General features: G+C 36.8%; 3 protein-coding genes across 3 annotated transcripts; 1 reads left to right on the forward strand and 2 right to left on the reverse strand.

Moving 5' to 3' along the window:
- Positions 1–11,648: 11,648 nt before the first annotated feature.
- Positions 11,649–12,032, reverse strand: RB195_012257 (uncharacterized protein; the record flags this gene model as incomplete). The annotated part of the gene is made up of 1 exon (XM_064194031.1): positions 11,649–12,032. One exon carries the CDS (start codon positions 12,030–12,032, stop codon positions 11,649–11,651), a length of 384 nt encoding a protein of 127 aa, XP_064051614.1.
- A 34,084-nt stretch (positions 12,033–46,116) lies between these two features.
- RB195_012258 (uncharacterized protein) lies at positions 46,117–46,326 on the reverse strand (the record flags this gene model as incomplete). Its single annotated transcript, XM_064194032.1, has 1 exon — positions 46,117–46,326. The coding sequence occupies one exon, from the start codon at positions 46,324–46,326 to the stop codon at positions 46,117–46,119; it is 210 nt and encodes a 69-aa protein (XP_064051615.1).
- A 7,015-nt stretch (positions 46,327–53,341) lies between these two features.
- Positions 53,342–57,017, forward strand: RB195_012259 (uncharacterized protein; the record flags this gene model as incomplete). The annotated part of the gene is made up of 4 exons (XM_064194033.1): positions 53,342–53,430; positions 53,648–53,811; positions 56,656–56,813; positions 56,886–57,017. The coding sequence occupies 4 exons, from the start codon at positions 53,342–53,344 to the stop codon at positions 57,015–57,017; spliced, it is 543 nt and encodes a 180-aa protein (XP_064051616.1).
- Positions 57,018–60,948: the final 3,931 nt, after the last annotated feature.

A 60,948-nucleotide genomic window follows, 5' to 3' on the forward strand; every position in this document is an offset into this window, starting at 1 on the left:
TTGGACGCGCCCACGCATTTGAGAATGAAGAATGATGAAGAAGGACTAGAGCGAATAGGTCCTGAAAGGAATGAAAGAGCCCTGAAATTAGTGAAGCCCTAGAATTCCCTTTCCCCGCCCGCGCCGCCTCCTCCCAATCCCCCCTTTCCGCTTAGGAAAGGCAGATGCGAAAAAAGGAAAAGAAAAACGACAAGAAAATTGGGAAGTCTTTTGTACTTTTTTCGTAGTGAGGTAATTCTTTTACTATTAATAAATGGATAAAGAATAAAGTCACTGGCGTATCAGTCCACTCGGGATACGCCAACGCGTTTTACTGGAACTCGTAATCGTTGAGGTTTTTGGAACGTGTGTTTGGCCTACATAGTAACTTTTTATAGGAATTCTTATGCCACAAATATTAGAGATGCAACCGCTGTGAATGTGGGAAAACAAATATTAGAGAATCAGACGTTACTGTACAGTTGTATGAAGTGACAAAAGTTGAAAATAAAAGTCACGGTTATCGTTTTGATCCCCTTATTGCTATGTGAAGGATAAAGAATAAAGTCACTAGCGTATCAATCCACCTGGGACCCGCCAACGCGTTTTACTGCAATTCGTAATCGTTGAGACTTTTTCGAGGCCGTTTAGGGCTGTAGAATGACTTGATGGGGCTAGCCGATGTGTCAAATCAGTGTTTATATCCTTCCAGACGAGTCTGGTACCAATTTACCGACTCCGAAGGGATGAGAAATTTGACTGACCGGCACTGGGGTGGATTCGAACCATCGATCGATCGTTTGGCTACAACGGACCTCTAACCGATTGCACCACACCCACAGTTGCACAATATCGTTCGGTTGATTTTCTGGTTCCGGATCTGATTTTTGTTTCAATGCAATGCATTTTTTTTAGTTGCTGCAGCGACTGTATCGTATTGCTGTGTTACTGTATCGTTTGCTGGATAAACGTTGTTTGTAACCTTAGGTCAATTGGACGTGTTCTCTTTGCATGATGCATGTGTCCCGCGTGGAAATTGTTGTTGAACGTCCATCCATTCTAGGCGAATCCATATCCGCCATAGCTTATTGTATTTTTATTTTATTTTTATTTTTTTAAATATCCCCATTCGACATATGGGCATAGAACGAACTCAACGTGGTAACTTTTTCTTCATCGAATTTATTATTTATTTTTTATCGATTTTTTTTTACGACTAGACTTTTTACTTTTTTTTTACTACCACACTGATTTTGTAAAGATTTCATTCATAAGCTGCAGTTTTATGATATCGGAAAAAGGAATTGCTCTGGATCAGGGGGAAAATCTACGGTTTAAAAAAGGCTTCACGTAAATTGTCATAGATTTGCTATAGAACCACAAGTTTGACGTGCTCATTAAGCAAGAATTTTGAAAATTTGAAAATCCAAGGTATGATCTTATGAATAAGCTCAACATTTTCGTAAAAAGGATCAAACAAATGACAAAGCAATAAAATGATTAGATCATTCTAAATTGCGCTTAATTAGTAATTAACGCACGAATTTTTCGGATAGATCCTTATATTTTTCGGATAGAGTGGACATATGTAGAGGCTAAAGAAATTCCAATTCCTTGAAATCTCCCGTGAAGAAAGTGAAAAGAATTTGAGATCACGTCCAGTTGAAGCAGAAGCAGGATTTGGCTTACTAAAAACAGGATTATTTGAACATCCTTCATGCACACGTTCCTTTTTTTTTATTTTTTTCTCATTTTTTCTCTTATTTTAAATCTTTACTGACTATAAATGTGTTGCAACTTCTTTGAAAATATGAACAAAGTTCTCATCTTCGAGCAAATCTCACTCGATTTCACCGCTTCTAAACATGAACCCGCTAAAAAATTTATCCTAGGACAATTTCCAGGATGAAGAAACGGTCAGCAAAATTTAAAAGCAAAACACGAACCATATTAATGTAAATATGAATTTTATAGAAATTTTAATGAAAAATGATTTTATATAACTTGTGCTTTAATGGTTTTCTCAGTAATTCCGAGGGAATCTCTATAACCAATGCGGGTGCATCGTTGCTCTTCATTGATTCACGCTTCACGCTGCATTACTCTACCGTAGTATTAGCCCATAGCCATTATTGATTTCCGGTGCTGGACCCGTAGTGAATTAAAAAGAGGAAAATTCTGTGAGAAATTTTCAATTCTTTAGGATGGGTAGGAAGGAAGGGACGGAGAAGGAGAACTTGTAAATCTGAGGATGAGCAATGGAGATGAGTTCACGAGGGAATTTTTTTTTGCAAAAGAAGAGCCGGGAGAAATTTCCCTTAAACTGAAGAGGGAAAAAACAATATTTGAACAAATACTTGTAGTCACAATGAGTGAGAAAGAGGGAAATCAGAGAAATTTTGTAATTTGAGTGAAAAGCAGCTCATAATCTTACTTGTAATTGCCTTATAAAAATGATTAAAAGGAAATTTCTAGCAAAAAAATCATTCGTAGAAGAAATTATACGCAATAAGTAATGAGTACAGTGTAATGAATAATAAATAATAAGAATAAAATAAATAAAAAGTAATAAAAATAAGACAAATAAAAAAGAAATAGTAAATAACAGAAAATAACAGAATTAAAGCGAAAATTGTCTTGTGATTGAAAGCGGTCACGGAGAGGGCAAAATCGGTGAAAAGAATCTTTAAGGAAAACAAAAGAAGAAATAGGAAAATGGAAATAAAATAGAGAAGGAAAAATAATGTAGAAATATGAGAAATATGCTATATTTTCTCTTCTTATTATATACAATGTAAAGTAAGAGAAAAAAGAGAAAAGAAATAACAAGTCAATCTCCGAAGAAGGTAAAAAATCCGTGGAATAAGAAGAAGTTGCTTGTTTTCTATGTTTAAATGCGTAAAAAAAATTTCCACGAGGATCCTGGAAAACGAAGCCAGGCAAGGCCAAAACAATAATTTACCAAACATTAATCAACGATAGAAGAGAACCGAAAAATTATCCCTGTCTCTCAAGGAACACAGAAGAAGAGAAAACACGGAATATCCTCGTAAGCGCAATGAGAATTTCCATATTTCCGGAAAAAAAAGAATCAGATCTTTCAAAAACTGGAAAGAACTCGAGTTCTGTTGCTTTTATTGTAGGTATAAAAACAAGAAAATAGTTGGAGAGAAAGGAGAAAAAGAAAGAAAGAGTGAATAAATGAATAAGTGAATGAATGAATAAGTGAATGAATGAATGAATGAATGAATAAATGAATGAATGAACGAATGAGTAAAGGAAAGGAAGAAGTAGAAAATCAAGAAAATCTTGAATTTTACTGAAGAGAAAACAAACAGCAAATATTAGGATAAGTTAGGGAATGAGTTCGGAAAGGAAATTCCAGAGGGAGAGTGAGAGCAAGAACAAAGCATGTGGCCGTGCTAAAAATAGCGAATATAGCAAAATAGCAAATAATAAATAATATAAAAGAAAGAAAAGAAAACAAAAAAAAGCGAGAAAAAGGATGCGAAATTGTGCGTGTGTCTCACAATCAACTCAAGAATACGGATTTTCGAGCGGATTTCCAGGAGAATCGTTCCCGTTCATTCTTCTCCAGACGCACGACGTTCCCAAGCAGACCATCGTGAAATCCTTGTTATCGTCGTCTAATCGTTAAACGGTTGTGTGTTGCTGTCCGAATTAACATAACAAAGCGGACACAACGTCTATATTGAGTAGTGTGAGTGTCGGTCGGGCCCTCTTCTCAGCGTCGCAAATTTCCGCCAACGCCAACGCCAACGCCAATGACACCACCGCGTGCGCTGTCAAGCACTCGCGCTCAACGGCCGTCGCCTATTCGTTCGTTCGTTGATGTTATCCGCTGATTTTCTGGATTTTCGGCACCGAGAACCCGGGGATTCAACCATCTCGTAAGCTTCTTATTCCTTATTCTTCGGATTTCTCTTTCTTTTATCGCTATCTATCTATTCTATCGCTTTCTTTTCTCGAAAAATCTTATAGAGTCTGGCAAAAGTGAGATAAAAACCTCTTACCTCATTAAATACAAGGATTTCCCCTGCAAATTCTCTGCAACTCAAGGTTTGTCATTGTCAACTCATCAAATAAAGCACAGATTCAGTTTGTGAAATAGTAAAACCTGGAAAAGGTGCCGAGTTGAATTTTCAAGTATTTTTTTTTCTATTTAGTTCAACTTGCTTTCAATTTTCCCATATTCTAAACGTCCAGAAAAATCTAGAGCAGTAATAAAATCTGGAAAAGGTGCTGAGTTAAATTTTCAAGTATTTTTCTATTTGGTTGAGCTCGCCATTAATTTTCCCATATTCTAAATGTCCAGAAAACTCTAGAGCAGTAATAAAATCTAGAAAAAATTAAAATTTTCAAGTTTTTTTTCTATTCGATAGAATTTTGCAGAGTAATTTTAAGATTTTTTCTTTTTTCTTTGACGTGGAGCATATGTCGGAGCAAGAAGGAGCCATGTACAGTATTTTTGAAAAATGGTAGTAAGAACAATAAAGTTTTCAAACCATATGAATAATATAAGAAACTCCTGAAAGTCAATTACTCAGAAATTTATTTATTTAGTTATTTAATATATGTGATTCATTTTACACATTTCTACTTATTCGACAAAATTGCTGGCTCATCATCAGTATTTCTGAAGATTTTAGGATTCTCCACGAACGATTTTCTGTAAACCTTAGCATGATGATGATTCTTCTTAAGTCTTAAGTTGAGAGTAGATACGAGGTTGTTAGAATCCTTTATTCTTGGCTTTTTTCATTTTCATTTTTCATTTTCATTCTCTCATTCTTGGCGAGTTCGCCTTTTTCAGGATCTGAAAAAAAATGGAATCGAACCTAATTTATCCGATCAAACACCCTCTCCGCCCAACAAGGATATTTCCTAAGTCTATCCTTATGTCTAACGTTCTAAGTGGACGTGTAGATCATACCGTAGAAACGAACCGTACCTTTCAGATCCAATCTATCCTCAGGATTTTCTTTCACTGGGCGGGTAGGGCGCCTGATCGGATAGATCATGTTCGATTTCACCTTTTTATGCCCTGAAAGGGACCACAAAGGGAAGAACACTTGCCCAAGGATAAAAAACTATAAAAACATTGTGTTTGGCTCAACTTAAGCGGACAACCACTGATTTTATGTTACTGTAGCGTTGTTCGGTTTGAATTATTCAGTTCGGATTCATCTCAGCTCATGTAAATTAGAGTTGTTTTTATGTGCACCCAATTAATTCTCACACTTAGAATCATTTCAAGCTCTACACATCAATTTTTCGAAGCATCAAAAGCAACTAATACTAAGTTTTTTTTTTCTCCAGGAAAGAGAAAGAGGGACCTGTCCAAATTATTTGAATGAGGCTGCAAAGTGCAGAGTTTAAATTTTCCACGGAAAATCGTTTCTCCATCGTCTTTGTACCCGTACCATTACTGGAAGGCTACGAATATGGTAGAGGTGGATGCTGAAAAGTGCGACCGCGTCTACACGCCTCCATAGGCGTAGATATTTGACGAATCCTTGGAGTTAGTGGATAAATCTTAGCGAAGCAAAACTGATTAACCCTGATTTCCATTATAATGTATTAGTTTTACTATGCAATTAAAGAAAATTAAGGAAACGTAAAAATTCAAAAAAAAATCGATGAAGGATCTTGTGGAATTGAAGTAAAATCACCAAAAAAGAAAAAGAATAGTAACTTGTGAGAAAAAAAAAGCAAATCAATCCTATTCACTGTTTTGGTTTTTTTAAATAGAAATGTAGTAAATTGAAGAAATATAAGAATTTTGAAAAGTTTAAAATTTCATAGAATTAAGGAAGCTAAGAAGTTAATTAATTAGTTGGATAGTTAATTAAAGAAGTTAAGAAGTCAGTTAAAGAATTTCATAGAATTAATGTAATTAATTGTGAAGAAAAGCAGTTAACTATAAAAAAAAAGAAAACCATACCTTGCAAATTTAATACTTTTTCCTACAAAATTGGAGTAAATCAAGGAAATTTTAAGATTTAAAAAAAAATAAAATAATAGGGTTTAAAATAAGAAGATAGAGAGAATAATGTAATGAGAAAAATAAGAGTATTTGTAGATTCGAAGTAAATTACACGCTTAATAATAATTTTCGTCAATTTTTTTTTCGAAAAGTTCCGAAAAAAAAAACTTTCGAAAACCCCGCAAACGGCCCCCTCACACTGTTACCGCCGTGCACCACTTTTTCTTTTCTGCCGTATTCCACTACAACAATCTCCACTAAATCCACTACAACCACCTTTGTGCAAATGACGTTACGGAAGCCACTGACGAAAAACATTGGAAGCGTTTTATATCACGGCCAAAAGAAAAGTCCAATCATGAATCGTGAAGAAGAATGCATCGCTGTGACCAACGAGCTGGCGCCATATCAAGACCTTTGCGGGTTTTGACCTACGGGGTCAGAGGCAAGGGCATCGTTACTGGCTAATACTAGCGGCGCAACTCTAACAACTGGTGGTCCGCTAACATCACGATTTCGTGGCTATCAAGGTGAGCGCTGGTCTGCTTTTCTGACGTTGTATTCAAATAATCTGTTTGCTAAATCATATCTTGTGGGATGACGAGGCGTTTGAGAGAGTAGATTACACGTGTCTTTGATTTTTCCAGGCTCTGAAGGAGGCGACGAAGCCGAAACGTTAGCCAGAATAAAGATCAATAACAATCTTGGTTCTGCTTAAGAAAGTAGTACACAATCATTTGTTTTTTTTTTGTTGTTGTTGCTGTGCTCACGTTTTTGTTCAACATTATTCCCTGACAGTGGACAATCGAAACTGTTGTGGAAATTACTCGCAGGATTGACTGCTACTGCTCCTTGCCAGGGCTGAGGTCTGGTGTCCGGGAAGAAGGAGAAGGTAATAGCAGATAGAAGCTAGAAATTTTTTTTTTTTTGCTGTCTTCCTGTCCTACTGTATAGGTTTAAGGGATGGACATTACTAAACGCAGAGAAAAAAGCAAACAGAGATTTTTCAAATGTATCGTTGAGGTATTCATTCAAACACAATCAAATAAAATCAAAATCTCAGAGCTTACCGCTGTGAAAATTCTAAAATCCAATGGAGATTGACTATTTAAACACATAACGGATATTCCACTGGTTTAATTTATATGCTCCTGCTTAATTGCTACAGCATCGTCTTTCCTACGGTTCATTGTGGTATGAATGACTACACGACTACTTCAGTAGAAAGTGACTGTTTCAAACTTCATCCTCTAAATTCTTTTAAAGATAAGCACAAGTCCGTGGACATAGAAGAATGAAAGCCGCCTAGTCGGAAGATACCTGTTGCATCCACACGAGTGAATTGGATACGAAGAACATCCGTTCAAATGTTCGCTGGAGGAACATAGGTAAGTAATATATTGACATCATCGATTAGAAAAGATGTTAAGGGCCATTCTGATGCGTGATTAAAGGCATCACCCCAAAAAAACGGTCCAGAAAATGCGGCGCGTGCACAAGGCTGGCGCGCTCCAATCGAACTCGTTGTAGAAAGTAGCGCACCGGAACGCTCGAAGACGTATCTTTCGGCTGAATCTGAGGTGATACGAATTTTAGGTGGAATATTCTTTTACGGAATAGTAGATTATGGAGAGGAGGTGATTCCGTCCATTTCTTCCTAATTGCCGTAAAAAACAGCCCGGAGGATACGGCTTCGGGCGTTCTGGCGCACCTTTTCGTACAAGGAGTTCGACTGGAGCGCGCCAGCCTTGTGCGGCGCCGCATCTTCCGGGCCGTTTTTTACGGCAATTACGAAGAAATGGACGGTATCCCCCTTCCTTCCCCATAATCTACTATCCCGTAAAAGAATATTCCACCTGAAATTCGCACCACCTCAGATTCGAGGGGTGATGCTTTTAAGGGCCATTCTGATCCGTGAATAAGTCTGATGTGCTGACTGTCGAAAGAATCAATGGTTTATGTGATTATCAGACATTCTGATAGTTAATAGGTTTGTTTGTCATGAATTTTTGTCTCGGACTCAATTTTCCCTTGATCTGAGAAAAACTTTCTAGGGACCTTGTCGGTTCAGCGCTCCCCAACATGAGATCAAACGTTATCAAAGGAGCTGTTAGTGATCACTAACTTTTGAATGGGTTATGTGACTTCACGTTTTATTATGGAGTGATGACTTTCGTGATTATAAAATTATTAGTAGCAGACAAAAGATAGTAGTAGGAGGTGAGGCGAGAGTCAAAGACACCCTCCTCGCGAGTAGAAATTTGTAATTATGCCGCCGTTTTTAACGAGAAAAATCATTGCTACTGCAGTGGTTGTCGTGGATTCGACGCGACTCTTTTTGCACAACATCTAAAGGACGCGTCGCGCAGACGTCAACAAGGTCCCGCCGTGTCCATGACGGTGTCTGGTAGAATGGAGCACAGGTTCCCGCCTCAGGAATTTGCTCATATATCGGAGAATTTGTACTTGGCGGGCCCGTTGTGAGTGGCTGCTTGGGTCCCGTACTTTTCACATCATATTGTTATGTATATATGTAGTAAGGGACCGAGTAACCACTCAGAGTGTACTGTATACAGTTGAGTACACAAGAGCCACAGAAGGGTGGCGAAACAATTCATATATATATATATACATATATGTTTTAAATGTATGTGTGTCGCGAGGGGCTCTGGGAACCCACGCCGCGAGCGCCGCACGGCGGCCGACTGGTCGCACAAGTGTCAGAGCACAATGTAGGAGCCGGCACAAGGCTAGAGTAAGGCTGCCCGCAGAGTTCACAGGCGCGGGCGGCGCCGCCCACACGGATCTGTGCTTGATGCTTAGCGTTCACAACAGTGCGCTCAACAACCATCAAGCGCAGACCCATGCGGGCGGCCCAAGGGTAAAATGCAGTAAGGCATGGCGGTAGCCTTAATCGCTCCAAGCAAATGTTCCCCCGAGGTAGGGTGTGAACCATCGGTAAACCTTATGGGACGCACACATCAATGAGACTCTGGAACTGGACCTGGGAAACCAGAACTCGGGAACGCGACAGTGACAGTCCCAAATCTGAAGGTAGCGTGCTGAACCTTGTGTTCTATGGACCGTACCTTCTTGTATGTTGCCTTTTTCTTTACTCATCTCTCCATAAGCTTTACTTTGTAAGGTTTTGGTACTTACGTGTAGTTGAGTAATGTTTCGTGCAGAGAGTAGTTTGGACCACTAGTACCCAAGAGCGTTATTCTTGAGCCTTTTTTTATACCATTACAATTAGATTTTTTACACTTGAACGTATTTTACGTCTTGCACATTTGTATCTCTTCTCCAGTTAAAGTTAAAAAGTTAAAGTTTCTGGCGTTAATCAATCCGCTTGGGATGCGCTCCCGCGTGCACTTCAATTCAGAACCCTTTGAGGTTCATGAACGAGCGTATTTAGCCCATAAAATGAGTTGCTAGAGCTACCCGATGTATTAAGTCAGTGTTTTTAGCCTCCCAGAAAAGTCTGATATCAATTTATCGAACCCGGAGGGATGAAAGGCTTGGTAAGCACTAGGGCGGATTCGAACCTTCGATCGTGCAGAAAGCGGAACTTCTTACCGACTGCGTCACACGTGCTACACACAGATCTTTGCATTTCTCAACGAAATCTAACTAAGAGGAAGAATTGCAAGAAATTTTTTTTTTCTCCAGCATAACACTTCAAGAGAGATACACCCGCCTGTAGTACAGTGGTGAGTATCCGCGTCTGTACTCTAGTAACCTCGAAGAAATAGCCGAAGGTTCGGCTGCTTTTTCATGCTTTCACCACAGCTTGCTTAATTTGCTCTTGTCATTAGATCCTCCACAATTTTAAAACTAGTTATTTATATTTTGATCACAGAAGAATTTTAAAAAGAGTCATACATTCGTTTTTGAGAAACTGCAGCTCGTAAATTTTCTCGGTAAAATATTTAATGCTGACCTTCTGGTTTTGTCAGCTTTGTTCTTGATCAACACTTTGTTTTCTTAGGATCACATTTACAGTTTTTTTTCTTAACTCTTATAGTAGCGGCCAAGGACCTACAATATTTTCCAGTTCTTCCAGTGATCTCACTAATATTTATCCTTAATTTCTCAATTTAAGGTGTGGCATTAATGTTGCGAGAGTTTAGTTTGGTTATAGTTTTCAAGCTGGCAAATTGGTTCAAACTCCGTTTTTTTCTTACAAAGATGCAGTTCTCATAGCTTTTATATATCGTTGTTGTGTTTGTACGCACTCCTACGGGCTTCAAAATCCTTTGGGATCCGCTCGTCTCAAACACGGCTTCTTTAGCACTTGTGGATCGTTGGACTGCGGCACAAATATGTGTCGTTCTCCTCCAAATCGAACAAACACAATCACAACTGATCAACCGAGTGATTTTACGCAGAATAACTTCTGAACAGACACACGGAGGAGGAGGAAACGAGAGTCATATTTCCAAGAAGGCGTTTGAAAAATTTTCCATGGGGGTAAAATCCTGGACACGACTATAACTGTAAAATAAACACTCATTTATTTTCTCTTCATTTTTTTCTCGTTCATTCTCTTTTTTTCTCACTCATTCTCTTTTTTCTCATTCATTCTCTTTTTCTAGCAGTAAAACTTTATCTATATCAAAACTCCCGAGAGAAAACTCCTGTACTCTACCTGAAATTTTTCTACCTGGATAAACGCGCTCCAGGGGAAAATTTTGCATTCGTATGGATGCATTGCCATCCGGAGAAAATTTATTCACGAACAAACGCAGTTGAAACATTTTTCCGTTTCGGTTCAGCACTGCAAATATTTCTGAAAAAAATGGCTCGGTCCTGCAGCGAAGTGTCAGTTGCATCGACTCTGCGTCCACGAATCAACCGAATATTTAGTACTGGATAGCACAGTTGGAAAAATAAGTGGCAGATGGATTCATTTCCATAATTCCAGGCTATTAAGAGGGATCTGTGATAGCAGTCGATATTCTTTTTTTTTCTTTTTTCACGACCAATTAATGTCTGTTGTTGATCAATAAGTTATTGATTTGCTATTAAGGCCTGTGAGAACACTGTTTATTGAACATATCAGTACGAAATGAAGCTACTGTGACGAGCAAACATGTCCTTTGATAAGCCAGTGGAATCGGGTACACCTGTTGACCAATGTTTGTGATAATATCGTACAGTATGATTGGTGTAGTGAGGTCAAAACGATGTGAAGCACGTACGGAATTGTTTAAGCGACTTCTCTGGAGGTGCTTCGGTGAAGTTGGTGACGGTCCCACGTAGGTCCCAACTGCTGCCTCCGCCGCGCCGTTTCGAACGCGTACGCAAATCCACTCTAACTACATTCATGTTTTGTGTCGTTCTGACCCGACTATATACGGGTGGGTAAGGCGCAGAGGTCTCATGTTCGGCTTCGGAGTGCACGGCTAATCGCTTGAAACCACTCCACTCATCCTAGAATTTCATCCCTCAGGAGTCCTTGAATTCGTACCAGGCCTCCCTGGGAGGGTGAAACGGCGGATTTGATACATAGGCTGATCCTTCCAGGTAACTGGGTAGGTGAGGGGCGCGCTCGTGAACCTCAAAGAATTCTAACTTGAAGTCGAACATGGAAATATCCCTGGATATTCTTCCAGAAACAACAAATTTCTAGATAGTTTGCTAGTTCCCTTCATGGTCTATGTCAGCATTTCCTGTACCCCCAGAACAGCTGCGCATGCGAGTCAAAATGCGCGACTTTGACCTCAACTTCAAATTTTGACCTGCTAATGACTTTGTTTTCTCGAAGTTGATGACTCAATGCACGTAACAGATGATAATCCAGAGGAGCTGTGTCGGTTGGATACGCAACAAGTGATGGCACTTTCCATCCGAGTTCAGAAATGCGCAGGAGGTTGTTTCGCAACACGAGAACAAGGAAGTAAGGTATAGTTGGGTCAAAACGACATGAAGCACGGACAGTTGCGCAAGCGGCTGCGCTCCAAGCGGCGCGGTGGAGCGTAGCGATTGGCGTCGTGTAAGGATCCTCGCTACCGCCACCCATCTCTGCAGACCGCCATGGTCCCATCTCGATTCCGCTCCACCGCACCACTTCGAGCGCGCAACCGCTTACGCAACTATCCGTGCTTCACTTCGTTTTGATCCGACTATGGATCGACATTGTCGCGGCTTTAAGGGCTTCTTGCGTATAGGGTCCCCCAACCTTTTAAAGTTAAATAGCGTACACCATAACGTCCATAACGTGGAACCGGGACGAAGGAATTCGAATTAGATCATTCTCGAGAAATTCCAACAACAGCAGAGCAGAATCACCGGAATCCTTTTGGTGCAGGTCTTCCCCAAACTTCTGAGGTGGTTCGTCGTAGGACAGCCACTGGAGGGGTTGCACCTGGTCAACATACATGGAAGACTCATCTTTCGTCCACAGTAACGGTATCCTTGAGAAAGTCTTTCTTTTGTGAGCGGAATAGCAACGATTACCAGACCCTAGTCCTTGAACTTCTGTTCGACTTCATCGAGCAGTCTCGTCGTTCCAGGCGGTGGGACCTCCGGTGCGACGTTGGCCGTAAACAATAAATATAAATAAATAAATATATAAATCACAATTTCTTTCGAAGACAGCCGACCATGAGCGACGAATTTTGAAGACAGCAACCATTAGCACTGATCTATGACAATTTATTTGTTTATTTATTTACTGAAGGATAACAATAACTAACAATAACAATAACTCATAATTGTTCAAATATGCCGTTACATGCTTCTTCTCCATCCGCTCACATCACTCGCGACGATTCGAATCCATTCTTTTCTCTAAATTCCAATACGGATCAGACTCTCGATTTTGCTTTTGCTCGGAAATATTTCCGCTTCCGAATCCACGGTCGCCATTCCTTGATCCCCTTCGCCTATCGGTTTAAAGGCATCATCCTACGAATCTGAGATGGTGCAGATTTTAGGTGGAGTATTCGTATACGGGATCGTAGATTATGGAGAGGGGTGTGATTCCGTCCATTTCTCCCTAATTGCCGTAAAAAACGGCCTGTAAGATGCGGCGCCGCACAAGGCTGGCGCGCTCCAGTCGAACTCCCTGTAGAAAATAGTGCGCCAGAACGCCTGAAGCCGTATCTTCCGGGCCGTTTTTACGGCAATTGGGAAGAAATGGACGGAATCACCCCCTCTCCATAATCTACTATCCCTTATAAGAATACTCCACCTCAAATCCGTACCACTTCAGATTCGTGGAGTGATGCCTTTGAAGGGAAGCCATCACAGTACGTAGTGAAATTTTCACTCCACACCATTCTGATCCTTCTGCTAAATAAATTCGCTCAACCAGTTACTGTACAACATAAAGGGGGAGCTATTAAAGTAGGTCCCATTCTGGTCTACATCTCTGACCTTATCCTTGAAGAATCTACTTGTTAATTTGTTGTTGTTTGTTGTTTGTCATATTTGGTGAGACGACGAACTATTTGAGAGGATAGATTCACCCTTACCTTGAATTACCTTGATTCAGGATAGAATTTGAGGATAGAAGATTTTATCCTGAATCAAGGTGATTCGCTTCAGTAGTAGAAAATCTATTGAGAAGTCTTAGAAAACATCCTAATTGAGATAATTAAGGTAAAATGTAGAAAATTCATTGGAAATTCTAGAAAATAAGTTTCTCATCTCCAAATTCCAGGATCTGTATATGGCAAAATGTTAGCCAGAATAAGAATTAGAAAATTAAAAAGAAATAGAATAAAATAATCAAAGAATAAAGAATTAAAATTAGAGTAAGAATAGATAAGAATTTGAGCAATTCCTGCTCAGAAAAAGTTGAACAGGATTCAATTTTCCGATGCAAAGATTCAAAAAGAACCATTCGTTGAGAATTATTATTAAAAATATAAAAGATATCAAACTATTATTAAAAAAGAACAGTTGGCCAATCCCAGACATTTTGGTTGTGTTATCACAGAAAAAAAAAAAAAAAAAAAAGAAAAAACCGATTCTTATAATCTATTTTGAGTGTGTCCGATTACCAGCAAAGTTTATTATTTACCTCAGTAATCCTTGATCCTATTTCATCCCACTATACAGTGTTGTGGAATTAGGAGCTGAACGTCCCCACTTCATTTACCCCACTAGTGATCGATATCGCTCCCCGTCGCTCATTCCTTTCGCATTTTACGACGACCCGGGCCCCGGCCATCTCCATTCGATAATGGAGAGCCATAAATCAGAATGCGCGCCGAATCGCAACATCGCTCTACGTCGCGGTCGGTAAATGACGCACGCCGTAACAGCACTGTCCACGGTGCACGGCACGATCACTTGACTTGACGATTCCCGTCCGTCGACCAGGAACGACGCGGCTCCTGCTGAAAGCGACACGATAGCATTAGCATTTCTGTTACATCCTAAAAAAAGAAACCTGTTTCTCTTAGATAAATTTTTTCCCCTTCAATTCTCCAATCAAAATCGTCACATAGGAGTCAAAAATAAACTCAAAAATTAAAATTAACTGTGCTACCTCATTTTGCACCCAATTTCAAATTTTGAAACAACAATAATTATTATATGAATACATATATTGATTATTTATTTTAATTATTTTTAATTCATTCCAGATTTGGGTGTCATTCATTTTTTGTTACATACTCAAAAAAAGAGTCCTATTCCTTTTAAACAAAGTTTTTTTTTCTTCCAAATCTTCAATTAAAATCACAAAGCAGCCAAAAAGTAAAAGAAGAAGAGAAAAAGTAAAAAGTAGTTGTTTATTATTATTATTATTATTATTATTATTATTATTATTATTATTATTATTATTATTATTATCATTATTATTATGACAGAAATTATGGTGCTTCGCCTCGTTTCTAATTTCAAATTCAGAACGATATTAATTTATATATATATATATATATATATATATAATTTAAAACAGTCCTGTTCCTTTTGAACAAAATTTTCTTTTTATGCCTCCTACCAAAATTTCATTATTACATTAAATGAGTAAAGTAAATGAAGTAAAAGTAAAGTAAATAAAGTATAAGTAAATAAATTAAAGTGACGCCGTAACAACACGCCCGTACCGCACGATTACTTGACGATTCTGTGGCCGACCTGGATCGACGCTCCTGGTGAGAGCGACACGATAGCATTAGTTTTAGTTATGCTCTGTACTACTATGTATATTTTTTATTTCTTTAGATTTTACGTTATTTTAATGGTCCATTTTTGACAAAAAAAAATTAACAAATTAGAAAGAAACTAACACAAAAACTAGCAGATAGCCATTGCTTGTTCTTAGTGACCTATCCTAGGAAAGAGTCCTGTTCCTTTTAGAAAACAAAGAATAAGAAGTTTTTTTTTTCCCCAATCTTTTTTCCAATCCCGCAATCTCCAATAAAAATTACACAGGAATCAAAAATAAGCTGTGCTACCTGGCTTTGCACCTAGTTTCAAATTTTACAACAAAAATAATTTTTATATGAATGCATATGAATCATTTGTTTATTACTAATTCAATTAAGATTTGGAAGAGATGTCATCCATTTTTCGTTACATCCTTAAAACAGAAGTCCTGTTCCTTTTGAACAGAATGTTTTTTCTTCCAAATCTTCAATTAAAATCGCACAGGAATAAAAAACAAACTGTGCTTCCTCGCTTTAGCCCTAATTTAAAATTTTCGAACAATAATAATTTTTATATGAATGTTAATATTATTTTTTTATTCTATATTAACTGTATCTAGAACTGAATGCGGTTTAATCCGGGGATTTCATGGAATTCCTTGACAGACGACTTGTATTGTGCAATTCTCAGCAGATTAGCGATTCGTTCTCGAAAATAATTCAATTATTCAAGTCCTTTATAAAGTAATACACTCATAAAAAATATGTGTGTAAATATATTATAAGTTCACGTAAATATATCATAAGCTTACGTTCATAAGTCAATTTGTTGACGTAATATGACTTTTTCTCAAGGGAAAAGATTCAGCATTCCAAACTCTCACCCATTCGAGAATGTTCCGGATAGGTCATCCTAAATTTTCCTAACAAATTTTTTTCTCTCGAATTCAAATTTCGAAATTCCCCAACATTTCGACATTTTCCCAATAACTTTTAAAGTATGCTAGTAAAAAAAAAAGAAGATTTATTACATTTTCTGTTTTTTTTTCTCTGAATAACAGCAATACAACGGAGGGGATTTTTTGCAGTGAAAAGAGGTCCCACCGCGATTGAAGCGTTGATGACCTAATAAAATCTTTTTCTAGTTGCTAAATTGATACTTTACCTGTCTGGAAGAGGAAAATACCGCCTTAGTACGCTAAATGACCTTAGCAACTTATTTTTTAGTCCACAAACGTGTTCATAAACGTTAAACGATGCGGAATTGAAGTGGAACAACGTGATGGAAAGTTCTGGAAGGATTCATCAAAGTTATAAACTTTATCTTTATATTTTATAAAACAATGACTTGTTTGTGAGTTAATTAGAAAAAACACGAGAAAAACTTGCAAAACTTTTTTTTCCTTATTTTTTAAACATTTTTTCTATTTTCAGTTTTTCTCTGCATAGTAATGCATACTTACTTTCTCTAGCATCACACTATGCTATGTCTTTGTAGGAATCATGGATTCAGTTCCACTCTTACGGTTCCCGTAAAACGGAACACGGATGGATACCTGACTATGAAGCGTTTTCTCACACCGAAACCACATCGATTTGATCTCCTTCACATATAAAGTATGGATTTATCGACTCGGAAGGGATGGAAGGCTTGGATGGCGCCGGGGCGATTTCGAACCATCAACGGTGAAATCACAGCGGAACTAATTACTGCCACCCCGTCGCCAATCCTACCCACATATAATTTTGCTTATCCTCATAGCTTCGGGATTAAATAAACAGCTACAAATAAATAAACAAATAAATAATAAATGATAAATAATAAATAATGAGCTTTAGTCAAAGCTTTAGTCAAAAGTCATCTACTTCATTTATCCGAGGAAAAATACGGTAACTGTTTTCTGGAAAAATTCTAGAGCTAGAGAGTAAATGTGGCTTAACCTAACCCCTCTTACCACATATAAATAATTCGCCTTACCCTCATTGCCTTGGAGATAAAATTAGGATGTGAGCTTCGGCCGGATCCCTTCTGTTGTCTAGACATTTCTCCTTCAAAAGAATTTTTTTTGAATTTTAATTTCTTTTAAAAGTAACTAAATGAGAAAAAAATTTCTCCCTCTTTATTGAGGCTACATATTAGCTCAACGCATACATATATAATATGAATTACCCTTTCTCATCCTCTTCATTCCATAATCATTCCTCATTCCTCAAAAGCCTCGGAGATCCGAGACTCTTCCTATTTCTATCCCTTTTTTCTTTTGTTTTTTTTTCTCACCTAACCTTCCTTTACATCCCTAAGGTAGTAGTGAAGAGGAAATCCTGTCATTCCTAACTTCCATACTCTCATATAATTTATATATTTCATTTTATTCTATTATATATATATATATATTACTTACATTTTATACTTTACTTTTTAATTTTGTTTTATATTTACATTTCATTAGTTCTATATAAACCCACATTACACATCTTGGAAAAAAATGAGAAAAATTTTATTCTCATAAACTAGGATCTCAAGAACGTCTTCAGAGGAGGAGAAATGATAAAACTAATGGAAAAAGGACCTTGCCAAGACCAAAAAAGCCCATTTTGACACTGTTATTCGAAAAAAACATAGTGAAAAACTATAAGAATCGGTAAGAAAAGAGGTCCGCCGAGTTATCCGCACTACTGTAGCAGGAGATCAGTGTTCACCGTCGACACATACGTCGCGCCATTATGTGACCATCTCATTTACGCCGATGGCACCAAAGGTGTGTTTTCCTCCACTAAAGTTGTGCGTTCTGGATACTCTTCAGAAAATTCGAGTTGCTATCATTTCGACTATGAGAGTTTGCTTCGGGATTAGTGAAATTTTAAGTGTTTGGGACCCGAAACGTTACCATAATGAACCATGAATGGGCGGCGCTAATTCGGTCAAATATGGACGAACACAGAAATTTTTTTTTTCAGGATTGTTTTCTCCTTACACATCTAAACCCTCTAGCTAGTAACTTTCACTAGCTTTCACGCGCTTCGGGATTAGTGAAATTTTAAGTGTTTGGGACCCGAAACGTTACCATAATGAACCATGAATGGGCGGCGCTAATTCGGTCAAATATAGACGAACACAGAAATTTTTTTTTCAGGATTGTTTTCTCCTTACACATCTAAACCCTCTAGCCAGTAACTTTCACCAGCTTTCACGCGATTTCACTGGCTTCTTTATCAACGGCCTTCAATTAACTTTGATTTATTTCCATCGTGATCGACATCACACATTAATCAATCAATATTTTTCCGTTATGGCAAGAGATGCTTCTCTTTCTGGAAAAGAAAAACCGTCTACAACAAATGGTGCATGCTATTCGCAATTTTTTCTCTTTGAATAGCAAAATTTAAATGTTTCTGTTGAAAAAAAGCCAAATTTTAGTTACTGAACAATTACTGGACCATCAGCTACAGTTGTTACCTTCACCTTTACAGTATTCCGTCTATCTTCCTAAAATAATGAGAATAAATCCTTTCTATGTGATTGTTGGTCAACGAAATGTACGCTCGCTTTTACACAAAAGATTACGCCTGAATTTCAGGATCTTGTAGAAGAAAACCATAGAAATTACAATTAAAGCAGACCACTATGTACCTTAAAAAAAGCCAGTATTAAAATAAACTAAATAAATCAGTTGATTAAAGGAGAGTTTAGAGAAAGAGACTACTGAAACATTAACATTTTCAACTGTAAGACAACTGAAAAAATTAAAACACGCCAGTCAACTGATCGTTATGCAAATTTAGTGTCGGATGTAAAAAATAAGAACCAAAATAATACAAAAGAAATTGTTGTAGGGCCCTTAACGTCCCTGTTTCCTTCACAAAAAAAATACATATGAATTAAATATCGCCCAACTTTTGAAAAAAAAATAATTAAAAAAAAAACTTTTGAGTGATGGCCGCTTTTTCAAACATCTTTGTTCATCAAAAATCTTATCAAAATGAAGAAAATTTTTACCAAATTTCAGAAATTTCATCAAAATCAAATCCACCGATCATCAAATTCATCCATCGAAACGCTCCCATATATGGCTTTCCTGAGAGTAATCGCTGTTCTATTCGTAGAAAAATTTACAAACAAATTCAATTTCACAAAAAAAGGTACGAGGAGCTGAAATTCACGAAAAAAAAAACAGAATCCTCTTGATTGAAGTTGCTACTCGAACAAAATGATAAAATAATAGATGATGATGACGGAATATACGAGGGGACGGGGACCAGTTCTCGGTGATTCGTTCATTCTGCCTGTAGCGACGAGCTTATTTCAATCGTAGAATAATCTCGTACTATCAGGTAGGACGACGTCTAACCATCAGATCAGAGAAGAGGGTAAACAAGTAAACAAGCAAGCAAATTGAAAGCAAGACGAAATGGAAACCAGAACAAATTGATAGTGAGGAATGTATCGAGGGAAAATTCCATGAAAACAAATAATGAACAAGAAAAAAATGACACAGAAATACCCCACTGGATCTTGGAATAATCACACAGAGAACAAAAATTGTGGACGAGTGTCGGGCGGGACGCGAGAATCAGCCGTCAACAGCAGCACGCCGACGGCCGATGCTGGTGGCGGTGGTGGTGGTGGTGTTAGCGATAGCAGCTCGATGTGTCTCGGTCGGAACAGCCGCTTCGTGCCGTCCGTCCGTCGATCGGCGGCAATTTTTCATCGGTGAACGCACTATTTTTGAGGTAAATCCGCTCTACATTTACAATCATTCATTATTTGTAATGTACCGAGTGGAAAATGTGTGGAATTCCACCGCCAACTCCGTCGGTAACACAGCTGTCCCGAAGATTTGCTCCTGGAACTCTTCTTCGCGGGGAAAAAATTGAGTAATAAACAAGAAAATCTATCCGCTCTTTTTCTCTGCGCTCTTACGAATGCGTGCCGGGGAAACGCCGGGATGCGTTTGAGTGAACGAGCGAGCTCCTCTGGAATACCACACACAAAAGAAAAAATGCGAGGAGGTAACAGAGACGCCACCCATTGTGATTTTCGAAAAGATTTCCTTGTGATCTCTTTTTTTTGGGGAAAAAACCACTGAAACTATTACCAAGCCTATAATTTACTTTGAACCTACAAAAACTCTCAAATTAGTTTTTTAAATCCTGAAATTTTCTTCATATACTTCAATTCCACAAGGAAATCTAAAACATTCACAAAACTCTTCTTTTTTCTACCTATTTTTCAGTTCACTGTTTTTGTTTATAATTTCATTTCAGTTCTATAAAATTCTTCAGTCATGTTTCAAAATTTTTAAATTTTTCAATTCACTTTAACTCTATTTTAGAAAAAAGAAACTGATTACTAATCCGATAGGTTTGATTTTCTTTCCTTCAAATAAGTTATTATTTTTTTTACAATTTTACCCCTAAAAATTCCTAAAACAAAAATATGTAATTGTTGCCTCAAAATTTTTAACAAACTAACTTTATTTAACTTCATCTCCACGAAATAAAAGGCAAACACTTTTAATAGGTTCGATTTGCTTTTTTCTCATAAGTTACTATTCTTTTTAAAGTAATTTTACTTCAATTCTGCAAAATTCTTCAACTGGTTTTTTTTTCGGCTTTCAACATTTCCTTAATTTGCTCCAATTCTATAATAAAATAAAAGTAAACATTAAATACGTTTGATGTCTATCTTGATGCGTATCAGATTTAAGGGAAGGAATCCTGTATTGATAACAATTCCAATATTTTATATGTTATATTTGGTTCCCGTTAACAATTTATAGGACTTTTATCGAGTAGTATCCGAAATAAGACGAAATAAATGGAATATTCAACATTTGGGACCATATTCGTGTCTAAGAAAATATATTTATAGGATCTTAAACTTACCAAAGCCATTGGTTCCGCTCCTTTTGGAATTCCTAAAATCTTCACTACAGAATTTCTATTCATTTTAAATAATTTACATTACAATACAACAATAACAATAATAGTAATAGTAATAATAATGGAATAATAATGATAACAGTAGTAACAATAATTATATAAATATAAATATAAATATGAGTAACAATGTGAATGTGAATAATAAATTTTAATATTATATTATTATATGAAATTTTCAACTATATAATAATTTTTTTCAAGTAAATAGGTGTTTTTAAATCAATTTCACATTTGTAGTGAGAGTAATTAATGGTACTAAGCGGTTTTGGCTACCATCACTAGCGATATATAACAGGAAACTGCTTATTTTCCGGAAAAAATTAACCTTTTCAGTTCTTATTTCTTGGGAAATTTCTCCACAAAATATGCTAATATTTTTAGAATTCCCCCCAATACATTTCGATGGCGACAAGATACGTTTGATCCTCAAAGGTGCATTGAAATCGTAGAGCATCGGATCGGAGACGATCTTTTGTCGGCTCAAATTTCCCGGGTCATCTTGAATCGAAGCGAGCTCCATCGTTGAATGTAAACAGCAACCACGTTATTTTTCCCAACAATGCCTTATGTAGGAATATTTTGCAATGATCTATTAATTTTTCTTTAGTAAATTTTCACAAGAACCCCGGAAAAATGAAGAACCAGATATATATCGAACTAGTAATTTTTCATATTTGCTAGCGCCGCTATGCCGCTCAGCTCAGCCCGCTCAGCTGCCTGTGGGAATTTTGTAGAGGAAACTGAATCCATGAAGCTCTGCTACATTTCAGACATCCCAGTTCAGCTTACCGTACCCTGTGGTAGAGCCAATTGTTCCGAATTTCGAGAAGATTCGAAGGAAATTCGGAATGAATTTTGAATAAACACAAAAAATTTTTGAATAAACGCAAATTTTTGAATAAACGCAAAAATTCTACGGCGAAGCCGATCATCTGAATGGGCGCTCATGTGCATTTTTCCACGTTAAATTTAGTTTTCCTTTTTCTTTTCTGAATTTTTTCCATCTTTTCTCATTGCCGATCCCATTCCCAGGGAATACATATATGTATGTGCTGCCCGTGACCGTTCACAGTTCACGAAATGGATAAATTGGACGGAAGTGGAAAAATCACATTTATTTCCTTGGAAGCAGATTTCCATCTACTCTTCCAAGATTTCTGATACTAATAATAATAATAATAATAAAGTATAAAAAAAGTTTGCAGTGCTAAACTCTCTTGTTCAATGACAACAGCTACTCAAAAAAATTCCTCCAATTTTTTCTTGAGGAAAATAACTGCAATTCTGGTTATTGCAACAGTTTTCACGTACGATTACCCAGAAATAGAAATTGTAAACGTTAATAAATCCAGGAAAGAAATCTTAATATTATTTTCCAAGTTCCTGAAATCATGTAAATAAATAATGTCCTCGTTACACGTGACCCGTGAAATTTAAAATGGTTAAATTTTTTGAACGCCCTACTATTCAACAACAAAAAAAGCTATTTACCACAATCCTCGAAATGTCGCCAAGTTTTCGTTCCCCTTTATGGAATCTATCATAGATATTGGTGTAGATTGTCATTTAAAAAAATGATATAAAAACTGCAGGAAAAAAATCAAAACTTTCTTGAAATTTCTGTATACGCATACGCGTACGCTATGTACGCTACGTACGCTGCCTACCACATCTTTTTGTCTGTTCTTGGCTTTTTTTTTTAAAGTTGTAGAAAACACAATCACAAGTACGAGCAACGACCAATACTCGAGAAAAAAGTAACCAACAATGCGAATGGGCAACGGCTGCTCAAGATTTTAAAATGTAGGTTTGGAACGGGAAAAATGTTTTAAAATTGGCTTCGAAAGAAAAAAGATTTATTATTTAATTATTTATTTTTCTTTACTTATTTTTTTCTTATTTTATTTTTTTTCCGATTTATTATTCTTCACTTATTTCTTATTTCTTATAATTTAATATATTTATTATAGTTATTGCTTCCTTATTTCCTATGATCTGAAAAATTTACGATAATTTTCTTTTTCTTATTCTTACTTATTTTCCGCAATTTTTCAATGGAATTTCCGCCTCGTATTTATCTGAATTTCCCTGATTGAGGATAAAATGGGATTCAGAAGTAAGGCAGTTATTTACAAGACAAGATTTTAATAAATTTTCTACTAATTATTCGAATTCCCCTGATTCTACTTCATTTTTTTTCTCTGCAACATTTCAATGGATTTTCTACTATTTATCCGAATTAATTACCAATGAATTTTCAACAACTTATTCAAATTGACCTAATTCAACATTCATTTTCTACTGCCCTCATTCAGGATATTTTCTACGACTTTTCAATAGCATTTTCTACCACTTGAACGAATTACCCTGATTCAGGATAAAATCGAATTCAGAAACAAGAAACTTATTTTCCACAGTTTTTGACGAATTTTTTTACAAATCATCAGAGATATCCTGATTCAGGGACAAATGGAATTCGAAAGTAGAACAGTTATTCTCAAGACAATTTTACTATGGATTTCCTCGTACTTACCGTAGTTACTTGGGATAACCTGATTCAGGGGATACACAGGATAGCTAGAGATGAAGAAAAGAAGTGGTCACACACACACGCGCACAGTCGAACGTGGAACGGTCGTGCCGGTTGGCGCGCTGCCAAACCGGGGGTGAGCGCTCGCGCTCCGGCGGACACAGTTCCGCCTCCTCTTCTTCTCTGCGCGCCGCGACGACGACCGTTCACAGGTCACACGGTCGGTATATGATCCGAAACGGTTACACCCGCTTGCGTATGTCGTCTACGTACGTACGTACGTACGTATGCAGTCCGGCCTTGAACACGCCGCACACCGCCTTTTACCGTATGCAAATTCAGATGACGCGATAGTAACACTGTGAAGAAGTACCATAGGTGGAAATACCGTAATTTTTGTAGTAATTGTTTGATGGTCAAGCTGGCTAGGGAAGATATTAAAGGACGCAAAACGAAGGAACCACAAAAAGCTAAATTTTCCATAGGAAAAGCCCCGCATAGTAGAAATGCTGTGCAGAACCAATATAAATAGAAATACCGTAATTTTTGTAGCAATCTGGTTATAGAAGATATTAAAGGACTCAAAGAGCCATAAAAAGCTGGATTTTCCATAGGAAAAACATGGTAGGTAATCGATTACGCACAGAATCCGAAAAAAAAAGGATTTTTCACGGGAAACACCAAAGTAGGTGAAAAAGAGCAGATTAAACAGCGTTAAAAGAGGATCACACTACTTCCCTTCAGAAAGTGAGGACAGGAGATTGTAGCGTTGGGTCCCTCAACGAATCCCCCTTGTGTATTACTGTACTGTAGAGAGTTCAAGTAATTATTCAATACCTATTCTAACAAATCCCTAAGTGCTATTTGCATTGGATGAAAAGAATACATTGAATAAGATGAAGTGATTACATTACTAAATTACAAGCACCTATTACTGTATCATTTCGTAGAGGTACTGTATGTTTTTTTAAAATAAAAAATAAATTTAAAAATTAGATTTCCAAAAAACATAAGACATAAAAAACTGTGTTCCAACCACTTTTTACGCATCTATTAAGTTTTCATCTTTTTCATCTGCTTCGCATCTATTAAGTTATCTATCGATTTCAATTAAGTCAGGAGATAAGAGATCAACGATGGCTACAGAATATTGATAGGTATCGATTTCTGAGGGGACAGAAAAACCATTTTTTTTATGCTTCGCATTTGATTCCCGTAAAGTCAGTAGATAATAGATTAAAGATGGCTGCAGAATATTGATGCAGGTATTGATTTCTGAAGGTGAGAGAAAAAAATCGCCGACAGAACCAGCAGCTTCATCAGGAATGGATTAACGGAAAATCCGAAAAATTGGATGGAAAATTTGGACGAGCGCCATGGTCAGCAGCGTTGTATGAAGAAAAAAACTCGCTGAGACTGCCGCGCTGATGTGCTCGAGACATGAATCATGCCGGGGAAATTTCGTAAACAGTACGAAAACGCGCTCCAAACACAAAAGAACGATAATAGTGTCGTCGGGCGGCGATGAAAGAAACACGAAATCGATGTGTGAGTGTATGTGGATCTTCCGTGCGTCCTTTGACGTAACTGTAACTCGTCCTTTTTTTCTCCGTAACCTCTCCGATTCGTACATTCTCTCACGACGTTCACACATTTACGCAACTATTCGAAACACAAAAAGCGCGCTCGATAAGCATCACACCGCGCTTACGTGAACGTGAAAGACTCCGTCCGCGCGTCCGACGTAACGCGCGCGTCGAGGTTGACGGAGAACGCAGACATGAAGAGACAAAAACAACACGCATAGCTCGCACACACGAGACAACGGGAACGTTGAGCATAGCGGCAAAGCATCCAGGAACGAAGAGAAGAAAAAAATCATAGAAAATATGCGCCGAGAATTCAGCGATACCGCCCGAACTTTATAGGTTTGAATACACTCGCCGCGTATACGAGGCTACGGATACGGTAATCCGGACTACCGTACTATAGGTCGACTAGGTCGAGTTCATTACGAGAGCGTTAGATAGTGGCGCCGTGTGTTAGTGTCAAGGATCATACGTTGCTTTGCACTGGATGAAAAAATTGCTTCAAGAAATTCTTCTTTTTGTAGAACAGGAAACACAGAAGGATAAGAGAGGGAGGAAGGAGAGGAAAGAGGAGAAAAAAAAAAGAGGAAAAAGAAAAAGAGGAAGAGGAAAAAAAGAGGAGAGCGAAAAAACTCTTAGAATCACACCCAGACGAAATGAAATTAAACAGTTTCCGTATAAAGTATGTGTGTTTACATTTTTTCGTTTTCCACTGAAGAAAGTAAAAGACGAATAGAAAAAATAAATAGCTCGAATCATCATCAAAAGTGCTTGGAATTTGTATGTATTTTTTTCTGGATCACAAAAAAGTCCCGAAATAAGTGATTGAATGTCTTAAATTATTTATACCAAAAGTTTCCACTGAGGTTCAGTATCTCTACTGAAATTTTACATGTACCAAGAAATTTTTGAAAGCTTTTCCTCACAGAATCATGCCAGAAATTCATCTTAAAATAACTTAAACTTTAACTTAACTTCACCTTGGTTTTCTTCGGATTTATACCTTAGAAATATCGTTTTGAATTAGCAGTAGGAAATCCAAGAAAAAAAGTTGGCTGAAATTTTCCCAATCTAGCCACAAAGTTTAAAAGTTATGTATTTTTAGGACTATTTTCCTATTCTATAAGTAATTCATTTTCGTGGCATATGATATTCATATTTTAAGTGATCGAGCCGAATGGTTCATGGTTTTATTCGAATCGAATATTTTTGAATATTCACTACGTAGACTCATTTATACGGCTTCAAATGCACAGTTTTTTCGCATTTACTTACTTACTTGTAAACTCTAAAATGTAATTATTGTAATTAAATTCCAAAATGTATTAAAATTTCAAAAATTATTCAAAAATTTGAGAATGGTTTTCAAAAGGAAAAGAAAAGAAGATCAGAAAAAAGAAGGGGTTCTTTCCTTCCGTTAGGGCGTTCTTGAGATAAAAGCGTTTCCTCCGCTTGTAAACATATAGCACACAGTTCAGTGGATCGATACCTATCTAATTCATATGGGAGCATTTTCCATTACTCTAGGTCTCGGTTGTGTTATACGATAAAATAGCGAGAAATAGTCGAAACTAGCTTTTCTCTTCGAAGATTTGAAAAAATGCTGTTGGTCCGAGAAACAGTCGGTCCCCATACGTATCAAATAAGATATTTTAAAATATTTTATTTGAATAATAAGACTAGTTCTAACTAATTTCGAATATTTTGTTTATTTCATAATTAAATATACGAAATTTCTAATAATCTATTCAGATCAAATAAATCCTGTGTTACAGTCGTACTGTAAAGCCATGATAGCGAAAGGAGAAGTTCATGAGTGAATCCTATGAAATAATTCAATATAAATATGGATTGTAAGAGTCTTGGCGCGTTGCCAGAACTGAAAATTCCCCCCGTTTCCGAAGACGAGGAAGCGTCACGTGAACGGGAGAAAAACGACCGACCGAACACGCCGCGTATCGTTCGATCGGTCGAAGACGTTGAGCTGGCGGGAGCGGAGAGTGCTGGTGGCTACCGGCTTTGATAACGAAGTCGCATCGATCAGAAACGGTGGCAGTGCACAGAGCAGCGGTGAAGAGCGTACTAGGGAAAATATGAAGTTTCTGGAGTAAATAGAAGATAAAAGGTCACCGTTGGGACGTGAACCATTGGGCAGAAGGGAAAAAAGAAAGGGAATTTGTTGACACATTTCAAGCCCCGCACAATAGTGAAGAGGAAAAAATCTGAAAGAATAAAGTAGTAAAAAGGACTTAAGAGTAGTAAAAAAGTAGTAAAAAAAGACCTAAGAGTAGTAGAAAAAATCTAAAATATTTTATTTATTTGAATATAACTAGTACAAACTATTTCGAATATTTAATAAATATATTAAATGCACACTAACTTTTAGATTTTAGTTATTTAATAATTCAATATATGAAAATATCAATAACCAAGATTAAGCGGAAGAAAAAAAAAGAATTTTATGAACAGGAATGAAAAACACCGAATAGTGTATAGAAACATATGAATTGATACATATAATGTATTGATTATTGAATATTCTATATTTTAATAATTAGTAATAATGGAAAATTGAATAATGACATAATTTAACTAAGATAATTTAATCAAAAAATGTTCGACTTCCGATGAACCTCGACCTAATAAGATGTGGTATTGATTTTTTTACAATCAGTACATTTCTTTCTAGAGAATTTCTATCACTAGATGTATTAGTTAGGACCCTGAGATACCGAAAAAAGTCAATAGGACAATTTAATCGATAGCTAAACAGTTCGAAAAAATCAATAGGACAATACTTAATCAATAATTTAACAGGTTTAAACGTTCTCGTGTTGTGTTGGAACCTTAACATACTTCTGTCTGTGTGCCTGTATATTTCAAAAAAATACGTATCTAAAAATAAAATAAATACTGTGTATAATGTATAATAATACAGTGAAAAAATAATTTAGTATAAATAAAATAATATCTATTAATAGTATAAAGATATCTATAGGTATACCTTTATAAAAATTTAGTAACAGAATATCTCACATTTTTTATAATAAATTGACATAGATGAGAAAGGGGAAAACTCTTGGATTTTTGAGATTTCCACGGATGAATCTGAAGGGCAGGCGAGGTGTTGAGATCAAGCGGAGAGAGGAAGGGAGGAAAACAACGCTGCGTAACCACCAGCGCGATACGACCGGCGCCTTCCGAATCGTCTCGTCGTCGCCGTTGTCGTCGTTCGAATACGTCGAGTGATCGATAAGCGAAACGAGCCCCCCGTTGCTGCCATAAACATAGCCATAAACGGGAGGTTCTGATGACCTCTTAACGTTGTTGCGATTCATCGTACTCACGAATCGAATGGATAAATGAATGAATGAATGAATGAATGAATGAATGGTTGAATGGCTGAATGATTAAATGAAACGAGGACCATGTGATCACCGAGAATCACTGAGAAGGAACGTGAAGAACCGAAGAATTACTTACCCTCGGACAAGTTTCAAGGTCAAAATAAACTAATAACAAACAGAGAATTTAAATCTCAAAAATTCAATGAAAAATTTCAAATTTCGAAGAAAATTTATTTCTCTTATGCTCACGTTTGAAATATTGAAATTTCGGGAATTAAATCTCAAAAATTCAAAGAAAAATTCAAATTTTGAAGAAAATTTATTTCTCTTACGTTCACTTTTGAAATATTGAAAGTTCGGGAAAATTTCCAGAGATTTTCGAGCAGTTTAATTACTTGGCTTATTGTTACTCTTTTTTTTTTGTCTTTAAATTAGCTCGGAATAAGTTCCTGAAGTTAAATTATTCCTTATTTTTACTCACGGAAACTTTTCAGCAGCTTATTTCTTTGTTTTTCTTTTGGCATCCGCTCTCTGTTTGAAAATAAAATCGCCTAGGAAATGAAAACTAAAAAAAATTACTGGACTTTGATTACACCAATCAAGCCAACCAGTCATTATCAAAAATTATCCTGAAAGAATGAAATCACATCTGGATTATTCCAGGACAATAACATTGAAATGGAAATTTTTCGGCTATAGAAATGCAAAAAAAAGGAGCAAAAAGCTTTCTCTAGATATTTAGAGTACTTTTTTCTCTACCACAAAGAGCAGTTACAGTAGAGACAATAATTTTGATTTACAACCAACAATAAAAACTTCCCGTTGACCTGCGTTGGTCCAAATACACTGGAAGACACTCCTTGAACAGACGGGCATCCGAGAAACTAGGACTGGAACGAGGACTGTTTGCTCCGGAAATTTTCTTTTTGTGCAAAAAAAAGACCATTGAAACGAGATTCTTCGTTATATCAACAAGGAAATATTATCTATTAACAAGTAAATAGAAATTACCCAGTTTTTTTCTATATAATTTCATGTATAACCCATAAATCAACACATCCACTTTAGCATCGGATCATTAACGGATCACAAAACCGCAAACGTCCACCCCTCCCCCCCTCTCCACCAGAAATAGTCCATTCATACTAAATTAACCGGCAGATGGACTACTTGGCATGATTCCAAGAGGAGCACAAGAACTCTTTTTCGTGAAGGATCGGGAAGAACCGAGGAGATCCGCCGAGTTGACCTTTTTCGCTTGATTCACATGTTTACGAAAAAAAAAACCACGCGTCAACATCGCAAAAAGGAGAAAAGGCGGGAATTTTGAATTTTTCAAGGTCCTTAAATTTTGGGAAAAGCTCGAGAATAAATCAAAAAGCACCAAGAAAAAGGTTAATTCCGTGCGGTTCTCGATTTGCTAAGAAATACAACCGCATCGATGCCCACTGTCCCTTCTAATTTATTTTTTTCTTCTGCATTCGTGAGAATTATACTCTTTTTTCGATTAGATTTTTTTTACGAGGTAGGAAATTACGAATCTTCTTCGAGGACCTTTCAACTTTGAATGCACTTTACGTTCGCACGTTTATTTAACCTGAAAAAAGCTTCCGATGCAGAAAAAAACTCAAATGAAAATTCGATTTCAAAAAGCGAAGTGAGGCGACACTACATTACCAGCATTGGCTACCGTATCATTTCGTGTCTGGACGCATGCACTCATAAAAATAAGATATCAAAAACAATGATCCAACCATTTTTTATGTTTCCCATTTAATTTCAGCGCGTGAAATAATGAGAAAATCTGGCTTTTTATTCAGCTCAGCTACCTTTAAATGTCCCTGATACAGTCGTTCAGTAAATCTACAAAACTATTTTAATTTTTATATCTAGATATTTCCATACATATTATTTTGAAATTATTTTGACTATAATATGTATTATTATGTATTCTATCAGATTTTTATTATATATTATTATAAATATATATTAATACATTTTTACCTATAACGTATATAACATCGATGTGTTGATATTTATATATGCACGAGATGCTGTATTTCTACCATATGTATAAAAAATAAACTTGAAAAGATAAATTAGATAAATGTAAAATAAAATTAAGTATTGTATAGTTGCAGTAAAACAAGTCTATTGTACATTTTTTTTCTCAAACAAATTGACTGAAAATTTCTTGAAGTCTCGAAATACGTGAGTACAACCGCTCAATTGATTTTTGACGGCAACATAAGTTTGTTTTCTTTTTTTCTTCCGTTTTTTCTCTCTCCTTCAGTCCTTATTTCCTTCTTTCTGCATTTCCTTATTTCTTCCTGCAATTCTTCCTGACTTTCTTTCTTTCTTCCTGCATTTCTTTCTTTCTTTCTTTCTTTCTTTCTTTCTTTCTTTCTTTCTTTCTTTCTTTCTTTCTTTCTCTGTTTCTTGCTTTCTTTCTTTCGTTCTTTCTTTCTTTCTTTCCTTCCTTCCTTCTTCCTGCCTTTCTTTCTCTCATTATTGTCATTTATCAGATTGGTCCTCTTTACTGTTATCTCTTGTGATAAAGAAGGGGAAATCCAGGAATTTGGAAGGGCGAACATTATTGAGCAACGATTACGGTAGTGCTCGAAGGTCCCATCGCAAAATCAGTCGAGTGTGAGTAGTTCGTGTGAGCGTTCAAAATATGCGTGCCGCTTGCAAGTTACCGTAATCGCCGAAGTGACGTCATTGTTCGGATCAATGAATCGGATGATTATAGCGCATAGAATTCAATCAATAGCTGATCTTTAGGACGCTCCGCTATCGCTGTCAAGTACTGTATCTTTCTAAAAGTTTAAAAATAAGTTAAACTCATTAAGGGCATGTTTTTTTATTTCTGTTTAGTTTTTTTCATATGAAATCCGGAAAAACTAGGAAAACATCGGTACAACCAGCAACTTGTTAGTTGCTATAGCCGATAAGGGTTAAACTGTCCTACTAAGGCAAATAATTCAAATAAATAAATAGAAATATTTGATACTTTTAGCTTTTTTAGCCCAAATAATTGGTGTTTTTCAAGCTCTGAGCTAAAAATTTTGTTCAATGCCTCAAAATTGGAAAACAAAATTGGTATATCCTCACAAAATCCTTTCCATCCTCTTCTTTGTGGAACTACAGTACTAGACCAAGTTAACTTCAGTAAATTAGCAAATACCAATCAATTAAGGAAGCCATCCAAGAGCAAAATTCAATTTTTCTTCATTTATATTTCATTAAAGAGCGACTTTAATACACTAACCTGTTTTTGACGTTCATTCCGGATTTGTAAAGAAGAATAGCATTCGAACATTCCAGAATAACCAAAGAAACGAGACCGGACAGCCGTTCTCGAAGGTACAATGCCACCTCGGAGAACAACTGTGCGCCGGCCGCCATCGTAGCCGTCGTTGATGAGAGGACGAGCCGTCCGTCCGTCCGTACGTGTCCGTGGGTTGTGGTGACCGACCGTTCGTAAATCTTCCGCCGCCGCCGACAGAAGACTATCCATCAATGCACAGTCAATACACCACCATCACCACCACCACCACCAACAACACACATCACCTAACATCAACACATTATAACAAACGTCATGAAATATTTTTTCATCGGAAAAGGGGGGTCCGATGTGGAAAATATAGCATAGGCGATTGGGATTTAAGTTGAATGTCCGGGAAAACTTGTTCGAGAAATAAAAGAAGACACAGTGTCGACACACTGTTACAGTATGCTCATTGAAAAGAAAATTGTACTGTTATTACATTGTAATTCTTTCACATCGATCATCCGACAGCAATTTTCATGGACAACCCATTCGAGGTGCGGTCACGATAACCAGCCTGCAGGTTAACGAAAAAAAAAAAACAACTTGGACTGATTCGGAGCTGGTTTTTACTCCATTTTTTTGCGTTCTACAAAAGGAAATTTTGAATTCCGGTCCGTTTTCTCACGGGTTTCAAGTATTCTGGCTCAAAACTTATAGGAAACCCTTTGGAGAAAAAAAGAAATCGATTTGAATTCGAACGTTCATTTCTAGGAAATATATCTGTGATTCCTGACTTAAAAGCGTTTCTTCTAAAAAATTTTGTTTGTTTCTTAGGTATGAATGTTATTAAAAGCAGGCTCCGGGGAAAATTCTCCTGAACATTTCCAGAATTGAGAAATTACGAGAAATTTCAAATATTCACACTTCGCGATGAGAAATTTAGTAGTTAAAATGACCATTCAATCATTCAATTTCTCGTAAATATGTTGTACTTATATTATTAATATTACATCATATTATACGTTCGTTATTTGTTTATTTAAAAAGAATAATCATCTATTCATCAGCTAATAGTTACCTAGAAAATTCTAAACATTCAATAGAAAAAAAACCAAAAATTACAGTAGCACTCTGGAATAGAGTGCACATTGATTATGTATGCGATTGAAGAAGGTGGTATTAACATTTGATGATAATCCATTTTATTTTCATTTTTCATTTTTTTTTACTTTTTTTATTTCAATATTTTAATTACTCTCAATACATAGCAGTGGGAATAAGCAGAAGTAAAAGTGAGATTTTTTTTGCTATAACAAAAGAAAAGAGTTTTACAAAGAAAATTTGTCGTGTTCGTGTCAAATAAAGCTATACAAATGTGGAGTCCTTTTCATTTTTTCCCATTGAAAATGCTGTTTCCACCCTCATCTTGCCCCTCCCGAAAAAAAAATGAGAAAAAAAATTTATTCCCATCCGCTTAGTCGATGCGAGTTCTCAACGCTTCCAAGATAGTGACGAATATTAGGCATTAGGCGCTAGCATTTATGTAAGAAATCACCTCTACAGAAAAATAGGAAAATAACTCTGAGAAGACTAAGAAACCCTAAGATTAGTTAACAAAAAAGAAAACTCCAAGCCCTCAGATCAAATAATAATCTAAGAATGTGCCATGAAAAATTATTATTATTACAGGTACATATTACTACAATCGTATACATAATCAAGGTATACGGTAGACTTCAGTGCAGCATTTACAATTTTTTGGTCTTTATCAAAAATTTGCAGGTGGTTTTTTTTTTGTGAAATTACAGCCTTCTAGTTACCACTCGGATAAAAAAAATTGCTGTTGGTGATGCATTTTTTCTTCCTATTTATTTGAATAAAAATTAAATTATAAATGAATTATTGGAGAAAAAATATGTACAAATATAATGAATGTGTATATGTATGCATGTAATTAAATTATAAGTGCAAATTAGTCGATTTAAAAAATCACAAGTTGTTTACAACAATAAGTACAAAATTAAACAAATTTCACGTATTTCATTTTGAAATTTGAATTTCAGGTATAGAACCAATAAGAATTCGACGTTTGGATTTCCTTTTTGGAAGCACATAACTTCTTTTTTCTGCAAAAATTCGCGTATTCATTTGGAATCCAGAAAAATCAGAAAAGGAGGTCCCTCGCGAACGCTCTCGACGTAACTCTATGACGTCATCTGAGCAGTCCCGCACTCGTTTGAGACTCACGCTAGGAACGTTCTTGTTTATCGCTTTGTTTTGTAACAACGCCGCTGCGGTGCACACGGGATCGTGCAGCACAGATGCGCCAATCGCGTTCCCTAATCCTTTGCTTTGCTTACGGGATGCCGTCGTGCCGGCATCCGTACATACGTACAGCCGACCGGCCGGCCACACACCACGAGGCCGAGCCGAGCCGCCGCCGTCGCCGACGAGCCAAGGCGTGATGGATGGTGTACGTAAGCCGACACGGCCGTCCGTCCGTCCGTCCATCCACACGAACATCGCGCCAACTGGCGCACACAGTAGGATTGTGGGAACTCGAAGCGACCGCTAACTACCGCTTTTCTGCTGCCGCTGCTGCTGTTGCTCCTTCTGTTACTGCTGTGTAAGATGTTTTGTAAAAATTTAGTATAGGCCGCATAGCAGAAGAACAGCTTACTGGCGGGAGGGATTACTGTAGCTTGCAGTGACGCTCCAACGTTGTCACTACGGGGGAGAAAAGCTCAATTTCGTGAAGAGCAACTGCATGAAATAATAATAAGTAAATACCGAAATAATAACTTCGGTTGCATGGAGGAAAAAATGAGCTCTTGTAGGAAATTGTGAGGATCGCTGAGGTTCGCATGGAAACGGCATTTTTAAGCTCTATTCTTTCAAAATTTTCAAATTATTTACTATTTTTTAAGCTGCGAATACCACTGAGGTTTTTTTTGTACTAAAGAATAGTTCTCTAATTTATAGAGGGATTTCGCTGAAGTTGAACTCTCCTTCAGCAATTCATTCAACTGCGTTTTTGAGGAATGGCAAGAAAATTCCATAATCAAAAAAGTATTAAAAGAAAAAAAGAGAAAAGAAAAAATTCTCCTGAAAATGTTAAATTGTTATAAAATATAGTATGAAGACGTTGATTATTAGATATTAGATAAAATAAGCAGCATTATAGGCGGCTGCAGAGAAAATATAGAAAGATAAAACCAAAAAAAGGAAAATTTGAGAATGTTCTTACTCGACACATATCTTCTTTTCCATCAAATTATTCGTTTCAGTGTGAACCTGAACAATGAGAAATCGCTCTTTACCAAATTTTCCTAAACAAAACACTTTCAAAAAAAAAAAGAGAAGAAAACAAAATAATTGATCCAAAATGATGACGCTAGGAATCAGTAAACATGGAAAGAAGTGGGGGAAAATTTGAAGGAAAATTTCAAAAAAAAAAAAAAAAAAAAAAAAAAAAAAAAAAAAAAAAAAAAAAAAAAAAAAAAAAAAAAAAAAAAAAAAAAAAAAAAAAAAAAAAAAAAAAAAAAAAAAAAAAAAAAAAAAAAAAGAAAATATCAATTTCCTTTAATAAGAAAAATTTTCAAATAAGACCTTGAAATAAATTCATTGGAAAATTTAAAAGCAAAATAACTATAATAAAAAACGATAGTAATTAGTAGCAAATGAAGAAGCAATGACGGACCTGAATTATCCCCTCTGGATAGCCACTGATTCCACACCTCCAGTTATTTCCACAAAAAGATTACGGTGTTCTCTTTGAACCGTCAATGACAGTGGCGGTTAGCTTTGCTGGATCGATGGCCGGTCATGAAACTACCATAACCTACGGTTACTTTCTGGTATCAATGGTATCAAGGTGAGTTGTTAAGGTCCCAGGTCGAAGAGCGAAGAGTAGAAACGGTTCGGGATATCCTTAGGTGTTTCTATGATAAAATACTGTAAGTCCGCGATCACTATGGATCATTGTAGTTGTTTAATTTTTGAAAAAATGATTAGTTTAGTGAGAATCACCGAAATCTCCGAAGGAGAAACTCTGGAAAATCCTCAAATTGAGATTTCAATGTCTTCATTTTTCCCCCTGCATGTCTAATTCACCAATCCAACTATCGTTGAATCAGCAAAAATCAAAAAGAATAACAAATAAAATATACAAGTAAATAAAGACGTGGAGAAAATCTAGAATTTTCTCGATAATTCAGTTTTTTCTCCCGAAGAAAATATGCATTTCCCCGTTAGCTCCTTTTTCACTCATAAAGAGCGAAGAATGGTTGTACACTTGTACACGATCAATTTTTTTTAAAGAGAAAAAATATAAACTCACTAAAAAAAACTAACTAAAAAACACTCACTAACGCAGTTATAATTTTTTCATTCAGGTAAGAATGATGAGACGATTTCAAACTAATGGGAAATCAGAAAAAAAGAAGACACTAAGAAATAATAATGTTATTATTTACACAATGAGTTAATGAGCGAATGACTGAATCAATCACTAAATACCTTTTTTTCATTTTTCTTCGAACTACAAAGTAAAAATTTAACTTCCAAAACTTGGGGAGAGTTTTCCACGAAAACTCGTCCCTTTCATATATGAGCACTGGAATGCGAAGAGGAAGAGTAAAAGTTCTTCTACCGAAAAAAAACATATGTACGGGCTACGGTAAGAAACTGATCCTCCTTTTTTATTTCATTATTTATTACGTACCCTTACAATTCAATGTGTTTATCGCTGATTACATACCGAGACAGGGAGGTTGGTAGCATCAACTTCTTCTTCTTAATCCAAAGATCCAAGGCTTAGGATCGGTAGATACGATCAGTGAGAAGTTCACAAGAGTTCAACCACGGTAAATCCAGAACTTGAATGTATGAGATCATAAAATGAGCAGCTATCGAACGTTTCACTTCAGCAACTCAAATCCAGTGCAATTTATCTCCCGATGCTTTCCTAAGCGTTGCAATCCACGAAAACAAACGATCGTGCGTTTTGGAAAGTACAAAACTTGAAGGGCACACATCGGCCGATGCTAGCGATGAACCAGAGAAAATTTTTTTGAAAACAATATTACACGAAAAAAAACACTCCTATAAACTTAATGCTTAGCCTGAAATCTTAAAATAACGGTAAGGGAATGCATGATATCCGAAAATCCAACAAGATGGAAGGAATTTTACGAAATCTTTGTTCATTTATCTTTATTTGTATTCTTTATGAGATTTGTTCATTTACTCTTTCACGAAATCTTTATCTTTATTTATTTGTTTTTATTTTCACGAAGCCTTTATTTATTTCAATTATTTACGAGTGTGTTAAAAAATTACGGGCAGAATCTTCCACGCGTTTTAATCCTAACCTTTCTAGATGAAGCTTCTAATCTGAATAAACGGTAAGGAAAATTCCATGGTATTTCGGTCCTTGGAATTTTGAGGTATAACCAAAAATATTCCAGAGACGTCCAATTCTGTAACTAAAAATTCCAGAGATCTGGGAAAAAGGAAAGAGAAACTCAAAAAAAAAACTAAGGTTATGCTAGGAGTAGGTCAAAAAATGTGAGTAAAAACATCCTTGTTTTGATTCTAACCTTTCCAGAAGATGTTCTCAGTGTGTGTGGAAACGGTAAAAGTTGGTTTTCCTGCAAAATTCCAAGGGATTCCAGAGTTAATTAGTAATAATAACATTAATTGATTTCCAATAATAATGACAATAATTCTGACAATTAATATAAAGCATGTTTTTCAGTGGATAATAATAATAATTAGTTCCTAATACTATGGAACTAATAGTAAGTTGAATATAGAATTGGAGCAGACAGGGTCCCATTTCCTTAGTTTTATTCCTCCCTTCTCACCCCAGAACCTCGTAATACGATTGTTTTCCTAACGTAAACAGCGTTTCATCCGATCCGCCTAATCCGCGCGACTCCTCTGTGTTTCAGGATGAGGACAGCAGCAGCAGCCGAAACATATGTTCATCAAAATAAACTGCTCCGCTACGCGGGTGCTTTTATCTGTTGCGTGGCGTACCGCCGGTGCGTTACGTATGGAACAGTAACAGATTCGGGGATTTAATCGTCGGTAGCGGTTACGATCCATCGGCGGTCTATGTACCGTCGACGGTGCCGACATTTTACGGGTCCATAAATACCGCGCGGCGCGACGGCTCGGCAACGCAAAAAACGTATAGGTAGCTATTTTTTTTCTTCTCGAACGATTGAGGGAGTGGAGGGTGAGGAGGAAGATGCACGGGGGGATTAGTCGAAGTACATTTTATTTTATTTTATTTTATTTTATCTTATTTTACTTTATCTTACTTTACTTTACTTCATTTCTACTTAGGGGCGGGGGGAGTGATTAGGCAAAGAATATTTTATTTTATTTTATTTTATTTTATCTTTTAGGTTGGGATTAGGCAAAGTGTATTTTATTTTATTTTATTTTATTTTATTTTATTTTCTCTTACTTTACTTTATTTTAATTCTACGTAGGGGCTGGGGGAGTGATTAAGCAAAGTATATTTTATTTTATTTTATTTTATTTTTATTATATTCTCTTATTTGTAAATATGTGAAAGAAACTCCGAGAAACTCTGGAAAAATACGCAGAGAGAGAGAGTTATCGAACGAGAGAGGAGGAGGAGGAGGAGAAGGAGGAGGTTGTGGAAAGAAGATTTCAACTTCGGCTACTGTTTGTGCGAGGAGTCGCGCTCGTTGCCGCTTATCACCGATCGCCCTTGGTGCGTTTCTGTCCCTGTGTGTGTGTGTGTAAGTTATTGAAGTCACTGGCGCAACTGACAATGACAAATGACACCGTAATCACAAATAAATGTGATCTTATCATCCATCGGCCACGAAACGAAACGATCGAGCCATCGAGCGAGCGGGCGAGCGAGCGAGCCCCACGATCATTATCACCAAAAGGTGTCGCCGATGTATGTATGGATTAATGTGAATCCGATCGGGGTTTGCGCTCCTCTGTTTTTTTGAATTTCCCTCCAAATTTTTCAAATAACAAAGAAGTAGCTCTTAAAGATCAGACTCTGTTTACTATTTTGTTGTGTTTATCCAGCCATACACTCAGTTCCTCGATCTTAGCATCATATGATGAGATTCAGATGATTATGGGACCCTTTAAAAAAGGGCTTCTGTGAAGAGACGCGGAGCGAAAAGCAAGAGAGACGTAACAAGTTAATTTGCTTCAAGGAAAAGATGTACAAATTTACGGATACGAAGAAGAATATGGGGAAAACTGTGGAGAAATCTTGGATCCTACCTCGGATCTATTTTGGTCTCTTTTTTTCCTTCACTCTATGGATTAGGTTAATGAAGTTTTTCGCTTTTTTACATCTCCAATTTTTGGAAAACTTAAGTTTCATACATGGACTCTCACGACATAGTTACATATCCAAAAATTTTCTGCTATTTCTGGCTTTCATAATGTTTGTGTAAACACAATCTTTGTCTATAGGACCTATCTAAAATTTGAATATTCAAAAAAAAACACTTGAATAAAGACCACTAAAAAGCTGCAGTTAAAATATGCGAAACGGAAACGGTAGATTTTTGAGGTATTTTTAGAAATTTTGAAAAGAAAGTGAAATTTTTCCACTACTTTGCCAATATGAGCACCTTTTATCATCAACAACCAATTTCTAAAGAACATTTTTTTGAAAGGATAGAAATACTGCTGCAGGTTTCCGCTGCTATTTAATTTTATTTAATTTTAGATCATCGTAACTAAAATTTGATCCAATTTATTCGGAGCACCGACGATGCGGTCTGGGTATGATCATTAGCGAAAAAAATCGAACAATCCTGAAATTGCTTGAGAAAAAAGCACTTGGAAACTCCGTCACCTTGATGATTTTATTTGCTTGGAAACACGGTTTAGTTCCGAAATGTTGAATAAAAAAATAAATAGTGGCAAATTTGGAAAACTTTATCCAAAGTCTAGTCTTGAAAGAGAAAGTCGGAGAAGTTCTGCACTTTTAAAAATTTGCCCTTGAATCCTACACACTCTTTAAAAAAATACAACGAAAAAAAAAGAAACTTATGAAACCAGAAAATAAACAGATTATTCCGTTCGATAGTTTCCATAGAAGATAAAAGAACATAAACGGAAGCTTAAAAATATTTTTAGAAAGCATTTTTTCAAAAAACATAACAAAGGTTTGTTAAAAACCGAATAAGAAACTTAAACACTAATAAAACTTAATTTCATCGGTCACGGATGCATCCGAAGCGCAATTCAGAACCGGAGACGTTCGCGAAAATCAACTCACCAACGAACCGTTAGCCCAAGCGGCTCTGATCATTTGACCAACATGGGCAAAACTAAATCAATAAATTTCTATTAGCATTACGTTATTTGTTTTTCGGCATTATTTAAGAGTTGATAAGTTTTACCCATAAAAATCAACAAAAGAATAAAAATAGCATTTTTTCACGATCAAATTTTCGTAGAAAAAACAGAGAACAATGATTTTTCACGTGATTCAAGTGAGAGTACTGTATTTTCATGGATTTTTGAACGGTAATCTTATGACCGTTCAAAGAAGAACCACAGATCTTATTCTTATAGTAGATAACAGAAAATACTGATATTTTCGGTTATTTTGACAAAATTTATTCATTTTGAACGGCTTGAAGTGCAAAAAAAAAAACACGACACCAGCGGTTCGGAGTGATTTTAGAAATTTTGGAACTTAAAACTATGCGAGGATTCGTAAAAAAAAAGGTCGTCTAAAACGATAATGTAGAGTAGTTTGACATTTTCAGAAAAGAAATGTAGACTCTCAAATGAATACAGTAAACAAATTTAAAAAAAAAGTATGCTCGATGGTCAAGCAATTGAAATAAGGAAGAGGATTTTTTCAAAATAAAATGTGTTTCTTTTGCACTCCTTTATCATACCAACTGATAGAAAACCATCTTTTTCAAGGATTTACACCTGAATGATTGAGAATAATTTGGAGCTGAAGGTGTTCTCGTAGACGAGAATGGATCTGGATTTCCCCAAATCCTAGGTCAACCACAATTTCAACAAAAAAAATTAATTTGAAAAACACAGTAAAATAAGGTGGTTAAATTGTTTAAGGTTATAAAGTTAAATAGTATATACAATAATAAAATAAGATGGTAAAATAAGATTTAAAAAAACAACTAACGTCCTTCTAGGATGTGGATGGAGCGAATTGACGTCTCGAAACCACTGAGTCAATAAAGATCACTTCATTTTTGATCTGCTGTAGGTCATCGCTCAATCACTTTTTTAAATGGATTTTCGCGCTTTTTTTAATGCCGAATAAAAATTGTATTTACACAATTATATTTACGAATTACAATTGCTGTGACATTTTCTTTTTCTCGCAGTTCTCGCGCAGCATTTCGTAGTTTCCTAGAATTTTCCTGGATCGCATTTGAGCGCGATGGATCGAAGTACATGTACTATACACGCATACCCACCATGTCCACTCGATCATTTTGCCCGGACGAAGAGAACGTTTGATCGATCTCCTCCTTCCTGCAAAGAAAGAAACGAAGATCCACGTGACCAGCATGGAATTTATTTTCGATGCTGCACTCGCTCACCATCCACAATGAAAATCGCCTCCAGAAACTGCATGTGTGTAGGATCATCGTCGTCAACTCGTCTCGTCCCGAGGTATTTCTCGTTTCTGAAGTTCCGGAAACAAAAAAGAACGGATTTTAACGGAGAACAAAAACAAACAATAGGGATTTTTTGTCACATCAAAAGATGGAGAAATCAAGGGAAGAAAATTCAACAAACTTTTCGAATGTGACCCTGAAATAAAATGACAAAATCCAGAGAAAAACTGACAGAATGAGGTAAAAAAACGGGAAAAACTGACAGAATGAGCACGTACGGATAAATTTTGGGAAAATTCTCGAGAAGCTTTTTTTAAGATTATTTTTTTAATAGGAGTATTTTACTCTATGTTTCATTTAATTTGATCAATTTTTTAAAGGATTTTTTGCACTAAATTTAAATATAAAATTTCCTGTTTCGTCGTACTATTAATGTAAATCCTCGAGCTCCTGAAGTCCCTATGAGCATTCGAGCATTTGGTTTCGAATAATCCTTCGAGTAGTCATTTCTAGGAGAATTCCAAAACAGGAAAATCTTTTTGTCAGAATTTAAAAAAGGTGACAGAAATCAAAAAAAAAAACACCAAAAAATACAAAATTATCGTTAATTTTTGGAATGGAAAAAATGAATAAAGTCAAAAACACACTCAAAATTAGGTAGTAAACTGGTTTGGTTCGATTCAGCCGGATTTTGAGATCATTTTTTTTTTCAAATGAGCGCTATTTTTGCAAAAATTTTCCCGTCTAAGCACTTTTTGTGATTTTTCTTCCACTAATGAATGTACCTAATGCGTACCGGAGAAAACTTCTTCGGATTTTTTTCGGTTACCTTTTCATTCTTATCAAACGTTTCGATTCCTGCATGTGACGTTTGTTTTTGTGGTTTTCTGAGGAGGTTTACCTCATAAAAGAGGCTCTTGGAGCAGTTTGCTCTCAAACTCATTAAAAACCATTCTTTTTTCATTATTTCCAACTTTTTTTCTCGAGTGAAACGTGGGAGAAACTTTTTTTTTTGGGGGGGGGATTGAAGCGTAAGGACTTCGTTAGGTTGGATTTCCGAATTAGGAGGGAAAAATTGAAAAAACCAAAATAATGTTGTCAAATCTTTTGCTTCCACAAAAAATTTAATTTTAATTTTGATAGATCTTTTGCTTTCACAAATACTCAAGCGTTAGATGCAGGAATCAGGATTTCTGGGTAAGGGAAAAAAATGTCGGAAAAAAGTCCCAAAAAAAAAACTTGAAACAGGCTTGGAACGAGCGTGAGTATCATCGATGGAAGAATATTCGTGAAAACCGTGGAACGAGTCGAAACTACGTTGACGATGCCGGTGATGAAGGCAAAGCGCGGGTTGCGAACGGTGGTTGACGGTGGCACCCGGAGAGTGATCGAGCACGTCCTCCCGGGCAGGTCTTCGCGGCAGCGATGATTAATGTCGAGCCTCTCCTCCTGCTCTCCTCGCGTGAACTGAGCGCGTTCGGCCCGTGCTGGGGCATCTATATGAATCTTATGGGTACGAACCCCCCCGTACGCCCGTACGGCAATGGATAGTCGTTTTTAATAGCGATTGGAGCGATACGCGCCAATGAATGTGATGTTATTTCACCGCGTTTTTCCTCCATCGTTTCCTCTTCCTTTTTCTCTCTTTTTTCCTCCTTTCTTCATAATTTATATCCTAATACTAATCAGCCTGCTCATACCTCGATAACTCCTCAACCATGGATACCTAACTTCATAAGTATGGGCTGTTTGAGAACTAAATCATCTAGGCCAGAACCGTACCTCATCCCTCGCTGGTTGTAGTCATTTTTCTCACTATATTTTTATATAGTGTATTTTACATATTTTTTTTTACTTTTTTGATATGGTTTGTTTTCTCACCATATTTACTCAGTATATTTTTACAATAATTATTTCGAGCCTCAAACTACGTTTTTGACCTGGAGTAGACCGTGATAAATGAATAAATAAATAAACAAATAAATAAAAATTCTCTCATTGATAACCAGTTCGCATCTCTATATCCATCTTAGTCTAGAACCCACCGTAAGCAAGTGTATGGATGACATCGCAACATAAATTGTACACAAAATCAGAGATCGGCCTTGTTTATGTTTTCAATCTTCATGGCACACCTTAAGGAGTACTTAAGCAAATAATTAAACAAAAAAATTAGTAAAACAATTCTTGAGGTTCCTCCGTACGTTTTGTGAGTTTTTTTTTTACTCACTGAAATATTTCATTTTAAAATTGCTTACAGGCTTTTTCTATTCTTTGGGCCTCATTCCGTTATTTGTCTAAATTCTATTTATTCACTACTCTTTTATTTTGTTCTACCTTTTCTGCATTTAATCTAACAATTCCATCAATTAGAAAACCTAGAAAATTTTCCTCACTCCAGGAAAAAGGAGTCTAAACACTGAATCAATAGGAATGTCGGCTGGTGACTCGCTAAAAATATTTATTTCCTCAAATATTTAGTAACTGCTTATTGTGTTTATTTGTTACGTTATTATGTTTATGTTAATTTGTTTGTTTACTGCATTAATAAGCTCAACTCGAGACAATATGGCAAAAAAAGTTACACAAAATTCCTTGAATAGTTCCGTGAAATAAGTAACAAGATGAAATTTTGAAAGGAAATTTGAAAATAAAGATGAAATTATTTGACTATTATTATTCGTTTATCATTTATCTAGCATGGACGACTTACCAAATAAAAAACAAAGTGGGATATTTTTTTGCTGAAACTCCAGACCCCAAAGCTCTGAACCCTCATCTACTCAGCGTCTTCCACGCATCTGTTTGAAATCGGCGTCGTCAAGGGAGAAACCGATGACGCAAGAAAAAAACCTGATTAGGATCCCCGTATACCACCACCATACGAAACGGCCGGGTTTCGTATGGTCGATCGCTCAGCTCCGAGGCGATACGAGGATTTTAGCCTCCTTTAACCAAATAGGATTAAAGAGGAAATTTTGAGCTATTCCTGGGCACCGCCTGGTTACTTACACACTGCTGGATGTACCAGTTTTTGGCATCCTGTTACCAATTCACAACAACGGACAATCATCAATGGAAAATCCCTAGGAAAATTTATTTTCAGTTTCAAGCAGTTCTCAAGAAAGTTAGGCAGTATTCCTGAGAGTTTTTATTCTTTCAAAAATCGACTGCATAAATTCTGTTTCTGGAAATCCGACGAAAAGGTCTCAATAGCAGATTTTCTTTCATTTTCAGCTCTATAAAATGTGAAAAAGACTTAATTATTGTGTTTTTTTGGAACCACGCTCAAACATATATTTTATTTCACAATTTTTCTTTTCTTTAATACATTCTCTCATGCTGTTAAAGTATTTTTTCGATCAAATCCATTAATGTGATCTATGAGTTACAGGTTTTTCGAAACTTTATGTTCACCACAAAAAAAAAGCATAATGAGGTCACTGTAGTTAATCAGAAATTAATACTAGTTTAGTACTAATTAACCCTAGTTTAGTACTAATAGAAATAGATTAGAACTAATTTTTTATTTGTTAAAATATGTAGGCACTCCCTCATTGTTCTCGAAGACAAATCAGTTACAATTATTTACAGTCCATTAGCACTGAATTTTTTCTTTTCTTTCTTTTTTTCTTCATTTTTTTCCTTAAAAAGAAATCAGTCAAGTTTTTTTTCTAAATGTGATGAGGTTGTAATACAAATAAATACAAATAAATAAATAATAAATAAATACAATAATAAATACAAATGTAATACAAATTTAAGTTCGTATACTTTTTTTATATAGTGGTTTCTAACCACCTCCTTATATTACTATACACATTTACGCCAGGCTTATGGGTTTATTTAATATGTATAGAGCACTTCACATAATCGATTGATCGTAAAAATAACTAACTATCGCTTCAATAAGCGCCTAAAATCATATCTGGATCACAAAAAGTGTAGCTATCGCACGAAAGAAGTGTGATCAATTTTTTTCTTTTCGGCTGAACTCATCATTTTATGCTTCGAAGTTCGTGAAGGTTATCAGGAGGTTATAAGGAAATAAAATTTCTAAAATGCTCATAGAATAAAGGAAATCTTCATATCCTTCAATGAAACAAATTAATCTTCCAGACGGGAGTCCGAGTAAAATCAAGTCCTCATCAATGAAACCCTTAACCGGATAGTAATTTAAATGTCTCACATAAAACTTTATGATTTGCAAATGGAACGTTGAAAAAAGGATGGATACGGTAGAAAGTGGTTAAAAGACACATTTATATATAATAAGTATGTACTTTTGAGCATTTTTTAACTTTCCAATAATTACACAAAATGTCCAAAAAAATTACATGAAATATGTAGCAAACGATGAAATTTTGAAATCGAATTTGAAATAAAAGATGAAATTTTTTGACTATTATTGTTCATTTATCACTTATGGATTATTGGATTTTTCTTATGGATTATGGATCATTTATCAGCATGGACGAACTACCAAACTAAGGAGAAACTAGAATATTTTAACTTTCCTCTTTTTTATATCCATAAGAAGTGTTTAGGCGCTCCACGCACCTCACAGTTTCGATCTAATCGTCGTCTGCCTACAGCTTAGTGCCTGGCCTGCTACCATCGTGTCTTCCACAACGACACGACAACGATATCGCAACGTTCATCCCCGTCATCCCATTCATCATAATCATTCCTCGTTGCTGTTGTTATCTTTCGATGTTCACGCACCACTGAACATAACACGAAGCTGCTTCCGCTGCCACCACGACCGCTGCTGCTGCTGCTTCCACCTCGACTGCTGCGATTCCTCCGCCGTAACGCGTCGTCGTCGTCGTCGTCGTGCTAAGGCGGCGGCGACTGCGGTGGCAGCGGCGCCGGCGACGGTGGCGGTGGCGGTATGGATGGATGGATGGATGGATGGTGATCCCATCTACGTACGCCACTCGTCCTCTGCCCATCGGCCAGTCACATACACATTCACACTAATCTCCATAAGCATGCGATTTTAACTACTAGCGGGCGTAGTTCCTCCGAGCGAGCTTACTGTAAGGATTATTGACCCCCTAAGATTAGTTCCACGGGCACGTGCGATTACGGTGAGAAAGAGAAGATATTTTTAGCCGGAGGTTCTGTTTCTATATTATTTCTTAATTTAGATTACTTAGGTTTGTATTTACAAAATCAATTATTTCAATCAATTAGGTTCTTCCACAACTTATGACTCACGAGCATTTTATAGGTATTGATTGGTCAGGCTTTGAAACCCTAAGGACAAGTTTTAAAAACTAAGTTATTTCCGTAGCAAATGACCGCGAAAAGTGTAAGGATTTTCATCCTAATACCCATATATTACTCTCTATTATATTCTTTACTTCAAAGTGAATCCTGGATAATTCCCCAAATATTTCTATTACGATATTTTTTTCCGATAATTTCCCTATGTTTCGCTACAAAAATAAGGTTTTCCATTGACATTAGAGTTGTGTTGGAACGAAAACGGAATATTTCCACTTTTCACTCTAAATAACGCTTAACGCCTTAAGCGTTTTCCCAAAAATCAAGGACAGCTTTGCTCCTTGGAAGGACCAATTGGAGGACATTCTCATCACAATAAACTTAGCTTACAACAGTATCTTAGTAAGCAAAAGGTACTGTAACTCCATGCTCTGTTAAATTTCCATTTTTCACTTTGGAATTCAGATATGGAATATTTTTTTCTTTTTCCATATCCATATATCTCCATATATCTTAAAATTTTTACCATATTTTCTTTCTAGCTTGCATTAAAATAAGATCACTCGCTTTACTATCAGTTCAACTTTTCTTTATTTTTCCTCAATTAGTCACACGGGATTCCTGGAAAAGGTTTTTCTATCTCCGGATGACAAACTCTGCTGACTAACCAATTTAGGTTCACATGAACCTTCACGAAGTGGACTTTGAAATTGCGAAACTTGTTCCGAATGCTGAACGTGCGATCAATACAGATCAATATCTACTGGGATAAAGGCATCTTCTTCTTTTTCTTCGCAAAGACGAAAGAAAACACCTCTAGTTTTTTTCAGATTCTCCATCGAAATTACCTAAATTTAGCTATTCGGCACTTTTAGGACAATTTGTGCATTTATTATTCGAATTATAAGAAAATTATGAGCTCCAGGAACACCAGACTGTCATTTTTCGTAGATTTGCCTTCTATTAGTATACTACAGTATGCTAATAGAACCCGCAGAAATACCAAAAACAAAAAAATATCTCATTTATTTATCTTTTATCTAATAGTTGTACTATGATCATCAAAAATGAGGGCGATCGTTCAATCTGTTGTTATCTTCCCTATATGACGCAATTTTACGGGCACCAATGGCCACCGTATAGTTGAAAATCAATGCTAACCTCGGCTCGGATGCGGACAGAGGTACTCCTGTTACCCTTTAGAGAGTAGTTACTCGAGAAATAACAACGAATAATGCAATATGGAGCATACTATCCAGAGAGCTTGGAAAATCGCTTGGAAAATCATTTTGGAAGCATGGAGCCAGGAAAAAAAGCTTGGAAAAAAATCTAGCAGTTGTAGTTGTCCGATTACCCTACGCTGGAAATCTCCGGGGAAAAAAACTACGGATTTTTATTCCATAGAATGAGCTGCTAAGTAAGAGAACAAGCGTCAACGCTACGTTTTCGTATCATCGCTCTAGTCTTTTCTTTTTTCTCTTCTTGTTTTCTTCTCTACTCTCATTTTTTTCCCATTTCTTTCTGCCTTCCTTATCTGCCTTAACGAAACTCACTTGTTTAATCTCCGAACGAACCTACCAATTCCAACTTCGAGCTTCGAATTTTTCTCCAAATTTCCCTTCTATTCTCGGATTTTTCTTCTATTCTCGGCAAGAAACTGGCACTGGAGCCCATCACAGGCACACACACGTCGCACTCATTCTTCGACCAACCACTTTTTCCCACTTCTGACTGCCAAGTTTACGGTAGTTCGGAGAGCGGGGCCGTCCGTCCGTCCGTCCGTGACATGACATTCCAGCCGCTGTCTACCATACCTCAAAACACACACTATTTCGTCGACAGCACGCACAACTGCTGCTTTTCGTAGATTTTTGTAGACGTTAACGAATTCTCTATAACGTAACTACAGTCATTCGGTTTTGGGAAGAACATTTGTTGTTGTTTTTTTCTGCTTGGGAGATTGATTTTTCGGGGAACGATCGATCAATTGGGATCGTTTCTTTTTTGGATTTTTCACTGAAAACTCTGGGCTCAGCTTCGAGCTCTTTATAGGATACGGGAAAAAAATTTCTTTAATGTTTTAGACGTCTTATTACGGTAAAGTTATAGTCCTACCAAAAATCCTAATGCTGCGAAATCACGATTCTTGTTTCCACACTCCAGAAGTACTGTTTTTCTCCCGAAACCATTCAAAACTTTCTCAAAGTTTCTCAATTTTCCTTTCGTTTCCTCCATTTTTTTCCAAAAAATGTAGTTTTTCTACAGAATGTGGATTTCGTTCTTAAAAAGAAAGTTATTCCAGAAAACCAGGTAATATGGAAGAGAATTGTGGATTTTTTTTTTCTTGTTGCAGCATTTTTCATCCTCTCCTCTTCTTTCCTTACCAGAATTTTTATTTTTTTCGCTACATTTCTATGCAGAATCTCGTTGTTTCCATTCTTACCGATTCCCAAGTTTTCTTAATGAGAATTTTTTTGAAATTCTGCTGCAAAAAAAAAGAAATTTGCCGAGGCTAGGTATCTAAAATCGCACAAATCACTTCGAATCCCGTTCTACCCTTCTTAATGAGTATTTTTTGGATATTTCTGGAGAAAAAAAAGAAATTCGCCGAAGGGTGTCCGTAGCCAATCGCACGAAGAACTTCGATCCCTTTCCCGTCCAAATGTTGCGTTTCTCGTGCGGCGACGTTACGCTACGATTTTTTCTCTTAAACAAACATTTGTTCCGACTAGAGGTCGTGCCTCGTACAGTCGTCGTCGATCCACGGATGATTTACTGCCCCGTGGTCGATTATGCGCAATTAGTGCTCTCTACCCGCTCGCTCGCTCTCTCCCTGTCCCTCTCTGTGGCCAGTCGTGTGCGCGTCTGGCGACGTCGATTTTTCACGACGTCCACCAACCGTCGATTCATCAGTGAATAGAGTCCGTGTGTGGGGCGAATGAGTGAGGAGGAGCAAGCGCGACTCACGCATCTCACGAAGGTCTCGATGAGACCCCCATCGACCGTTGGGTGGATGACCTTCGACGGATGGTGGAGTTTGGATCAAGGCCAGCAGCAGCATGGAAACACTCCACAAAAAAACAAAGATTGATAAAGTTGCTCAGAGTAATTTCTTCGGATCTTCAACGCTTTCGTGGTGGCCGCTTTTTTTTCTGTCACGGCTATAAATCAACGCTTAACATCGACGATGACTGTTGCAGAGTTCCGCACAATAAATCTTAACAAATGGAAGAAAAAATAAAAAGAAACAACGACTCAATCAACGGGGAAAAATGATACTAAGCGCAACGCAACGAGCAATGAACGTATTTTACGCTGTTTTCGTTGCTGAACGACAACTGCATAAATTCTCCTCTTCTCCCAAACAAAAATATTAGGTTTAAGGAACATGAGAACTTCAAAAGAAAAAAAAGCAAGCTATGGTCATAATCCTTTAATTTTCGTGGAACTGGCTCTAAAAACAGAATGCCGACCTCATTACTTTAAAATCCATTCACATCTCGTTCTTGTTCATTAAAGTATGAATTCCCAAAGGCATCAATTTACCAGTATAGTAATTTATATGTATAAATTATTAAAATTTACTTGAAACGTAAAACCTGAACTTAAAACCACCTAATTGACAGAGAATGAGGGTCGAGAAACTGGCAGACATACAGTAGCCTGAAGAAAGAGGTGATTACCTCGAAGTTCTCGCTTTAACTACCAATTACCTTGTCAGAATTAGCAGTAACAATTGTCATTGTTTTCTCTGTCACTACATACAGTAACCATGTAAGTAAACATCGTTCTCTACCTTATTTCCTTTTAATTCCTCTGTATTCATTAAAATTTTCTCCATACCATTGGCGAACACATACTTTCACAGTCAAATGTCAATGTCTTCTTTCTTTTTCTTCTCCCCTTCCTACTTTTTCTTCACTCCTTCTTTCTGTTTCTTCTCTTTTTCTCTCTCATTCGTCTCTCAGTACCATTTACCGATTCCTTACACTAATTTGAAAAGCTCTACACCCGTCTGACAATACCAGCCATCCAGAAACTTTTTGAATTGTCTGAATTTTTAGAAGTTCCGGATCTTTATTGGTAGATTTCTCCTTATCCACCAAATATTTAATTTTTTCCGACTTTTTTCTGTACTAGATACTCTTCTATTATATATTTTACTTCCACTTTCTACATTTATATTCGGAAAAAAGTTATTTTTTGTGCTCCTCTATTCGAAAAAGTTATTTTTTGTGCTTATTTGCTTGGCGATCGGCGTTTTTTTTTTGTTGTATTTCTCCGTCTCCTACCGGTCCCCTCGGAAGTTTCCACAATATTTATTAAATTTCTTGGATGTCCTTGAAAAAATGGGTGCAGTTTTAATTAGATTTCCCGGCTGTTCTTGAAAAAAATAAGTGCCCCTACTAGATATTTCACCACTTGATATGTACAAATACCTCCAAGAAGTCATTTTCAAAACATTCCCTCATATTTTTCGATCTATCAGTGTTTTTTCACTCTTCTTCCCCTTGTTCTCTTTCGTTCTTCTCTTTCTTTCTTCTCTTTCTTTCTTCTCTTATTCTTTTTTCTCTCAACGTTCGCTTCCCAGCATTGTACCTCGGAAAGTCGTAAGTCGATGTACCTCATTGTCGACTCACATGGCATCATTTTTTGTCAATTTATACCATTTTGACATCTTGACAATTAATTAATTTGACAATTTTGTCCTTGTTTTCGTGGTAAAAACTCATAAATGGTCCGGTTATCGATGAAATATCACGAGAACAAATACAGTACTCCCAGTGCTCGCGATTTTCCACCATTATTTCCTGGTATTTGTTTATTTTCATTTAATTTCAATGCGGTTACGGTAGCTCATGACAGTTTTCTGGTATTTCGTAAAGTTCTGCTGATTTTTTTCTATGGGCTGGGAGACAGTTGCTTGATCGGGACGTCGTGCTCGTCTTCTGGCTACTTTCTGGACGTAACGAATATGAAAAACACGGATATATGTACGAAGAGAAGCCAGTTTTTATGTGCGCTTCAACAGCGACGGCGGCGGCGGGTGGCGGTGTTATCGGAGAAAGTCAGCATAATGATGGAGTTGGATGTCCATAACGCTGCCGCCACCTAGTGCTGGATTCTCCTAGGCAACTTCTCATTAAATACAGCTCCAACTGAACCAGGATGTGCTCTTATAAAAATGCTAGACATTTTTATTCCTTTTCTCATTTTAATTTTTATTTAATTTTCATTTTTATTTTTTCCGTAAGAATATTCCTTTCTTTTCCTCCAAACTCTGGATAGAAAAGGTGACTGGAAGACATTGTGAACCAGTTTTCTTTCTTTTTCCCACACTTCTATCTTCATACATTCTTTTCGTTTCGTTTTGTGCAAAATTCGCAATTTTATCGTTCCTCGAGGTTGAAGTGCATCAATCACCGTCGTCGAAGGTGGTCTATATTAGTCAAAATCCACTAAAAACCTCAACCATTATGGATCATACTTCTTCGCTTAAGTGATTTGCGCAAAAAATCACAAACCTACCGCTCCATGATCTTACGGGATTCGTCGTCGATGAGAAGGAACACAGAGTTCTTTTGAAATAGAGATCAATTCAACTCCTCCTTTTGATTTCGGGAAGATTCCTCTCTTCCTCTACATATACCGTTGGAAAACTTGTTCTCATAGATTCTTCCTACAGAAGTGTGGTACATCCAGTTTCCATCCCGGACACGCTAGCGAGAAATCAAAGTATTTCATCTTATTTAGAATAGAACTATGTGAAAATATGTAGGCTTTCCAGAGATTTGACAGTTCCAAAAAATTGTCACGATGATTTAAATTTAATTTTTAATAATTTGATTTTTGAGTGGCGTCGTCCACATCCGTTTAAAATAACTTTCCTACGCTGTAAAAGATCGTCTGATGTGGGCGAACTGATCTGTTCTTTGATTCCTTATGGATAAGTTTTCGTTCTGGATCCTTTGGCATTTTATTTCGGTCATCACTGATTAGTTTTCGTTCACAAATGAACCTTTGTTGTGGATTTTGTTCTCAAAAATCAAGGATAGTTCATCTTTATTTTGAAATTATTAAGTTCTTGAATTAAAAACAATCAAGTAAATCTTTTGAACAAATAAATAACAAATAAACTTTTACAATTACTGTTCTTTTATGGACACGAACTCCGTTGCTAGGAACTTTTTCCTTACGCTACAGCTGGACGCATTCTGATAAATCGGGAGCTTTCTGATCTTGCCTACTTTTAGAATTATTGTTCCTTTACGGACGATACCTGTCGTTATGATGTCCTCGATTTTTTTTATGCGAATATCTATCTTAGGCGACATTTCCCATGCTCATTAATCATTTCTGAAATCTTATCAACTCTCATTGTCGGCCTCTTTCATCATTAAACATCTGCACAACACCCTAATACACGCTAATTTGTGCACTTCCCTATTCATCACCGCCGTCCCACGCCGTTGATCGCCTCACATAAATATGGCCGCTGTCGACTTCCAGTCAACGCTACAGTATCCGTGGTACGATTGGTTCTCGCCGCCCCCACCTCGCCCTTCCATTGGTCGGACACGCCTCCCGGAGGTGTGGCCGTGCGCAGCACCGCTGTCAGACGGCCGCTTCAGCAGTGTGATTTATTACCGCCACCGTGGCAGCTGATTTACGCACCGCCGCCGCCGCCGCACGACAACGAACCGCGGAAAATGAGCTGCGCGGAATCTTACGGACCGTACTACGATTGGACACCGCAAGCCGCTCCATACGCTCCGTATCCGAGATGTGAGCAGCCGAGGTAGGTGGATGGTTTCCTTCCATAAGTAGTCATTCATGCCTGTAGTGTTGCTTTTTAATCTCTATTTCTGGAAAAAAAATCCTAATGACATTTCTATTTCCGCAATTTCATTCGAAAGCAACTTTTCCTTGATTATTCATCCCCAGAAAGCTTCTCTTGAGCGGAATTCAATGCAATTTTTCGTCCCGAAATTCGAAAGTTCCATTTTTTCGTTCAGAAATATAAATCCACCCACAACAACGGGTTCACACGTTTACGGGAACGTTCCACCACCATCCACCAGTGAGCTGTGGACCGCCGCTGCACCATTTCAACATCAACAAGCCGCTGTGGCAAACACCTATAAATGGATGCACACGAAACGATCACACAAACCAGCCGGTAAGATTTTCCCACCCGTACCAGTTAGAGAACAGTTTTTCATTTATTCATTCGATTATTTTAACGTGCATACATTCATTTTTGAATGTTTTTCTTTTTCGGAATCGAATAACAACAAATCATTGTTCTTTTAATTCCCTCTAATGATCCCATCGCTCAGAAAGATAAATGGTTTCGCTTTGGAACTTGTGGCTAGATTCTTGACGTTTCCGGATATTTCCACATCTTTCTTTAGCCTGGCTAGGATTGGAAAATTCTGGAATTTCTTTCATTTGAGTGCAGAAAATCTTGTGACCGTAACCTATAGAAATTACTCTTCACTTTTAGACACTGTAACTACTTTTAGCCTTACGGATGCTCCATACATTTTTGCTCCACTTTTCTCACCAAAGTCACCGAGCCACTAGATTGCCGCTATAGCCTCAAGTACCATACAAATACCCGCAAAACCCGTTCAAATCCTTCTCGTCGCCTTTCCTTTTTTCGACGCGATCCGCATCTTCATTCGGTTTAGCCTAAGGTCAATTGCGGTAATTCCGTCTTTGACACACAGTAAGGCACCGCCACTGACATCGGATCATTACGTGAATCCTTCCCTATCAGTGCCGCGCGGCGATGGTCGCCGCCGCCGACGAGGCACACATCCACTGTTTTTCCCGTCATCAATAGTGACATTTGACACTTTCTCATTTGTGTTGGCCTTAATGAGCGAACAATTCATTGAAACTTTACAGTATATCGTAAAAAAATAATAGATGGATGGTGTACAGTTCGAATGGTATGATTGGTGTCATGATCACCTTTAGTGGGAATATGTGTTAGGATTCAATAAAGAGAAACATTCTACGATCGATACATATTGGAAAGAAATATTCCATAAATTATATTATAGTCGTAATCAGTGGATCATTCCCTGGAATTACTGTGAATCCTGGAACGAATTACGACAAATTCCTGTCGAAAACATTGATTTCCTCCAGATAATCTATTCAAAATTTGTTGCAACAGCATTTTTTTTCAGTAGCAACATGTTTTTCTCCGAAATTAGGGAAGATTTTGTTTGTCAAAGTTATAAATATTCGAATTTTTGCTGTTCACATGTTAATGAAATTATTTAAAATATTCCTTATAACTCAGAAGTGAGTTTTTTTCTCAACTCCAAAACTTTCAATTCCTTTGTTCAACGAAATTTCTGGTTGGCCCATTCACTAAATTTTATTCAGATCCAATATTTTAAATGTGTTCAACATATGAGAACAGTATGGATGCGTGAAATTCTAATGAAAAAATCTTTTTCAAAATATTTTTCAGGTCTTCTATCAAATACTTCTGTAGCAAAACAGTCCAGCTCGGGAAAAATTACATTTAAAGTAATTAGAAGATTCAAATAACCTACGTCTCTCACTATTCCTCTTCAGAAACAAAAAATTCCCAAAAACAGCGAGTTTCCTTTTTTGTCTCTCCCGTTAAGCAACACATTTTGCTGATTTTTACGACTTTTTCGTCTTGTCTTATACAGCTACAGAAATTAACGGGTGATGAATACATTGATGGAAATATTCCTTTAAAAAAATTCAAATGACAAAGAGACTCGTTGCACTGAAAAATTTATCCTGGCTCTACTTATCGGTATTTTTTTGTCGCTTTAGACTTTATTCAAACGTAAACGTAGCTTATTAACATCAAGTTCATTAACAGCAGTTCACATCAACCTATTCCCATGATCCACATTTATTTTCTGGAGAAATTTATTCTCTTTTTTTGAAATTTTTACTCAAGAATTGAACGATTATGCTAGATTTGTTCAATCCGTCCACAAAAGTTGGTATTTACGTTCCTTGTGGCTTCTTTAAGAAAAGGTCCTTACGCCTTTGATTTTCGATCTCCGGATAACCACGAGTTCAACAAAAATCCTCAGTTATTCAGAAATTATTTAAATTTCAAAAAAAGCGAAAAGTATGTTATTTTGAATGCTTTTTTTTACAAAAGCTACGCATTACAATTTTTAGGAACTTCTACCGAGTAAATTGGCGACAAATACCTTACAAAATCCATTTCGTTGCAATTTATACCTCAGCAATGAGGAGAAAACTCAAACAACTCTTTTAAAAACATAAGTTCCCATGAAAAGAAGAGAACAATTCCGTCAAACGACCATACGTGCATCGCCATCGCCCTCATCTAAGCCTCAAAATCCTCAACCGTATGCAAATTTCCGTCGATTTCATGTGATTTTTCTCGTGCTCCAACTCGAACTGGTCGCTGCTGCCGTTGGCGCAATCCGTCTTTTCGACGCCATGACGCTTTCGCTGACAGTTGTGTGATGTTGAGAAGATTCATGCGTTTTCTTCTCCAAATGTTCGTTCGGTTCGAAAAATCAGCATACTAATGTCGTATTATTGATGTACGACATACGGTTACGAACCCCAGGATAGGCGGGTCGGCTCTCAATCATCCTCTCTCTCTCTCTGTCCCTTTTCTCTCCTTTCCCATTCCCTCTCTTTATTAGGTCCAATTTCAAACATTTAAACAGTTTATACTTTTAGAATCGTATCGATTTTTTTTGGAATATACAATTTGTCGAGTATGTATGTACGCGTATGTGTGTATGTGTGTGTGTATGTGTGTGCGACGTGTGGAAGAGATGTCATGTGATAATCGGGAGGCGCTGGCGATGTCAATCAACTCCCGGCCAGCATACGGTAGATCGCTCGTGCGTTTACACCACCACCACCCTCCCGTCCCGTCCCTGCCTACACCTCTGTCGCGCCCGTCTCTGTTTGAACTCGTTTCGTCCGTGCGTTTTCGGCCGACAACTCGCGGTATTGATTTATTGATTTTTAGTGCCAAAACGAAAAGTGGTCGATGAGAACGGGACGAATAGAACAAACTTCAGCACACATCAATTGACTGAGCTTGAAAAAGAGTTCCACACGGCCAAATATGTGAATCGAGCGAGGCGGACGGAAATCGCACAAAACCTGAAATTAAACGAAGCACAGGTATTCGATCGATATCGATTTTGGCGAGGATTTCTTGCCTTTTTTCCTCGATCGATACGTACGTTTATTCAGGTGAAAATATGGTTCCAAAATCGGCGAATGAAAGAGAAAAAACGAGAGAAAGAAAAAGCATTTCTCGCCAGGAATGTGATGCCGTGGGATAACTCACCGCCATCGGATGACGTGAAATTGTCATTACTGTAGATCCATGCGGACGGACCACCCGTCTATCGCATCTATCGTCGATCGAATCGATTATCGATTGGTTCAACTTCACAAATAACTATGAATATATGTGTAAAATTGCGTGTGTCTGTTGTTATGCTCTACAGTTGTGTATGCACTGCGTGCGTGACTGTAGATCAGAAATTAGGCTCATCGCACCACGGGTTTCCCTTTCGTCTGCTATCCTGCGTCTCTTCATTCGCGGCCTCTCTTACTAGTATCACACGCGTCGCGCGTCACACTCTGCGTCTCTGGCCCCTCTCCCCGTACTCTACCCCTCTGAATCTGGTTCTTTACGTCGCGTCACCAGTGCGGACGTGGGTGTGCGTTCTGGTTTTTAACGGTACTGTAGCCGGGGTTTACGCGTACGCGTACGGACGACGTATCGCATCAGAACAAACCACACACACACGTCATTACCGTAACCTCGAACAACTCTAGACATCGCTTCGCAAATTCTTCTCTTAATCGCATCGGCCTCGCTCGTTTTTTTTTTCATCCTTGTCACTTCCGATTACGCCTATCGTTACCGCATTCGCATATGCCCATATATGTATGAATTGAACGCGGTGCGTTTTCTTAAAGAACGGGCTACCGTATCGTTGTCATTGTTGTCACCGCTTGTACCACTAGGATTCCGTCGATTTTTATTAATTTTTTCTCCGATTGTTAAATTCCCGCTCAATGCGACTTCTCTTCAAGTGTACAGATATGTAAGAATAATGAGTGAATAAAGGTTAACATATTTGGTGGAAATGTCGAAGGATGCAGAGGAATTCGGGAAAGAGGAGGATGCGGACGGAGAGAAGAGTTTTTTGATCGTTATCCTCGCATCGTAACTTTGATAAACAAAAAAGCGCTTTCTCGACAAATATCAATACATATACTTTGTGTGGAAATACTCCTCAAAAAAAATATATGTTGGAGTCCACGTAAAAAAACGTAAAGTAAAAAAACGTAAAAATTCTCGTATGCATAGGTGCGGAAAAAAATGCAGTACACGACTGACTGCCTGAGGATTTGCCCGTAAAAAAATAACTGGAAAAGCGCCACGATTTTTCGTTGCTATTTCTCGTGAATCTTCCAGAACCAAAAAGGACGTTGGAAAAAATAAAACCAGGCTTTCAACCGTGTGGTTAATTTTCACGGATTTCTTTTGCACATAAATATTAATTAGCCCATTGTTTGGATAAATTAGTAGCTCTGAAATATTTAGGTTTTACATTTCTTCGGAACATTCTTGTGATCTATTATAGAGGAGTTTCAGACTTTTCTTACATAGTTTTGCTGACATTAAATGTGACGACTCACTAATATGGTAATAATAAACAAATAAATAAACAATAGAAAAGTCGACTACCTTCAAGAATTATAGAATTTTAGTGATAACTATTCCGCTATGAAATATGTAGGTAGGTATTTTTCAAATTACTGTAATTACACCACTGAGATTTCTCTTAGTGGTTAGCCTCAATGTTGACCTCATCAAGTTTTACGATTAGAGCACATTTTTGGAAGAGGGAGAAGAAATTACTTGTCTAGGATTATTTCTCCTACGATAAACAGATTAGTACTGATCGTATATAGATCCTTATGTGTTCTAATCTTTTTATAGCATAATTAAAGCTATAAGGAAAAACTACGCGGCTGAAGAAAATTTCAAAATTTCACAATTTTTCAACTCCTAAATGAAAAACATTCTTTAAAAAGTTTAAAGTTTTTCGTTCGTTGATTTTTTATAAGAAAATTTTTTTAAATTTTTTTTATCAATCCTTATTCATCCACAAAACTACTAGGATTTCTGCTGAAATGCTGAATGAGAAAAGCTCAAAAACCACGAATTGCAACTGTACGAGTTGATCCGCCCGCGGGCAGCTGACCTTCTCAGCTGAAATGGCTGATCGCCAAGGTGACTGACTGACGGACTTATCCGGATCGGACCTACTTATTTTTTTGTTACCGCTACGTCCTACCGCATACCGCTCACCCGCCAACTAATGCACTTATCATCAGCCAGCTGCGTTTCAGATCAGTGTCGGCGTCGTTTGATCGTTGACTGACAGTATTGCAGTAATGCGCGACCGCGCACACTTATACTGCTCGTACTCCACAACACGCGACGTCCGCCAGAAAAAAAATGTGGAAGAAAATATGAACGGAGAAAAGTTTCACGGGAAAAAAACTCAAGAAAAAAGAAAATATTTTCAAAATGTTAAAATAATTGCAGGAATTAAAAATTTAAAAAAAAAATTAAAACGAGTGCGTAGGATTTCTCTTAATTTTGAAATTGTTGATGCTTCCATCAAAGAAATTTTCTCAAAGTAGTTGCTATATCCTAAAACTTCCAGAAGGTCTAGTCTAGTACATAGTTTACGGGCTTAAAATCTACAGAACAATCAGAAAAATCCCAAGTGTTGTAATAGAATTCAGGAAGGAATTTGGAACCTTGGCAAACTGATGATCAAATTTGAAGCCTTTCAGAGGACTTCACCTGAAAAATCGAATTCATCTCTTATAATGAGAATTTTTCAAGTATCAAGAAATATGTATCTTTTTTTCAAAAAAAAAAAATGCTTCTCTACTATATCTGAACGAAAATTCTCCGGCTACGCTGGTAACCTGATAGAAAATCTACAGAGTGAAAACTGTAATAAGAAGAAAAAAAAACAAATAAAATGTAATAAATAAATGAAATGAAAATAATAGTCATAATTTTAAAAGCGAGAAAATTTATCAGGTAATTTACAGTCCATTCCTTACATCGAATTTCTCTTTTTTTTCCCGAAGTTATCCAGAAAATCCGTACATTTTCAGTGAACGATTCGCGTAGCCACTCGGAAATATTTCTACTGCTGCTGAAACCGGTATTTTTGGCTTAATAATAGTATTTAATAATATTTAAATATTTGAATATTTTCAAGAGTGTTTGAATTTTCCCCGCAAAATTTTCCACTTATAGAAGAATCAGGTCAATTTAAGTCACTGGACATTACCGTAGAAACCACCTGTACAAGTACAGTACAGTAGTAATTTTCATGTCAACAATCCGATCATAAAAGGACCAACCGCCTTGATTTCTCATCATGTCGCCACTATAGGATAATTGACTTAATTAAAGGTCAGAACAATCTAATGTGATCAGATTGTGGGTGCAATGGATACGGTATATTATGCCAATGGCCTGAGAAGTGTTAGAAATCAGATGAGATTATCTATGAAAGCAAAATACCCCAGTTTTACATTTAAATAGTTTCCTGGGAGTAATTTCCAGAAAATTTTCGTGGTTGTTTTGATGTGCTGAGTGGAGATGAAGCCACGCAAAACATACTGGAGGTATGGGGAATCGAACCCCAGACTTCTCGCATGCAAAGCGAGCGCTCTACCCCTGAGCTATACCCCCTATCGCTTTCCCCGGGAAGGCTCCTTCATCCATTTGTTTTAATATATAGCGTTCGAAATTTGGGGGGAATTTCAGATTCAAGGAGTTTCCATAGTGCTATAATAATATTAAGGTAACATATTATAATAATTGGTATAATATTAGGCTTATTTTGCTTGGGCGTCGATAAATAAGAATAAATAAGCAAATAAAAAACAGGAAATAATAGCCAAGTAACGAATAATAATAAATTAGTGGAAAAAAAACATTGAATATAGGTAGAAGCATGATATAGTAAGTGTAGTATAATATAATATATGTATAGCATAATAAAATAATAATGATAATAAGATATAATAGTAGAATAGTATAATAATATACACTAAATTCTTTTTTTTTTTTGAAAATTGACCTCCACAAGCCACCGAGCAATCAATAATTTTTGGAAAAGTAAAGAAAGTCTACCTGAGGGTTAGAACTTTTTCTTGCATTTAAGCTTTTTCAAACAGGAAAAAAACGTTGGAAAATAGT

The sequence above is a fragment of the Necator americanus genome, chromosome III, assembly GCF_031761385.1.
Source record: "Necator americanus strain Aroian chromosome III, whole genome shotgun sequence".
Classification (NCBI taxonomy): domain Eukaryota; kingdom Metazoa; phylum Nematoda; class Chromadorea; order Rhabditida; family Ancylostomatidae; genus Necator; species Necator americanus.